The sequence below is a fragment of the Eucalyptus grandis genome, chromosome 2 (assembly GCF_016545825.1).
Source record: "Eucalyptus grandis isolate ANBG69807.140 chromosome 2, ASM1654582v1, whole genome shotgun sequence".
Taxonomy (NCBI): Eukaryota; Viridiplantae; Streptophyta; class Magnoliopsida; order Myrtales; family Myrtaceae; genus Eucalyptus; species Eucalyptus grandis.
In genome coordinates, this window is record NC_052613.1 from 21,720,480 (window position 1) to 21,791,821 (window position 71,342).

The window sequence follows — 71,342 nt, forward strand, 5'->3', positions numbered from 1 at the left end:
ACAAATAAAAATAAGTAAAAAATCATTTTAAAATGTTCATGCCACATAGAATCATCAGCATCTACATCATCAATTTCCGGCCTAAATTACCGAATGGACTGATTTGATACCAATGTAAAAAGACTTTGGACTAAATTAGTTTAATTGAGAGTTTTAGAATTGAATTGATACCAATATGACAGTTTAAAAATCAAAAAATTAGTAATTTAAATGTCCATGTTACATAGAATAATCGACATCCACATCATCACTTTTCAGCCTAAATTACCAAATGGACTGAATTGGTATAATTTGAAAAAAAAAAAACTTAGAATTAAATTGGTCCAATTGAAAGGTTTAAAACTGAATTAGTACTAGTGCAACACATCTACAAATTTTTTGGTACTTTCCCCAAAATATTCGATCTCTCTCTCTCTCTTCTCTATTCGTAGCCACTGCCCGTTCAGCTAGATTGGAGAATCATGCCCGGCCGTCTCTATTGCCCAGGCCACCGCAATCTTCACCCATAAACCCACCGCCCCACCATTTCGCCAGTCGCAGCAATGGACGTGCCGGTCATTGCCAGATCTGAAGGACATGACCATAGCTTCAGACCTAGAAATTCGCCCTCAGGATCTCGACCTCGACCATTGCAGCCATGGACGCCTTTGTGGCCCAAATCTCAAGCAGATCCGTAAGGTCGCCCACATCTGGTTCAAATCCTGACATTTAGAGTCCGTTACCGCCGGTTTAGAGCAAGCTTCCACTCAAATCGCATCTCGTGCTTCCACTTGGGGCTGTCGTCCCACCTCCTGACAGTCAGAGTCTGTTGTAGTTGGTCCAGGGCGAGCTTCTTGCTCAGGTTGTCGCTGAGGAAGAAAAAGGAAGAAAGTAGAGTAACGGGTAGGAAAAAAAAAAAAAAAAAAAAAGTGGGTTGCCTCCTCAAACCAACGCATAGCAATGCAATGCAGGCGGTGGCGTCTCCACTGGTGACAATGGAGGGGGGACGCATGAATGTTGGCCTCAAAGATGGTTAGGGATGAAAGAGGGGGATGAGAGAGAAAGGTGAGTGGTTTGAGCATTTTTAATTTGTATGCCTGATTCCATGTTAATATTTGCACGGAAAATTGTCCAAATAGTCCTAAATTTATTGCATTTTTGTCAATTTTAGTCATAAACTTTTCAATTTATCCAATTTAATCCTAAATATTTTTCACATTTTATCAATTCAATCATAAACATTTTTGCTTCTTGTCAATTGAATCAATCTGATCAATTTTAGCTAGAAATTGTTAATGTGGATGACCGGCACTAATGTAACATTTTTTTTTTTTTTTTTTTTAATAATATTTTGTTTTCAAGGGTTTTTTTTTTTTTTTTTTTGATTTTTTTTTTTTTTTGAGTTTCAAATATAGGTGACCCTTGCCAACCATAGGCAAAGGGCTAGCCGACTTGGGCAAGGGCGAGGGTGCACAAGCCCTCACCCAAAAACAATGAGGGCCACGATGCCCTCACCAACGAAGCTGAGGCACACGAGCCGTCGCTCAAAAATGGCGAAAGCCATAATGCCCTCACCAGATCTAACTAGGTGAGGGCCCACATTGTGGCTCTCACCCAAAGCCAACAAGGGTCAACTAGCCTCGCTTGTGGCCAATGCAAGGATTGGCCGCCAACCCTTATCGGCCAAATCTCAAACCAAAAATAAAAAATAAAAACATAAATAAAAAAAAAAAAAAAAGAAGAAGAAGAAAAGACCATAAAAATTCAAAATATTATTAAAAAAAAAAAAAAGTGCCACGTTAGCGTGCCCGCCGTCCATATTAGTAATATTCAGTAAAAACTTATCAATGAACTAAATTGACAAGAAGTGAAAAGGTTTAGAACCGTATTGGCAAAATTGAAAAATTTGGGACTAAATAGGTTTAGGATTTTTTAGACAATTTTTCCAATGTTTGCATGTCAAGATGTAATTAGACATAAGTAATAAGCACCTACCACATCAACAGCTGATGTAACACTATGCAATCCAAGAATATTTTGTCAGAAGAAGACAAATATTTGCACAACTCTTTACTTTTCGTTACAATTTTCAGTTAGACCCACTTTATTTTCGTATTACCTCATTCCTTGTCATTTCAAAGTTAAAAGAATTCATTTACAATTCAATTTGTTTTATCTCGCACTTAGATTCATGTAGTTTCATCCCTCCATCTAACGTCCCAGGCGTAACTTTGTCATTAATTGAGGAACTACAAGCAAATCTCAGTCGCTCTCTAATCGTCTATAGTTAGATCTCATGAGCTCAATCACTTTACTTTCTTCTTTTTTTTCAATTATCTCTTCTGGCACGCCTATGTCGAGTTTTCTCGAGCACAACTTTTTATTTTTCCCTTTTTTTTGTTGTAGCGTCAGAGACTTCTTTGAATACTTTGTGGTATTTTGAAATGAATATGTTCTTATTTTCATGCAAATGACATGTGGATAATTTTATATTTATTGAGCTCTATACTTTCCTTCACACCTTATTGGAAGATCTATGTTTCCAATTGATAAGATATAAGTTATTAACTTTATCTACAACAAAATTTAAGTAAATCTAATTTAGGTGATGTTCATGTTTGTAATTAGCCCCATATTGTTTCACGCGCTTATTTTAGGTCTTAATTCTCCATTGTACACATATTGTTCGCTTTGAACACTAAGTCAATTTTGTTCTTCTTAGAGCAACCCATACTACCCCAAGAAATTGCATATGTACAATTAGATGGCACATTAGCCCCATAGTGTTTCATACTTTCGGGCGCTTATTTAGAACGAAGATCATATTTAGCACGAGATCTACGAGTATCCTTTTGAAATAAGCAATGTCGGTCACGTTAATCTATTTGTCGCGAGTAAGTACCATCAATCAAGGTCTGAAAATGAGTGGGCCCAGCTTTTGCTTGGGCTCCACGTCTGAGAAAGGCAAAATGGCTTGTGCCACAAAGTATGGCCTAAGGCCCAAAAAATGGTCCCTTGGGCTTTTTCCACTCCAGATCAATTTATCTACGGCCCAATGCTTAAAAAGAGGGACTAAAACACAAACTTTCGGGCAAAAGTAATCTCAAGTGGAACCCACAATAAAGAACAAACTAAAACACTTGGAGCAAAAATAATCTCACTTTTGAAACCAAAAAAAAAAAAAAAAAAACACGAACTTTACTCGATAGACAAAAAGATCCGTTGGATCTCACAAAAAGGATGAACTTTTACCTTTGCGACAAAAATTACTCCACTTTTCGAATGAACAAAAAAATAGCATTAATTTTCACTAGAGAAACAACAATAGAAACAGTTAGACCTTCCTTCCTTCCTTCCTTCCTTCCTTCTAGAGAAGCTTATTTGGCATTTGATGTGATTAATGGCGGTGATGTGAACAACAAACATGTCATTTGAGCCATATGAATGTCATTCTGCTTGAATCATAATGAAATTTTATTCCATTTCCTTTGAAATTGATAAATTGAGAATTCACGACAGTAACTAAACTTCATAATTTGTTTGAATTCCACAAATTGGCTTATAGTCAATTATACAAAACTCCAAATTGCAAATTTGTTTTGGGGCAAAATCTTAGCTATCCAATATGGGATCTACATTTGAGGTTATACTATTTTTCTTTGACTGTTACTTAAAAAGAACATAACAAAACACACCGAAACGTTGTCTTTGTTTAAAATTACAGTAGCAATTTTACATGTCTATTGTACACTATTAGCCATGCCAATTGCTAGTACAGTTAACAATGGATTTTTTGTCGCTAAAGGGGAGGGGGATTTGTTTGAAAAATGTGGTTAGTTTAGTCCTAAAGGTACAATTTCATGCTTTATTTGGAATCCGGCAGATATTTTTGTCCCTCAAGCGAAACTTCATAATCTTTTTGTCATTTCAAAAGTGCGATTACTCTTGTCCTGTGTATACAACTTTTAATGCTTTTTTTGAGTGTTTTTTTTTTTTTCCTGTGTATAAAACTTTCCCCATTCCCCGAAAATGATTTTTTTTCGAGTGTTTGACCGTTTATATTTGCATCAAACAATCAATCAGTCAACTACCACTTAACCATAATAAAGAAAGAGAACCCCATAATTTGCTCAATTACCCACTGGAATCTGATGAATAACATAACAATAAAATTGGCACTTGACATCTGTCTCGGCGATGCCACGTGCACATGCGGTCCATGCAAATAAACAAAACATTAGGAATTTCATTAATGTATTTGCGTGCAATCGTGCCCTAGAAGTAGACATGGTCCCCCGCCCCCCGGGGGGCGCCCCCAGTAGCAACATGAACTTTTCATTTATTTAAAAGAAAAAATAGTCATGGGGGCCTTAGTTTATTGCGATTAATAAATGATTTCTTATACAACTTTCAGCACGGCCGCTTTAAGCGTAAGCAAATGATCTGCCAGCAAGAGAACAAACTTATTGTTCTCATGAATCTTGACCATCCACGTTTTGCAAATTAATAGAAAATTCCAAGCATTTGCTGATTTATTGATTTTAATCTCGATACAAATATTTATGGTCAGAGGTGGTCGACCACTTGTTTATTGTGGGAAGGAAAGGGTGTAGCCTCTAACAAACCTTTTCATACCATCTATGCTCATAATAGGTCTGATCCCCTAAGGAAACTCTCAACTTTAGGTGTAATATTAATTCTACTCAAACTTCTTATTTTTTATCTGAAAAAAAATTTATCCGGAAAAAACTTAGTTTTTGTTAAAAAAACTTCAAATTTAGTCACAAATCCACCCCAAACTTCAACTCTAGTCCCAAATCTGCCGCCATTAGCCCTTTGTCCAAAAATTGTTGTTAGTCATTCCTAACTCCCCTAATTTTCATTACCGTGGAAATACCAATGGTGATTTATGGATGAAGGATTAATGGAGGCAAATTTGATATTAGATTGAAAGTTGGTAGTTAGAAAAAAAAAAAAAAAAAAAAAAAAAAACAAACAAACATTTGGGCATATTTGGGCTAGAGTTAAAATTGGTGAAATTTTTTAGACAAAAAAATTCAAGGTAAATTTGGGATTGGATTTAAATTTTGGTTTTTCTTATAAAAAGAAGTTTGGGATAAAATTGGGATTGGAAATAAAGTTATGGTTTTTTTTAGACAAAAAATTTAAGGAGGAAACTATGACTGGACCTAAAGTTATGTCTTTTGGGGGATTAGGCCACTGATAATAAAAAGAAATAGATTCAGGATTGGATTAAAATATTTATTTTTTTATAGAAAGAAGTTTGGGATAAATTGGATTGGAAATAACGTTATGTTGTTTTTTTAGACAAAAATTTTAAGGATGAAACTATGACTGGACCTAAAGTTATGGTCTTTTAGGGGATTAGGCCCTGACAATTAAAAAAAAAATCAATTTATTGTCCAGTCCTATGTTTACGAAAGTGTCCTCATCTTCCTATCATATTTTTAGATCTATTATTCTAATCGAGCTCTTATCACTCGCTAAAAGATCAAGGCTGTAAGGAAATGCATGTTGTTGATCTTCTAACTCAAATTATTGATGACCATCCATAGTTCTTGATTCCATTCATCCACTAATTGGTGCCTCTTATCCACTAATTCACGAGATGGTAGCTACTCGTAATTTCAAGCAATATACATCGCAACTAACTTCTTACTTTGTGATTTCTCTGCATCAGTTCATTATGGTTTCTTAATTCACGCATTACTCATTTTGATTGTTCGATTCATATACACAATCTTTCGGACATCAATATTGATTGAACTTTTTTTCAAGTGTGTGAAAAAGAGTATGAAGAAACTATGCACGCATGTGCCCCGTGCTCAAAAAGAGACTTCCATATTATCGGATTTTTACACTCGTCCCCTATTAATTGTCTATTAGATGCCTTAGGGGCTGTTTGATTGGGCATTCCCAAGGGGCTTTGGGCCCCCAAAGCCCCTTGAGGAAAAATTTTAGTGTTTGGAAAATTTTTTGGAAACTCATTTGCCCAAATATGAGCATTTGGAATGCTCAATGCTCAAAGCTAGGGAGGGGCAGCATTGGGCATTCGGCATTTGGGAAATGCCACGATTACTGTTCATCATTTTTTTTCCCCGTTGTCTTCTTTTTCCCGGCCACCGGGCTTCTCCGGCAGCCACCGCCGCTACTGCCTGAGGGTCGTGCGTCGCCGGTGACCACCGTCTGGGGGTGCCGCGACGCGCGACCCAGGCGGCGTTGACTGGTTCGTCGCCTGGTTCGCTCGGAACCAGTCGCCGCCACCCGAGGTCGCATGGACCCGGGCGGCCCGAGGTCGCATGGACCCAGGAAAAATTTTAGTGTTTGGAAAATTTTTTGGAAACTCATTTGCCCAAATATGAGCATTTGAATGCTCAATGCTCAAAGCTGGGGAGGGGCAAAGATTGGGCATTCGGCATTTGGGAAATGCCACGACATCGTTCATCATTTTTTTTCCCCGTTGTCTTCTTTTCCCGCCACCGGCTTCTCCGCAGCCACCGCCGCACCGCCCGAGGGTCGTGCGTCGCCGGTGACCACCGTCTGGGGGTGCCGCGATGCGCGACCCAGCGGCGTTGATCGGGTTCGTCGCCCGGTTCGCCGGAACCGCCGCCGCCGCCTGAGGTCCGCGTTGCCTGAGGTCGCATGGACCCAGCGGCGTCGCCAGTTCGCGCGAACCGGGCGATGCCGCATGAGGTCCTCGCGACCTCAAGCCACCAGATCTCGGCGGTCCGGAGGCTAGATCTCGCGCCGGACGGCCGATTCGGCCTCTACGACCTCCCAGTGCCCGAGGTCGCGTCAGCGGCGACGACGCCGCCCGAGGTCGCACCCGGGTCCGCGCGACCTCAGCCGCTAGATCCGGCAACCGAGGCTAGATTTGGCTGCCGACGGCCGATTCGGCCTCTCGCGCCTCCGGGCGCTTGAGGTCGCGGCGACGACGGCATCGCCGAGGTCGCGACTCAAAGCCGCCGGGATGGCCGATCGCCGTCCGACACCACCGGCCGTCGGATGGCCGGCCGTCCGGCACCACTGGCCGTCGGATTTGATTTTGAGATTTAAAAAAAAAATTAAAAGCAAAAGCCCATTTGGAATAAATTTTGCCAAACGGTATTTTTACACAAGCAACTTTTCAATGCGTAATTTGCCAAACGGCCGAGTATTCCCGAAAACCCCTTTATCCTAAAGATATTTGCATTTGGCCAAGGGCATTTTCCCAAAGCCGAACCAAACGGGCCCTAAAGATACTTGGGGAAATGCAAAGCCATTTCCCCAAAGTTGAACCAAACAGCCCCTTAGTCCATAGATTCGATAATTGAAACACGTTACAAAGATTGCCTTGAGCGCAATTATCATTAACCCCTTTGCTGCTTGACATGCTAAATCTTTTCTAGTAAATCTTTGGTTTCAATCCATGAGAGCACTTTTGATCTACAAAGAAAGAGAAATTAGAAACTAAAATATCCTAATGCTATGAGTTCGGTATGTATTTTATGGCATTATTGATGAAGTGAAAATTGTTGTTTCCATAAGAGTGTAGCCGAGAAGAAATGCTTGGTTCGTTGTTAACAAATGCTTTAGGGCACTCTTTCAGCAACTAATTAATAAAAAATTTATGTTTCCAGTAAATACATGATATATTCTCGTATTCTGCATGATTGATTACTTGGAATTTGAATTATTTCTAACTAAATAAATTTAACGATATATAATTAAGTAAGCTGAACCAATACCCCAAGAGTACTTGTTAAAAAAAAAAAAAAACTCTTACCGTATTGGAATTAGCTCTTTTTCGGTACACTTGACCATATTTTGTGCATAACATGAAAACATTCGTAAATCAACCTAGAATCGCTCGAGAGTGTCTCTCTAAGCCATCCATTAACAAAACCATCTTTTATTTTTCCAAATAACTGCAATTGATGAAATTCCAGTCAGAAAAAAACAGCAATTAATGAAATGCCTGTTGCCATTTACGAGCGGAGGACCCAACAATACTTATGGTAGATGCGATGGGGGGTAGTAGGATTTTGAAGAATTCATTGCTGGGGACATTGAAGTCAAAGGTCAAAGCTTTTCATGGTCGGACGGTGTGCTTGTGTGGGCACGGCAAGAGACCGAAAATACATGGACGGGGACTCATCGACAGCCCAAAAATAGTGTTCTGTACCTGCCACTGCCAATCATCATGTGCCCTTCTTTGTACAACCTTGACATTTCAAGAAGCCGTCAGATCCCTACTCAAATTTATTGACATGGGTAATTACAGTTTTTATTAGGGCATCACAATTCTCTAATGCATTCTGCTAAATTTCATCAGATATGATAGTCGCATTGTTGGAGATTTCGGGTAATTATTAAAAACACATAGATGCGTACTCTTGGGTTATTCGAAGAAAATGCACTAATATAATGATTCAAGCTTAGTCATTAAGCGAGAAAAACCATTTGCTCCAACTACTCCTTAGAGCAAGAATGCACTCTTAGCATGCTTCTTAGATCATTTGGAGTGTAAAGGGAGGTTTGGATGTCATGGCCGTTGACATTCAGAAATTGGTGGACGGATTTAGCAATGTTCTTACCATAAATGTTAAGTCATATGCTATGAATACACAATTGACCCGTTTTAGGTCAAGGATTCGAGTCTTGATACGGTCTCCTATTTGTTAGTCTTGTTATTCTGTCTTCTTTTCTGTTTCGCTAGTTATCTTATGGAAGTAGTTTCATCCCCCAACTTGTCTTGTGCATGTAAGACCGTCATACACACGGGAGACTTGTCAATTTATGTGTTAAAAGTGGTGTTAACTATTAAGTCGAATGTTATGAGGGGACATGCTAAGTCATATGTTACAAATGCATTGTTGGCTTGTTTACTAAGAGCTTAAATGGACCTGTTTCCTGACAGCCTAAATTTTTGGAAACCAAAAAAGTCTAGCAACAAAAAATAACTATTTTATATTACGGATATATCATGTGGCGGTGACATGTAATTTAATAAGTCAATTAAAAAGGAGATACATAACGCACATAGCGTCAAATTAAATTTAATTCATAATGCGCGGACAATAATAATTTATCTATAAGAGAGTTTGAGATGTTGACTATGCTTTTATTAGTAGTCGATACAACATATTCGACTCATCCAATTATTGGAAAAACTTGCTCATGCTTTAACGCTCTCCCGCTTAAAAACTCACGATGAGGAACATCATTTGATGTTTAGATTTCGTCGATCGAAGGAATTCAAATTTAATTTATGATTTGGAAGAGAAGTAATTCACCCTAGTCCCTTCTTCTTCTTTTTCACAAATACAACCCATATGATCGTTTTCCCCTAGGCCCACTTAAGTATTTGTGCAAATTTATTTTTCATTCTTTTTCCATACAATTCAAATTATAATTTTAAGGATTTTCTTTAGTTTTCATTATTCCAAACAATATCGGAAATTTTACTTTTTCGACATTTCTTCACATACATTTTTCTTACTAATCTATCCGCCTCTTAAGAATTCTTCCAAACAGTGTCGTGAAAAGAAAATTACTAATCTTATCCGAAATCCTTTTTTTATCCTCCGACAAATATGCATGTGTAAATGATATTAAATTATTAACATAAATGATCATGTTCGATGTATTGATTTCTTTCAACCTTTTACTTTTGGATTACATTGGGAATTCGAGCTTCTCAACTCGATTAATCTTCGTGAATGCACACAAATCATTACATCCACATACATCCTTCAACAATGAATGCATGCAAACTCGGAAAAGTTGAGATACTTTCGAACAAAAATCTTGTGACATAGCTTTCATTTAAACAGAGATACTACATTGAGTTATTGAAAGCTTGAAGTACTCAATAAAATAAAAAAAAAATAGGTACTTGATTGAAAAATAGACCAAAATGCAGGTACTTCCACCTTGCTAGGATATTCTCCCTTTTCCGTCAATTCCAAATTCAATTCTTTGAGTTTTCATTACCTTTACTTTTCATCGTTCCAATCAATTTCAACAGATTTTCTGCGAAATTTCTTCACATTCACTTTTTATTCTCATTTTTTGCATCTCTTAAAATTACTTCGAGTTCAATTATTACGTTCTTTCAACTTCTTATTCTTGGATGATATTAGGCATCCCAACATTTCATCTCGACCAATCTCCATAAAGGCAGGCAAACCGTCCCATCCACATGAATCATATCCTTCAACCCAACGTCCGAACACAGACTTCGAAAACACTTATCCATCCATGAAATATATCGAGTCGTCAACATACCATGACAATTCATGTCAATAGGACAGCAAGGATAAGCAGCATTGAAGCTGCAGTTGCACACAACAGAAAGTTACTATTTAGATCTGCTACAGGGACACTAACCCAAAGAATTGTCAACTTCAGCATTGGGATCCCGCCCATCCCCTCCGAACCCATCTTCTTCCTTTTGGTAGGGTCAGTTCATGGACTTGAGGAAACGATGACTCCCCAATGATCTTAGGTCACATCTTCGAGGCCTATTTAGCAAGTCATGAGAGCATCCAAAAGGAAAAACAGTGCTTTTAGAGATAATGTTTTCCCCTGATTGATGCGTACATTGACATTTTCGGTTGCAAAAAGCATCGCCTGAGTTTCCCAGAATGAGACGCTGTAGGTCCTGTGGCCAAACATGCATCTCCGTGGATACGTCCTGCGGGGTCTCCATGGATAGATTGCTGCTGTCGTTGTTGTGCTCGACATGGTTTTTTGTTTGCTCTTCTCGAATCAAGGATTCGCTCGAGGTGTTATCTGGCCACTTGAAACCGGGAAATAAACGATTGAATCCCTATACATGAAACGCAGGTTCGACAAGATAAGAACGGCCACCACCTTGGTCCATGAGGCTTCATGTCATGCTTCCTCCAAACAGTTAGATTACCACAAAGCAAAGATATTTATCTTCAATGTATGGTCTACAACCACTTAAACATTCAAGCTACAACTACTTGAGCTTAATTGTAAACCCCATGGCCAGTCCCTACCTTTTATTGTCATGGAGTGTTGAATCGTGTCCGATTAACAACTTGAGCTTGACCCCGACAGCTCATAAACATCATAAAGATATCACATCAAAAGCTTTAATTTTTTATTTTTTTTTGTGCAACGAACCAACTCAAATCCATGTGAACCAACCTCTCAAAAAGTGTACTAAGTGTAATCATACAAGTTGATGACTATTTAGGAAAGAGCAATGAACTTACTTATGATGTAATGAGCTCACACTTACTGCATGTGGACTGGGGATCTCACAAATTCCTTTACTTAAAATAGTAAGATTAGCGTCAGCCATTATAGTCCGACCTTAATTTTGTGCATGATTAAGTCACTTGCCTTCGTTAACCTAAAAGCCTATATGGAGATATACCGACGTGCGGACCCCTCAAGTGCCTTAACTTTGCCCAAAGGGACACTTAAGTGCCATAACTTACGAAAGGTACACTTAAGTGCCAAAATCGGAGTAAAAGAGATCACTTGAGTGCCAATCCGGCCAAAATCCGCCAAAATGCCAACGTGGCGTTTTTCCGGCGACGCGGCCAAAACGGCGCCGTTTTGCACGTTGACGTGGCCAAAACGGCGTCGTTTCGACCGACGTGGAACAAAATAAATAAATAAATAATTTAATTTAATTTAAAATTAAATTTAGTTAAAATATTTTAAAAATAATATTTAAAAACTTTAAAAACTTTAAAAAAAATTAAAAAAAAAAAAAGGAACAGGGGAGGTGGCCGAGGATCGCCCTCGCCGCCGCCGCCGCCGGAAGAGCCGGCGACGGCGGCGGGGGAGGGTCGGCGGGGTCGCGGGCCCGGCTGGGGCCGGCGACCCGGCCGACCGGGCGGCGAGGGCTCGCGGCTCGCCGGCCGACCGGCGGGGGCTCGCGAGCCCTCGCGGTCGACCGGCGGCGAGGGCTCGCGAGCCCTCACCGCTGGATCCGGGCGAGGGCCGCGAGCCTCGCCGGCGGATCGGGCGAGGGCCACGAGCCTCGCCGCTAGACGGGGGTGCGCGGCCCGCCTGCATCCGCCGGCCGGCCGGGCGAGGGCCGCCGACCTCGCGGATCCGGGGCGAGGGCCGCGACCTCGCCCGACCGGGGCGAGGGCTCGCGAGCCTCGCGCCGGCCGGCCGGGTCGCGGCCTCGGCCGTGGGCCCGGCGACCCGGCCGACCCTCCCCCCGCCGTCGCCGCCCTTCGGCGGCGGCGGGGCGGCGGCGGCGGCCGAGGGCCGATCCTCACCGCCTCCCCCATTCCCTTTTTTTTTTTTTTTTTTAATTTTTTAAATTTTTTAAAAATATTTTTGAAGGTTTTTAAAGTTTTTTAAAATATTTTAAATAAATTTAATTTTAAAATAATAAATTAATTTATTTAATTTATTTAATTTTCTTTTGCCACGTCGGCCCAAAACGACGCCGTTTTGGCCACGTCAGCGTGCAAAACGGCGTCGTTTTGGGCGCGCTTCACCGGAAATACGCCACGTTGGCGTTTTGGTCGGACTTTGGCCGGAGTGGCACTCAAGTGATCCGTTTTTTTTCGAATTTGGCACTTAAGTGTACCTTCGTAGTTATGGCACTTAAGTGTCCCTTTGGCCAAAGTTATGGCACTTGAAGCGTTCTTTTGCCGCAATACCTTATCCAAACTCTCTCATCCGACAATTGCTCCTCAACATTGCAAATTATATATACATAGGAAGAAGTTTTACTACCTCTTGTAATGACTCAACTTGATCCGTGCGAGTCAAACTTCCAAAATGAGCACTTAGGTATGACCATGCAAGGTGTTGACCAATTGGAGGTGTTTATCAACTTTATATCACTCTATGGGCTCTTTCTGAGGGTTTCATAAAGTAAGTTCTAAAATTTTCAATTATAAAGTAAAATCTTAATTTTTGTCAAAAAGTGTTATCTAAAACCTTTTTATTAAGGAAAAAAAAAGGAGGAAAAGTTATCCTTATACATTGACTCGATGCTAACTTGTCTCTTCTCTATTAAAAATATCACCGCCTATCTCTCGTGACTCTTCGTGTTTTAATTAAAATGCTGTTCAATTTTCGTGTTTTGATTAAAATGATGTTTAGTTTCCAACATAAGTCTTTTTGACACATATATTAAAGTGTCTTTATTAATATTTATTTATACATGTCTTTTCATTTATCTAAGGTATGTCAAAAGTCATGTTTTAAGCCTATATATTGTAATCGTTCCAAATAATGAAAAATGAAAAGACTTTTCTGTAAGTAAAATAGTGTATTCATCTCATTTCTTAATAGCTTCTCTTGTGAGAGTGTTGTTAGGGTTGTGCGACTTTAATATTCAATATTCTCTTTTTGGAAATACCGTTTTGTAACTAGCGACAAAACCTCATCGCCATAAAGACGAAATTGCCATTTCCATGAAATACCAAACTTACCTAATTCCGAAATCACCAATAACAAATGTCGTAACTCCTAGGTCTCCGAACCAGAATTCCGAAAACTTCTAACGCCCGCAAAACCTAGCCTCCTCCAACGCCGCCACTCATCGTCATTCGACGTTGCCTCCACAGCCTCTGGCAATCGTCTCAATGCAGCCACCCTCGGCCCATCTCTCTCTCTCTCTCTCTCTCAGGATGCTGTTTTAAGTTCTCGACCACCTAAGATCGAGGTTGTTGATATCCTTGATGTGGTTTTTTAGGATGTCATGGAGCGTGAGAGTGCGTGTGTGTCTGTGTGTGTCCCAGCTGAGATAACTAGTACTACGTCCGACGAAGGATGCGGCTACGATTACGTAGCGCAATGATGGCTAAAGCCAGGTCCCGGCAAGCGTTCTCTAATTGAAGCGACTTTTGGATTATTTTTTAAGTTAAAATGATGGCAATGACCTTTTTGGGGGGGAAAGTTGAAATTTTCTAGTATGGTGGTTAAGTTAAAAAGTGAGGAGGATTTTTGCTTTTCATATGATTAACGTATCTAAATTCTTAAAATTTGTAGTACAAAATAATTAAATCTCGAAACTTTCAAATACTATAATCAAGTCTTAAGCTTATCTAGAAAGTGTGATCAATGTACTTTTATTGATTCTGTCTATCTTGAGTAATGGAAAAATGCATATTGAATTTTTAATAGACACATGGTGCTGATATGTTATTAAGTAGGAGCAACATCGGTGAAATTGCCAAAAGAGAAAAAGAAAAAAAAAAAAAGATGAAGAAGCAGAAGAACAAAAATGAAAAATAAGTTAAAGCAAGGAAGGGGACAATGGCACCCTTGGGATGTATATGGTAACAATTCTATTCTTAGAAAAAATTCTATTTAAAAATGATTTTTATTTTTATTTTTATTTTTATTTTTATTCGCTATACAAGTTTTTGAGTAGGAGAAATTTATATTCCTTGAATAAGAAAAAGAACAAAAATGCCTTCAGTACAACCCTAAAAAATTTTATTCCCAATTTTTTTCATTTACTTATAGAAATGCCAGTAGAGATTTAACAATTCATGTTTAGATAAAATTGGACTTTAAGGATTTAACTTATTAAGATAATCTAAGATGGCCTTAAAAAATCCAATGTAATACTTAGTCAAAATGGATGGCTACAAATAGCAATATAACTCACAGGTATATAAGAAAATTAACAATTAGACATTACAATAAACAGGTGTATAAACATTTTTTTTTTTTTTTTTTTGTATTGAGCTTTAACCAACATATATAAGCGAACAGCACCACAAAATGAAATAGAGACATAATGAGTAGAAGGGTGCCGAAAAAAAAAGAAAATGGAAAAGCCAACAAAGGCACAAGAAGCTACACGTCAAAAGCCAGCTCAATCAAGGCAACAACCAGAACAAGGACCAACTAACAAAAGAAGGCAACCAGCTTGCCAAACAATGGCTACCCATGCCCATAGAAACCCCTAAGCAAGAGCGCCGTTGTCCTTTATGAACAACAAATAGCGAAGCGTTCCGTAGCAGAAGCGAAGCGAACCGAGCCAACAGACTACCCAAAAGAAAGCAAATTTGGCTGTGATGCAATAACCAAAAAACAGATGATTGATGGAGTTCGGCATCAGTTTGCAGAAAGCACACAACGCATCCCCAATCCTGCCATACGATAAAAGCAAGGCTTGAGTGGGAAGACGGTTCTTGGTAATAAGCCAGAAATTGATTTGATATCTCGGAGTGATAACATTGCTCTAGATCAAGGAAGCTCAATCAACCCAAGCCTTCTTCCTTCTATGGCATGCCATGCCAAAACAACTGAGAATAAATTGGAAGAATTTTCTAGCCAAGTAAAACGGTATGAGACCTGAGAAAGAAAAGGAATGAGCTACTCCCAAGACTCTAACACTATCCTCATGGACTGTCCATACCGTGAAAAAAGATCAGCAACCGTAGCGTGCCTGGGTAAACCAGAGCTATAGATCAAAGAGTCTGAAAATAAAAGATTAAGGGGGCCTCTCGAGTGCCAGTGGTCAAACCATAAGGAGGCAGAAAGGCCATCCCCAAACCTCTAGAGGAAGGAGAGTCAGAACTTGGTCTTGAGATGGAGGATTCTCTTCCAAGCCCAAGAGCAGAAAGTAGGCTTCCTAACCACCCAGAAACCCTTCATTTTCAAGAAAGTCGAATGGATCCACTTGCACCACAAGAACTCATTGTCCGTAAATAGGATCCAAATGTGCTTTAGCATTGCTACCTTATTACAATCCCTCAATCTGCAAATGCCTAGTCCTCATTCCTCATTCGGAAGACATACATCTTCCCAGGAAACTTTGGCTCCATCCCTCCCTAGGCTTGGGCCCTTCCAGAGAAATTATCTCAAGGTTTGCTCAATACGGTCCAAAACTACAACGAGGATAGTAAATACACTCGTCCAATAAGCTTGAATTACATGAAGTATTGATCTTATTAGCTGAAGACGGCCAACAAATGAGAGAAAACGTTGGGTCCAAGATTGGACCCTGGTTGTTATACAATTAACTAGGGAAACACAATCCGCATTGCCGAGTCGTAAGGAAATAATATGAACCAAATAACGCACCAGCAATTTCCCTTCAATGAAACCAAGGGCAAAAGAAATCTCACTCCGCAACTTAGCCGATCCTTTAGCAAAAAAAATCTCACTTTTATTGGTATTTGGCTTCAGTCCACTCCATGCGAAGAAGGTATCCAAACCTTCCTTCAAGAGAGAGATTGAGACCAAATCAACTCCACAAAACAGGAAGACATCGTCCATAAAGAACAAGCGAGATAAACTCAAAGCCTTGCATCTCTAGAAAAACTTGAAACCCGATTGCCTAGCACAAGCACTAAGAATCCCGGAGAAGACCTCCATAACCAAAGTGAAAAGATAGGGAGAAATGAGATCTCCCTGACGAAGGACATCATAGGTCTCATCCATGGCTTCATCCCTCGGATGGATCCCATAGGAACTCCGTAAGAGGAGAAGTCTAAGATGGGGGCCATTTTTGGGAGAAGCTTGGTAGAGGAGCTAAGCTACCCTAGCCTTTTGGATTGTTGATACATAACCCAAGACTAGGACATGGCATGTGATTATAACAACTTTTTATATGTATAAATATGTGTTTTTGTTTGCTTGGCCTATATATGTTTTGTCCAACTTCCATGTTTGTTTGTATGGGGATTCTTTTTTTTCTTTTTTTTTATGACTCGCTTCCGCATGTGCTCATTCAAATTAAAAGATTTTGGGACATTCGATGTGCCTAGGATGTCAATACTAACCTGCCAGGGGTAGGGCGGGGGCATGACAAAAAAGCTAAAGAGGATGGCCATGAGAGTGGGGGTTAAAGTGGGAGAGAAACCATTGAACAATAGGGTGGGAGGTCGGAGATGATAGGGGTGTTTCCCAATGTTGTTGAGCTCACACATGTTCTCATTGCCTTGGTGTTGCTTAGGATGGTAGGGATGTGCAAACCGACCAAGTATACCTGGGAACCGGATCGACTCACCTGAAAACAGGGTCGAGAACCAGTTCCCAAATTTCAAAATTGGTTTAAACCAATCCAAGAATTGGTTCCGAGTGATTACCCACCCATGAACCAATTCCTGAACCAGTTTTGGAATCGGTTCTCGGACTGGTTTTGTAAGTAGAAGTCCAAAACTCTATTTTTTTTCTCTGATTTCTATTCTTACTCCTGTAATCACATGGCGTATTTCTTCTTGGCTCTCTCAGATACGCACAGCACTCCTCCTTCGTCGTTCCTTTTCCTCACTCGCTTCCCTCCCTCACCGGCTCCCTCTCGCACTGTACGACGGATGGACGGTGTTCGTCACCGCCAAATTATTGTGAACCACATGGATTGGCTCGCCTAATTTCTCTTTTGTAGGAGGAGTTATGCTTGCGTAAATGAATAGCTTCATATAATAGTTGTGGGAATAAGACTAATATTAGACTCATGTTTGTTGCTAATGTTTATACAATGTTATGATTTTTGTTTTGCCTTATAATTTTATTTATTATAATTAGCCCTGTGGATTATTATTTTTTCGTTTAGTCAAAAAGTTCATGTATTTATTTATTATAAGTACTTAATGTTTCAATACAAATTGGGAGGATTAGGTTATTTTATTGTGTATTAATATAAAATTTGAAGTCGTGTTGGATATCAGAATGTTGCAAAACAGTTTCCAATGGAGATCGGGTTGACCCTAGAACCGAATCGGAAAAACATGGTGGATTGGGTATAAGGTCCAACACAAACAAGGTCAGGTACAATGTCCAAAAAAGGGGAACCGGTTATAATAGAGTCGGGTATAAGGTTTAGGTCTAGACCCTATCCACCTTGGATCCAATCACCCCTATGGGATGGGACCAAAGGGAAGAAAGGGCAGCGATTGGGAGAACATAGTAGACATTCAATGCCTTCACTTGAGGGAGATCACCAATAAAGAATCCAAGTATATTTATCAAGTTGGATCTACTTTTATTCAAAAGTTTAAGCGAACAAATTATAGACATGATAATATTATATACTTTACATCACACCACCTCAATTCTCTAATGTGAGTTCATTCAATTCACACGTGCATCTCAATTTTTTGAGATAACGGCTTTGATACCATTTGTTGATAGCATACAATAGAAGTTCGATATTTTCACCTTAGAGAGATTGGTAATAGAAAGCCCAAGTTCGAATCTATCGACATATCAATTAAACATGCTTTTGTTAAAAAATTTAAATCAATGAATTATAAGCTAATTAAGATATATTAACTATTTCAAATCATGTCAAGTCTCCAATTAGACTGTTCTAATATAGCTCGTAGGCGCATCTCAACAAAGGTGATGCACATTTCACTCTAGCATCAATGTCAAATGTTATAGAAAATATTTAAGAAATCCAAGTCAAATTTTTTCCCTCATTGAGACGAGTGAAGCTAACAAAACTTTGTGTCTTATTACATCATCTTTAGACCTTAAGATGCACACAGGTCCTCTTTTTGGGTTTTGGAATTAATTGAATGGTTAATACCATAAAAAAAAATTCTAAAATAGTATGCATGTGATAAATTTATCTTAAACTAATTTTTTTACTATGAAAAATCTCAAATTGATACATTTATGATAAAATTATGCTAAATTATTTTGTAACTACCAAAATTTAAATTGATATATTTATAACAAATATATTTTTTATTTATTTCAATTAAATTAGATTAATATCACAAAATATCACATAAGTGATATATCAATGACAAAAGAGGATAAAATCTTAAGTTGGTAAATATATCAAATGCCACATATCATTATATTTAGTAATTTAATAGTAAAATTTAACGAAATTAATAAAGAGCAAATTTATCATAAATAAATTAATTTGAGATTTTTATCAAAAAATTAATTTTAAATAAATAAATTTTAGATATATGACTTTTGGATTTTTTGTAATATTAATTCATAACAGAAATAAGATTTACCCACCTCATTGGTGGTCGCGTGGTTTGCGCTCAATCCTCTTCCGGAATGGAGCGAGTTTGAATCCTTGTGGTCCAAAGGAGGTGAGTCCCCTCAGATCGCTCCAGGTTTACGCCGTCGACTGCCAATTGTACGACGGTTTCTGAGTAAAAAAAAAAAAAGATTAACCAGTGCTCCTTAACAAAGCCCCTGCATATACGGTCACCTTCTCGGATTCATCCAATCTAAGCATGTTTGCAGCAAAGCAATGTTTTACTTTAGGACTCGTCCGGAAAATCTCCACATGACTTGTCTTATTCTCTGCCCCTCTTCTCTCTCGATCTCTCTCTCTCTCTCGGTCTCTCTTAATGCATGGGAGGAAGTCAGTCGTCCACGTGCTCCTAGGGACTCTCTCTCTCTCTCTCTCTCTCTCATGTCGCACGCATCACATTATCAAGAAACCCCATCAGCCGTAACCCCAGAGAAAAATAGCAGCAGACGAACGAAACATCTTTAGCCCTCGAAACCAGAGAAGATCCCCACCAGCAGAAACAACCCACAATCTCAAAAGTAGAAGAAAAGAAGAGAAAAGAGCCCTAGCTGGCGCAGAAGAAGAAGAAGAAGAAGAAAGCATAATAATGGAGGCTCTCAGAGAAGGAGGCAACGAGATCAGCGGCGTCGCCGCGGACCAAGACCAAGACGCCGGCGACGGAATGCAGTGCGCCGACCACCCCTTCCGCGGCAACCTCGGCGGGATCTGCGCCTTCTGCCTCCAAGAGAAGCTCGGCAAGCTCGTCTCCTCCTCCTCCCCTCTCCCCCTCCCCCGCCCCCCCTCCTCCTCTTCCGCCTCCTCCTCTCCTCCCTTCAGATCCGGTGCCGCCCCCCGTGGCTACGCCGCCGCGTTCGCCCCCGCCCCCGCCCCCGCCCCCGCCGCCTCCTCCGTCTCCGTCAACCCCGCCGTTTCCCTTCCCTCCAACCGCCAAGACGGCGGCGGGGGCGGCGGCGGCGACGTTTACCACGCCCGTAGGGCGTCGAGGATCGTGCCCTTCCTCTTGGCCAAGAACAAGAGCAGGAAGAAGAAGAAAGCCGCCGCCGGGGCCACGACGCCGGCGGCGGAGATGATATCGTTTAAGAGGAGCAAGTCCACGGCGACCCCGAGGAGGGGTGGCGGGCGGTTCCTGGACGAGGAGGCGGGTAACGACGACTTTAGCCCTCGGCGGCGAGGTGGGTTCTGGTCTTTCCTCTATCCCTCCTCTTACTCTGCTGCTTCTGGCTCTGGCTCTGGCTCTGGCAGTGCGGTCGCGAGGAGAGACTCGAAGTCACACTCGCAGTCGCAGTACACGTCCAATGCAATGAACGGGCCCATCGTCGAAGACGGCAACAGCGACAATGCAGGCTCCAGTTCGGCTTCGGCGGCGACGTCGTTCGAGAGGAAAGTCTCGAGATCCAGATCCGTGGGGTGCGGAAGCAGGAGCTTCTCGGGCGACTTCTTCGAGCGGATCTCGACTGGGTTCGGGGACTGCACCCTCAGGAGGGTCGAGTCCCAGCGAGAGGCCGGCGGCCGCAGCCACCAGAAGCCCAGGATCTCCGCCGCGCACGGCGGCGAGAGGGTGAGGTGCGGCGGGATCTTCGGCGGGTTCGCGGCGATGGCCTCGTCGTCGTCGTCCTCATCTTCTTCGTCACACTGGGTGTCGACAGGTTGTTCGGCCGATCAGGAAATGGCCCACAGCAGCAGCAGCAGGTCGTCGGTGACGGCGGCCGTCGTTCACGGAGGAGGAGCGAGGGGTCATAGGAGCTGGGGCTGGGCGTTTACGAGCCCCATGAGAGCTTTCGGGCGGCCTGCGTATACCAAGGATGCGAAGAGAGAGAGGAGTGTCGTCGCCAGTAGAAACCGCAATAACGCCACGACAAGCCCCAATCTAGCTGCGATTCCTTCACTTTTGGCCGTGAGAGGCTGAAGACTGCAGGAAGACTCTGTGAATCTCTCTCTCTCTCTCTCTCTTCCGTCTTCTGTTCATTTTTCGAGTACTGGTCTCCACTACAGCAGAAGTGTGTATTTACTCTTAAATTTTGCTCTTTTGCGCTTTAAGCTTAAGAAAAACTTTCTTGGGGTTTGATTACTTCTGGTCTCTGATGTGGATCGAGTAATAACTTGTATGGTTTCTGCTTCAAGATCAGTGGAATGAGAACTGGTATTATCCGTCAGTGAAAGAGCGCAGAGAGAGAGAGAGACGAACGCTGTTTCTTCAGCTTGTCATATCCCTCGTGTAATTCGACCGACGTTTGATGATGATGTTGCTGTCGAATCTTGTGTGATTGGTATGGTCGACGAACGAGAGATGGACCGCTGCATCAGGTGTTCGTGTTGGGGTCGCTTGCGCACACGTGCTGGTCCATGTTTTGGTACCGTTTTTGTTGGCCCAGCCCGTGAAATTTGGCTTGTTCTGGTGGGGGAACTTAGTCAAAGTCTGGATTTGGAAGATCTAAATGCTACGGATGAATCTAGTACTGTAATTTCACGTGAAAATGTTTTTGACATTTCATTGTTTTTTCTTGGGCAATTGGTTGTGTTTTTCTTCCCGTATTTTTGATTGGTGCGTGTGAAAATTTTGATGGGTATTTGTCATTTTTTTTCTTTTCTTTGCTGAGTTACGTCAATTGGGAAATTTGGGAGGTGCTAACTTAACGAGTTCATTAGTATATTTTCAGTTAAGTAGCTAGAAAAGAAAAGGATTGGATGGTGTCATAATGGAGATCTCTTTGGACGAGCAGTTGGTGCCTACATGATATCTAATGGGACTGAACGATGATAATTGCCCTTGACCATATCGCGTACGAGCAAGGACGAGGAAATTTCCTGGGGAAAAAAACAAGAAAACAGGGTTGCAACCTCATAGAGAAATTCTTCTTACTCTATCCCTGTCTCAAAATTAGGGGCGTAATTGAGCCAAGTCGACTGGAATTTCAAGTATAAATAGGCTTGAGTTTTTAAGCTCAAATACTGGGTAAAGTCAGGTATTTCGTGTCTATTTTTGTAATTATAAAGTGCATCTTAAAAAAAAAATTTGAAAGCTGGATTAGGTTTTGATTAGTCTTCCAAGCCCATCGAGGCGAGTTCTAACAAGCGTGAATTGCTCGACAAGACAAATAACTAGACTCGATTTCCCATGTATCTAGAGTAGTCCTAGATTAGCGTAGCATATTTTCTCGTCCTTAATATTCTTTTTCATAAAACAATATAAGATTAATCCCATTAAAAATCTTAAATTAACATCTCATCACATGTACACCTAAAATAATTTTTTTTTTTGGTAAATGGTAAAAATTATATTAACTTAAGCCAAAGAGAATTCACCTAAACTAATTTTCATCTCATCAAAAATCCTAAACCAATTTTTCCAATTTATATTTATTCATAATTAATTTTCGTGAGATAAAAATTAATTTTAATTAAATATGCTATCATATTAATTTTGGGTAAACGGATCGTGAACGTTTCACTTGAGATTTTCAATAGTAGTAACGGGGAAATGCAGGATCAGGAATATCTTCGGGAGTCAGGGCAGTACAATCTTTAGTATTTTTTAATTCTACAATAAGAAATGGTGCAAATCCTACCCAGAGAAACCAGGCCTAGGCAAAAATATATTGAATCGCGGTCTCGTAATCTTTCCCGAAAATGACTGGTCATGGTCATTTTTTATAAGGAGGGGCCATGAAAATTCGTGGGAAAAGCACACAGAAAAACACGACAAGTCTCCTGGCCCTTGTCAAAGTACAGAGGTCGTAGGAACAAGACACCGGAAAAGCTGCGGAACGTGGGACTCTGTAAATCGCAGGTCGATTATTAATTAGGGGCCCCCTCAGAATCTCACCCTTTTCACTTCAACCCCCTCCCCCTCTCTAAAACGTCTGCATTTTCTATTTCAGATGTGGGGGATAAAAAAAGAGAGGAGAATTTCAGGTTAGATTTTTTATTTTTATTTTTTGTGTTTATGGAGACCTTGGAAAAGTACGAACATAAACCTTGCGGAAAGCAAAAGCACGGAAGGCCTTTTCTAATCCAAGGGCCCCAAGGCTCGTGGTTTTGCTAGTGGTCCTCCTACTTATATGACATTTATTAGAATCTTGAAAATCCGAATCTCGACGATCGGTAACCTTTGGATCATAGAACAATAGATTTTGATCTTTCATTAAAGATTTGTATTGGTGTGGTACTACATTTTGGATAAGAAGTAGAGGCGCTTTTTGAATAGTAAATCAATCTTTCCAAGAACATGAAAGTACATTTTCATGAAAAGATTTCTTTGGCCATTGCTATCCATGACTTCAAGAGAACTCAAGAGCGTGTAATACCGTAAAGACAATAAAAAAAAATTCGAAAATTAAATCCACATTCGAATATCAATAAATAGTAATTGTTAGGACATCTTATGCAAATATTTTCTTTAACTATCTTATGTCCCTAATTTGTCAGAAAGTATTTATTAATAGTGGGCAAAATATCAAACTAGGGTAGCGTCGAAATACATGCATGGAATCGCACAGAATACCCATAAGATCCTCTCAATTATGTTAACTAGAAAATAGGAAAAATGTATAACAATAATAACAATAAGGAAAATTACATAAAACTATTTCAAATTTGGGGAGTAACATACGTCAGCTATTGCCCATTCTTCCCTTCATTTTGTTACAATTGGTAATGTGTAATGCACATTACTTTTTAGGGGTAAAAGTGTATTTTCATTTCTTTTTCTTTTTTTTTTTGTAAGAAATCTCTTTTACCCCATCTTTGTAAAAAGGAAACTAGAAAATAAAGAAATTGGAGAAAACAAATGAACTCAAATATTCACATCGTAAAAGAGATATATCAATAGCAATATTTAAAGATAAAAAAAGTTGAGAGGATGAATGTATTATCATAAGACATCTTAAGAAAAGGCAACACAACAGGTAAAGTGGAAAATACCTTAATAGAAAGGTCAAAGCGGAAAAATAAGATACTCATTATGTACATTTAAAATGTTAATTAATGAAAAATAATTGATGAATAAAAGGTATTTAAAAATTTCATGCTGGATTTCGGTTATTTATTTCCCTTTCTCATCTATTAGAATATTTGTACCAGTCAATCATTTTTCATATGAACGATCCCTATAAATATACATAATGTGTAAGCAAATTTTGTCAATTGGGCAGTTTGTTATCGATGCCATTTCCCTTTTTATTAATTTGCACTTATTATTTTCCTTCAAATACCTCATCTACTACTATTAAAGTCTCCATACGTATCAAATTTCAACAAAATTTTATTTTTTAATAGTATGATTAATATATATTTTCCTACTTTTAGAATTTTCGTTAAGTTAAATTCCTCCCGTTTTCTATTTTTCTTTTCATTTTTTACGATATTAATGATAAAAGAGAGATTTACTTAGAGAATGAAATAAAAATATACTTTTACCATTTAAATGTCATGCGCATGGCACGTGCTAACTGAAAGATAAAACAAAGCTTACGAGTGTAGTATAATGAAAGTCGAGGGGATATTGTGAAACAGTTGAAAGTTCGTGGGCAAACGTGTGCCACCCTCAAAGTTTATAGGGTTTTGTATAATTTTCCAAAAAAAAAATATTATTATTATTATTATTATTATAGAGTCCTAGGGTGAGACCGTAATACAAATAAAGTTCCTTAAATGTACTAGTAACGAAAATTTGATGAGCAGGTCTGCATGTGCTAGACTGCTAGTGCACAGAGGCGGGTCCTGGGCCAAAAAAAAAAATCTGAGGAAAATCTGGAGAGTCATGTGGGTTGCGAGACGATGCTAATAAATATGGAGGCCCTCCCGCTACATGACAGATTAAATTTGTGGTAGAACCTCTGAGCTAAGTTCACATGCCCCCATCTCCACATCTACGACCTAAGGCCTGACCAAAAACTCATGCTCATCACATCGTGTGCAGTTTCCTAGCTAGTGGTCCAAGACCAAATTTGATGATGGGGATGCGACCTAGTCCAAGTTCCAAGTCAGATGTTTTGTTCACCACTCTAATGATGGGCCTCTAGATTGTTCAAAATTCAATAATTTTTACCCAAATGAGGTTTTAGGGAGGGTCCTCGTTATCAAGTAGTAAGTACAATGATTTGGAGTACCTCGAGTAGTTTCATGACACAAAGCTTCAATATCTTTTGAGATGTTGGTGAAATTAAGACGATACGAAGATAATTGGCACAATCCCGAATCTGCACCTCAAACTTGGAGAAAAATCGAATATGGATATCACTTCAAAATTACTAAATCCGTCCTAAACCTATTGTATGGATGCTAATTTCAGTGATAAACTTTTCGATATTGCCAATGCAATCCTGAACATTTGCAAGAAATTCCGATACTGTTCTCTCAACCAATTGTTGCAAGAAACTGTCCACATGACAATCCACGTAGTTATTTTGAATAAAGTTGTTCACATCAATAGGAGAACCAACGATGGTTTTACGCTACGTCAATAATTTCGATACAATTGGCCAAAAGAATAATATTGAAATTTCTCACAAGGGTTAGCGTTTTATTAGTAAAATTGAAATTTTTATGATTGAATATGTATCTTACAATAGGTTGAGGATCGATTTGGTAATTATCCTCACTACTATTGGATGGGATTGAGATTGATGTTACACTAGATCCTCCTTTGTGCTGGGTTGTCGCTAACTAGTTACTGGAAGTGCGCTCTTTGAAGATGGAGGCTTGGACTTTTTGAAGATGGAGGTGCTCATGGCCTTCAGAGTTGCGGTTGGATGTCTTCTCTTTTTCGGAAGTTGATATCGTCTGATCCTCCCCTACGGTGTCGTCTCCTTAGTCTTTATTCCTGTCCTTGCGTTGTTTTGTTTTACTTGGGGTGGTTCTGTGTTGTTTGCTAGATACCCCCATCTCCATTTGTTTGTGGCCATCGTTTGGCTGTTTACTTTTTGCTAGTTGTTTTTTTTTCTCATTTTCTACTCTTCCTTCATTGTCTCGACACCCTTCCACTCAGTTTGACTTCTTTGTCACCTTGAGTATAAGTTTTGGTGCCGGGTCCCTTGCTGTACAGCTGTATAGCTTATTGGTTTAAAATCAATATATATCTTACCTCTTACCTATATATATACATATAACTGTGATTTCACATCACCCTTGTCAAGAGTCCATTGATTGAATGACATGTGTCATTTATGGGCTCGACATCAGAAATTTTGTCAACCCTCTTTCTCCTCTCTCACAAGACGCTCTCTTCATGACATGCTTTGCCCTCTCGCATCACTGCCTCCACCTCATCTGCCATCCAAGAACAAGCCCAAGCCCCTCTTTACATCACCCGCCACCCCAAGTCCTCCCTTAGCACCTACATCCTCAAGGTCCATTATGACTTTGATGTCATTACCTCCCTCCACAACTTCTAAATCTAGCTAGCCTTCACCCAAGTTGCAAGGTGACCCCGCCAAAGGCTGCGAGGATGACCCTTGTCCTAGTCGTGAGGGTCAAGCACATGCCAAGTTCAGGAAAGCAACCCTCACTCATGGTCATCGAGGGCTGTTACACCCTTGCTTGTGGCCAGCCATGGGCAAGTATTAGCTACAAGCTAAAGGGAAAGAAATGAGAAAGAGAACAAAGAGTAAGCGAAGTCGTGAAGTAGAAGGAAGGGGGGGGATCTTGGGCCCACCAACAACACATGACTCTTGCAAGGAGACATAAAATGAGACTCGTATGCAATATTTTCTCCCACCATTCTTAAACTTGCTCACGTGGGTTGTGCGACATTGGTACTTATCGATTTCGATTACCCACTACATTATATCTCTCAATTTCTTTGTCCAATTGACGTACCTTCAATGGAATCTCACTAATTTTGTCTGGCACACGTGGCCAATTGTTCATGTACCACGTTTTCACTTTGCTAGAATATTGACTCGGCACATCAAACGCAAGCATCCATGTTCAAATGCTATCTCACAAGCGACATCTCAGACATAAAGGATAGTATATTCTCTTTGTATAGATATGATCTCCTCAATTTATCAATATAAGCTTTTGAATTGGACTTTCAAAATGAGATTAAGAGTCTTGTTTTGTTTTAGCTTCCAAATCATTTGATATATTCAACTTTGGCAAATAAAGTTCCTGACTTGTTTAGAGTGAATTTTAATTTATATGTATCTATGACTTGCGCACTTGGACTTTTAAAAAGTAAAAACAAAATCAAAATTCTCGAAACTTTCACATATATAGTTAGATTCACATATAAATTTCTTGACAGTTTTCTAAAGTTTAAATAATATTTTTCACTTTTTGCTTTTAGACGAGTATGAACAAATTGCACTTCTTTTGAGAATAGAAGATTTAACTCTCAAACATGATTTAAGCGTTTAAATAGGGAGGCCCTTCTGTTATATGACAGATTAAATTGTGATGAACCTCTGACCTAACTTCGCATGCCTCCATCTCCACATCTACAACCTATGTCTGGCCAAATAATGGTCCAAGACCAGACTTGATGATGGGCGGTCGACTTAGTCCAAACTCCAAATCATGTTTTATTCGCCACTTTAATGGGCCTCTCGAAATTCAAGACTTTACCCAATAGGGGTTTTAGGAAGGGTTCTCATGATCAAGTACAATGATTTGGAGTACCTTGGCTAGTTTCATGACAAGGGCCCCAGTATCTTTTGAGACTTCCAATAAAATTAAAATGATATGGAGATAATTGGAACGATCCTGAGTCCATACCTCAGACTTGAAGCAAAATCGAATACAAATATCACTTCAAAATTACTAAATCTATTTTAAATATATTGTATGGATGTTAATCTTAGTCACAAATTTCTCGATTTTGTTAATGCAAGCTTGAACATTTGCATGAAATTCCAATATAATTCTCCTAGCATTGTAGGAAACCGTCCATGTAGTGATCCACGCAGGAAGTCATTTTGAATAAAGTTATCCACGCCTATAGGACAACTAGTGATAGTTTTATACTATGTCAATCATTTCCATTGACAACTAATTAAAAGACCGCGTTGAAATTCTACACAAAGATTTAGGGTTTTATTAGTAACATTGAATTTTTTTTACTGAACTACAATATGTTTATGATTAATTTAGTAATTATCCTCACTATTATCGAATGGGATTGAGATTGATGTTACACCGGAACCGAGAGATATTTGGCATATGGAAAAAATTTGCACCAGCCATTCGAGAAAATATTGCATACAACTTTGATTCCCCACTACATTGAATCTTTAAATTTATTTGTCCAATAGACATACTTTCAACGAAATCCCACTAATTTTGTGAGGTACAAGTGGCGAATTGTTCACGTGCCCCATTTTCACTTAGCTAGAATATTGACTCAATAATAGTTGAAGTTACTTCCCAAATACTTTGACGCAATATATTGCGTTTGCATTATATATATGGTGATGATATTAACTCATATGGCCATGTTTTATCGGTGAAATAAAAATATAATAGAAATCGTCTTTAAGAGAGATTGCCAAGTAGTTGATGGCTCCGATCTTGAAAAATGGTATGGTTCGTAATAGAAAACTATTGACTATTTGAATCCCTCACTACTTTTAGCTCGGTGAAAATTTATTTTTAGTTTATTTGAGCTGGCTGGCTTTCTAGTACTCCCCAATCTATCAATTTGAACTGTACTTTTGAAGTGATATTTAGAGTTATGTCTTGGTTTCAGTTCCATGACCTACATCTAAATCATTTGATATATCAATCGAGTTTGGCTAATAAAGTTACTAACGACTTTAATATTTTACATATCTACAGCTAGTGCACTTCCAATTTTTTTCTAAATTGAAAATTCCTGAAACTTTTGCATATATAATAATATTCACACATTAAATTTCTTCACAATTTTCTAAAGTTTAAATAATATTTTCAATAGAGGAAAAAAGAAGTACCTTTTGCTTTTAGCAGAGTACAAACCAATCCCACTTCTTTTGAGAAGAGAAGATTTAATTATTAACACGATTTAAGCGTTTTAAGGGAGGGAAGGGAGGGAGGGAAGAGAGAGAGAGAGAGAGAGAGAGAGAGAGTCGTGTTTAGTCAACTTTTGGATAGTGCCACCTTCGACCAATGGAGAAACGACACACGAAACGACAACTGATACAAGCATTTCGACACAAGACAAAGCGCAACCCAAACTCCTCTCAAGTCTCAACCCCCTTCCTCCTCTCCTCTACTGCGTCCTGACTTTGTGATTGAGAAGCATCGCCCGGAGCTCCGCCGCATCGATCTCCGCCGCGCGGTTCGCCGGCCTGTAGTACCCAGTCACCGGGTCCGGGGCCCACGCCGACGAGGCCCCCCCGGGCTGCTCCTTCATCGCCGCCATCTCCTCCACTTTCCCGACGAGGCCTGCCCTGGATCCTCCCCTACCGAATCCGGCCGACGCCGCACCAGGCGCCGACGCCGCGAAGCCCCGCCTGCGGACGGATTCATCGGTCTAAATTAATCAAACTGCCTTTGGGCTTACATTCATTATCGCAATATCAGCGAACCATCTTTCTACGAACCCGATTATCTTCTTTAGCATAATTCAGTTCTCATCACACGACAGCAACGAGCAAACCAACAAGGACAGGCGCGACAAAAACACTCACCGAGCGACAGCGAGGGAGAGCCTGACCGCGATCGCAGCGGGGACGAGCTTGGAGAAGGAGGTCAGAAAACGAGCCATATCCGTTCTTATTTATATGTATAGAAAGCCGAGATAGGACTCGTGTTGTGGGTGTAGGGGGCGCTGCTGCAGAGGGAAGCTCGTCTTCTCGGGAACCCCAGGGAGGGGAAGAAGACGAAGAAGAGAGCTTCTTCTCCGCAGCAGCAGGCGAGGACTGGTGGGGGGTCGAAAGGTGGCGTGCGAGGAGCTTTGAAAATTAGGGTTTGCAGGTGGTGGAGAGGTGCTTTTATAACGAGGGGAGAGAGAGAGAGAGAGAGGAGCCGGGCCCTTCTAGGGAGAAGAGAAAAGTGGTCTTATGTTGGTGACGTTTGCCTCCTCTTTTGACGTTCTTGCGAAGCGACCCCCGACATTTACATGGTGTAACGTAAACAACGACTTTTCAAAAATAATACTCGAGTAAAATTGAAACTAAGGTTGAAGTTTCCTTTTATCTTGCGAAATAGACATGACTTTTGGTCATCCAATTCAAAATGGGGTGCGTCATGTTTTTCATTTATCTGGCAAATACGAATTATTCCGTCAGGCGCAGAAAAACTCCGCATAAACTCTAAGATTCGCATGGTGTATATCTTGAAGATAATACAAAGAATGACTTTTCAAAAATAATACTTGAGTAAAATTGAAATTAAGGTCGAAGTTTCCTTTTATCTTGCGAACTAAACATAACTTTTGGTCATTTAATTCAAAATGGGCTGTGTCGTGTTCTTTGTTTATTTGGCACGTATGAATTATTTCGTCAGGTGGAGAGAAATTTTGCATAAACTCTATTTTGATAAAAACTTAGTTCTTTCTTAGTGAAGATGGAGAAGATAGATGGGCGAGCGAAACTTATTGGGAGAAGGCCACTTAAGCACGTAAAAGGTGTCGAAAGCATATAGAATGCAATACGCGACAACCTCAAAAGTAGGGCTATCAAATGAGTTGGGTCAAGTCAAAAATGGTCCGTCCCTAATCGACAAATTTTACTTATTTTACAATACAAATTCAATGACCCTTCTTGATCCAACCCACAATACTAAAACACACATATATTTAAAAACAAAAAAATTTATGTGATGCTTGCAGTGTGTACAATATAAAATTTTTAATAGTTTTAAAAGGTTCCAAAAAAGTTTGCTACTTTTTCTTTTTCAAAATTTTAGTTGTTATAAATTTTTTCGTAAGTAATATTGACATGTATAATTAGATATTAATTTTTACCATGTTTTAAAGCATGAAAGATCATGCCTTTTTAATATTTTCAATTTTGAAAAGAAGAAGATCCCAAGTTAAAAAAAAAAAAAAAAAAAAAAACTAGAAATTAAGGGCGCATGGTTGCACCCTATTTATTTGTTAGAAAAAAAAAAAACTAGAAATTAAGTTTTTTCTCTCGGGAACCTGGAATGTAAACGCGTGTGCGTTTCTGTTCTTTTTTGTTCTTTTGTTCCCGGAACAAAGAAAAGAAACGAGAAACACCAATTTTGTGTTTCGTTTCTCGGAACACAAATGAGAAATACTTTTTTTTTTCTTTTTCTTTTTCTCTTATTTTCTTGTTCTTCTTTCTTTTGGCCGGCGGCCTCGCCCGGCCACCGGCGAGGCTCGCCGGCCCCGGCAAGGCCGACGCTCGTCGTCCCCGGCGAGGCCGAGGCTCGCCGTAGCCGGGCGAGGGTCGGCCTCGCCATGGCCGGGCGAGCTCGAGCTCGCCTGATCCGGCGAGGCCGACCTCGCCGGCCGGGGCCGAGCCTCGGCCTCGCCGGATCCGGGGGCGAGCTCGATCTCGCCAGATCCGCCTCGAGCTCGCCCAGCCGGCGAGGCCGAAGCCGCTAACGGCGGCGAGCCTCGGCCTCGCAGGCGTGGCCGCGAGGCGCGCCGCCCGCCCGCCGGGCGAGCTCGGCCCTCGCCGGCCGGCCGCCGGCCAAGGCCTTGGCCGGCGACCGGCCAAAAGAAGAAAAAAATGAAAAAGAAAAAGAAAAAAAGGAAAAATAAGAAAAAATATAAAAAATAAAAGAAATAAAAAAATTATCCAAATTTACCAAACATGTTTCGTTTATTTTTTATTCCCGAACAAGTTTACCAAACGCGTATTTTGTTCAAAAATTGTTCCCGGAACAGAAACACTTTTTTCTATTTCGCCTCGGAACAATTTTTAAACAATAAAACACAACCAAACGCGCCCTAAGTTTCTCCACTGAAAAACCCTCAACTTGAACATAAAGACAAGTGAAGAAACGACTGCAGGTGGATTGTGCTTTAGACCCATTAAAAAACTCGCGTTTCATTGAACTTTATTACTCAACCTATATCAAATCATTTAACAAAATTTAGCTAATCCATAGATGATCTAACTCGTCATAAATGGGTTAATAAATGGATTTCCAATCCATTTTTGCACCACTACTCGGGAGCTACAAAATTAAATTATAAGTTGCTTAACTCACGTTCATACACGATATGAGACATTATGAAAATGAAAACCAAGTCTAGAATAGCCATGCTTATAATTCGTCCAAACACTGAAAGATTTCAAATGGGTTTTTTCTTAATAGAAAATATCAATATCTTAGAAAATTCTTGAAATTAACTACTTCAATTAAAAAAATAAAAGTATAAACTTAGTTAGAATAAAATACGAATCACCGATCAAAAGCATCTCCAATCATGGACGGAATAGAAAATTCAAGAGAGGGTCAAATAAATAAAAAAGATCGAAGTGCGGGCAAACCTTAAAACGTAGATGACACGCGTTCTTAGCCGACATGGGAGATCGCGGCGGCGTCATGGCCGTCGAGATGCGCGGGAAGGGCTGAGATCGCACCGTCCATCCACACCCGTGAAGGCCCACCGCCGTTGGATAGCGAAGACGCCGACCGCATATTGGACGGTCCCGATCGCATCTCGAGGCGTTCCGGGCATTGGGAAATAGAAAAGGCCAATTTTAAATTTGATTCCGGCACCGCCCGCTCGCTGCGACTTGGACACGTGGCGGGCTGAGTCGTTCTCCACGCAAACGGCACGTCAAATGAAATGGGGACACGTGTCTGCTTAAGTCTCGAGCCGAAAGCTCGATGCACTCGAAGCTCGATTCGAGTGCTATTCGAGCAGTTCCCCACGCATCTTATATGTAATAATATATGCGGGAAAGTATATGTAATTGTGGGGAATTTTATATTTATGAAACGTGTTTTGGAAAAATCAATAGAAATTCGATTATGATCGTGAACCGATTGAGTTGAGCGTATGGGCCGGAGCTTGACCCGACAAAATACTCAAATAGGTCTACTTAAACTTGACTTGAAATCGAAAGAAGAATCGATTCGAAGTAGCAGTTATGCTTATTACTAAATCTATCAAAATGGGCTATAAATTCATTTTTTAATTTATATTTGATGGGTTGAGTTCGCAGCTTATAAGTTTACAATTTATTTAGATCCAACTCACATTTATAATTCTTTGTTCTCTTTTGCATTTGCTCACTCCGTCTTCTTAAGAGTTTTTTTCAAATTTGGTTTGATATAAAAATATTGTAGATCAAGTCGGGTCAAGTCAAGTATAAATTAGGTACGGATTGATGTTCTTCATTAGATTTGTATTATATTAAAATGGGTCACAACGAGTTAAGTATATTAATTTGGATTGAACTATTTTTTATTTGACTCACCCATTCAACATATCTACTTATTACTAGTGTTTTCACTTAGCTACACTCGTAGCTAAAACAAAGTAATGGTGATTCTACCGTTCAGATGATAGGGTCATGTCCCATGCACAGACCAGCCCACGAACTACTCGTGAACAATCCACATGTGATTTGGGATCAACACAAGAGTCGGCCCGTGCGCAATGAGGGACAAGCCCGTGACCATTCAGTTCCTTGTGTCAAGTGACCCTTTGGATTCTCCATGGACTGATCCTATAGACCTATGATAGGTGTCCATTGGGCTTCTCCATGCCCTAGGACCTCTTGACCTCTTTGAATATGACCGTTGGATTGAGAGGGGATTAACAGCTAGGACCAACCCCGCTCATGTATAAATATGAGACTCTTCCCCTTTAGATGTACCTCCTACTCACAAGTAATACATTCGAGTTTCGCTCCCATACTTTGTTTTTGTGAGTTGAGTGCATGTAAGGTTAATTTGGGATTGTAATCCCAAGGCCGCACGGATGTGTAATCGTTCATAATCGACCGACCCATGACACGTGTTTGAAGATCACCCAAAATGGAAAGAGAAAGGATGACATGAGTATTTCGATCTTGACAACAAAAAACAGGAAGAAAAAGAATTGAGTATTCCGACTCAGTGCTTAGAAATCATGGAAAAAGTACGTTGCCAACAAGAAGTAACTATTGTTATGATACGTTAAAAAACAATAGGAAAATATTATTGTCATATCATGTTCCTAAATGAAATGAAAATATATTTTTGGAAAATTTCTACTTTGACTCCCCAAACTTTCACGCATTTTCAAGTAAAATCCCATATTCTTAATTTATTCAATCAAGTTCCTCTACTCTCATAAATTTTCTAATCAAGTTCCTTTGACATCAAATCTAGTTGATAGCTTATCTAATAAAGTCAGTGTGATATGAATAAAAAAAAATTCAATGTGAAAGTCCACGTAAGCATTCACATCGGCTATGATTTATTCATCTCATGTTATGATGTTGTCCCATTGGCTTAAATTTTCATACATGTTCACATGGGCATCCAAATATTTTAATTTGTAGTACACTTTGGTATCATCGGATGCATAGATCAATTAGTGTAGGAGGGATTAGATTAAAAATTTGTGAAAAATAGGACTTTATCAAACAAATTAGAACTACAAGGACGGATTAGAAAATATCATAGATTAAAGTTATAATTCTTCCATTTTTTTTAATGAAATTTAATTGTCGAAGGAAACTGAGAAAAAAAATAGGATTGTTATACGCTCAAGATTTGTTGCTCATTCTCCCCCAATTTTATAAAATCTAAATAAAGAAAAAAGACTAAGGGCTTCGACTCACGATATGGACTATTTTCGCTCCATTTCTATTTTTTCACCATCTCCAATTAAACAAAAAAAAAGAAAAGCTGGAGACAAATTTCTCTATTCGACTTTCCGAATTGCGAGTCACGAAATTCACGGTGGAATTTAAACCGTGGCACCACCAGAATTTCCAAATTTCTTGACGTAAGAACTTTTAGGATGTACTTTTAAGAACTTTTAACAAGAAATGAAATTTCAGCATAAAGAGTTACATGCTGCCATAATGGTGCTTCTAAGTGTGAAATATAAGGAGTAATAACAAGAAATTATTTCTGACTCAGAGATATAATTTACCGGTGTATTATAGATGGCATGATTGCACTTTACTAATGACCCTAGTGCTATTTTGGTAACATTACATATTCACTGAAAATTTACTCACACCAATGACTTATTATGAGAGATTATAGTGGATAAAAATCTAATTTTCCTATTGTCCTAAAAATTCAAGAACTATATAGTCTAGAGTTATTGTCCAATTTACACGATTATCAAGTTCCATAAAAATTTTATCAAAACAAAGCTAAAAAAATATCCTTTCCCATCTTAAACCACATCATGCCGTAATGAGACAAAACAAAGAGATTTCTCTCCCAAGAATCCATAGTAATAATTGAAAAGAACGAAATTCGAATTTCATTTATGAGAACATCGTCTACCAAACTTTGCCACTTAGAAGAATCAATTCCTTTCCTATGGGAACTACATCTTCCTGTGACACGGGTTGGGCCTTTCTTTTCTTATGTCACTCTTCTCGGCTTGTGCACCTAGGTCTCTTCTGGCCTTTCTGAGTTTTCTGCTCTTAAAGATTTTGTTGTTTGCTACTTATTTGACCATGAATAAATCCTCATACACATTGATTGCTCGGAAAAGCCATGTCAGAAAATTCCGTCACCAAACCGATCACGGGATCAAATATGACATTTACCACCAGAAAATGATGAATAGAAGCAGATCCCCTCCACAGAATCATTCAACTCACATTGCAAAGAGAGACATACTCGTACAAACAAAAAAGATGAATGATTCGTCTACATGTAGATCATCAAAACCAATTCTAGGCGAATATATAAACTAAGACGTCAAAAATGTTCTCACGACATAGAGAGGACATAGAACCAGAAAACAACTACCCGATGTGGAATCTTAATCTTCTTCCTCTCCCTCATTCTCAGCAATGTTGAAGTACCTAAGCTCATAAACATTGCGGTCCTTGTTGGAAGCAATCACCCGAAGCCAATCCCGGACATTGTGCTTCTTCAAGTACTTCTTTGTCAAGTACTTGAGGTACCTGAAAAATTGGACAGTTGAAGAAGCAACAAGTAAGCCACCCAGAAAAAAAGGTACAAGACGTTCCCAACATACATGAAAACAGCAAAGGGATGTGAGGCAGATTGCCTTTCGAGTAAATCTCACAGCTTAATCAACTGAATGGAATCCTATTACTATCCCAGAACTAAAAATGATTAAGCGGAAGCGAAAGAAACAGACCACGCATCACAAAAACAAACAGATGGCGATTGAAACAAAAGCAGCTCAAGAGCAAGTCAGAATATTAAAGGCAACAACAACATAGAACAAGTTAAGCACAAAGGAAAGTGATCCGTGATCCAAACTGCATTACTGAATCCCAACACCTCGATCAGCATGACTAGCAAGGGAACCCAAAAGCTCGGAAAATAAAAAATCAATCTAACAGTCAACAACAAAACAAAAGATCAGAGTCAAATTTATATAGGCAAGGCCACAGTGTCAGTGCATCGCAAACAAGGAAACAACACTATCAAATTTCTGCCCTGAAAGACCATTTTTAGCAACTTACGATTGACAACATGCTCATGCCCTTCATCCGCCGACCATTCCACAAGACAAATCAATTAAAAGCCGTTCCATGACTAGATACATGATCTAGTAATTCGAAAAGGAAACATGCAAACCAAGAAGCCAACTACTACTGCAATACTCAAATTGCACATCAAGGTATCCAAGAGCACAGCCCAATGTCTCCTATTCAAACAATCAGCTTCTATAGATTTCATCTACCCTCCATAAAGCACAAATTCTCATATTTTAAAACACGACAAGGCAATTCAAGCACACATCCAAACAGCCCCATGTTCTAAGGTGCTTGCTCGGACCAGATTATACACGCAAGACATGCTCCAACGAGGAAGACAGATCCCCGGCCGCTCTTTCAAGTGAAACGGACTCACCCAAATTAAGCTAAAAACGATCTCCAATGTCACATCACATCACCTGAAGTCAATCCAAATGATGAGGGGAAAAGACAAAAAAGAAAAGAAAAAAAATCACCTCTTGGAGAAGTTGGAGTCGGAGGTGACGGTGATCTTGGACTTGTCGCGGGCGACGGAGACGACGTCGCCGAGGGCGCCGGCCTTGCCGTCGACCTTGATGCGCTCCTGGAGGAACTTCTCGAGGGAGGCGATGTCCATGATCTTGTCCTCCACCGGCTTCGCGCAGTCGATCACGAAGCTCGCCCCCTTCTTCTTCCCGCCCTTCGCGCCTCCCGCCGCCGCCGCCGCCGCCGCCGCGCCGCTCCCTCCTTTCCTCATCGCTCCCCGGTCGATGGTTCAAATCACTGCCGACGCGAAATCAAGAAACCGGCATTAGCCATGCGAGACCAACTAGAGAGAGAGAGAGAGAGAGAAAGAGAGAGGAACCTGGTGATTCTAGGGTTTCAGGGTGCGCGGCGGAGATGGGAGAGACGAGGAGGATGGTGGATTAGGGTTTTGCAGGTTTTTAAGTCGTCCATTGAAGATGCTTTGGGCCCTGTGGGCTTGAAGACTGTCATGGAGCACTTGCCACCTCGTGGCCCAGCCCATGTATATCTTCCTTTACTTTTCTTTTATTTTCTTGGTAATTTCTTTATTTTCCGTTCCTTCATTTTTAGTTTTTCTTTCTGAGTAAAAAAAGTTTAAAAAGGGCAAAATAAAATATTTCACCAAGATGCGACGAATGGTCTAGATTATATTCCAAGCCCGTTCATAAGTTTTATGTACAGAAATTTAGGTCGAATTGAGTTTGGCTCCAATAGGGCCGAGCTTTCCCTAATAATTACCCTTTTGCTAGGCCCACAAGAAAAGGTCTTCAAGCCCCTTATGGCTTGTGCTGGGGTTAGACAGGCTTATGAGCTGTCGAGCTTATGATCGAGTTTAAATACATGTGCTATTGAATATTCGAATAGAACTATACCTACTAAGGAAATGTGCCCCCAACAAGGATTTTCGAGATGGTTGAAATTGTATTGCAACCCTACTGAGATGCTAGCGGAATAAGTTCCTTATTAGTCTTCGTTGGCAAGGTGCAAGCTTTACTTCACCTCGAAATCTCAAGCTCATACTTAAACAATTATAATCATGCATATTTTAAATTAGGTAGAGTATTTGCCTTTATCTAAAATGTTTTTGTCCCATTCTATAAAGGACAATATGAACGATCCTTCAAAAATTTTGAAACCTAAAATCCACCATATAAATTCTTGAAACTACTTTGAAACATGGAATTTATCTATCTATAGGGTTTAAGAAATCTATAATTTTCCTTTAGAGTTTTATTGGAATTCTATTTGTTACTAACGCGTTGAGATAGAAGATAATGTATCATATAGTAAATTACAAGTTTATGTCAATCATAATATTTTTATTCCAATAATAATATTGAGTCACAAAACACAAGCAACATTGTGCAAGTAAAGTATGGATATACGTTTTGCGTCTCATAATGTAGTTCTGTAGATTTTGCATTAACTTACATAAATTCGGGGAGTAATACCACAAAAATCTTAAATTTATATACATGTGATGAATTTATCCAAAACTAATTTGTTTTAACAACTAAAACCCCAAACTAGTACACCATTGATAAATTTATCTAAAATGGTATATTTGTGACAAATTTACCTTTTGTTAGTTTCTATCATTTTTTTTTTGGTAAATGTAAGAATTATAGTCAACTATCCAAAAAATTCAACACCAAAAACTTTCATTCATAGTGCCAAAAAGCAGAATGAGTGGAAAGGAACAAAGTAAAATAGAGCCACAAATAGGCAACAAATAGAACAAACCGAAGTAGCCCAAACAACAGGCAGAAAGAGCTACATAAAAACGCCACCAAGGCAACGACCAAGCAAAACCCTGCCTTCAAGGAACGGGGACAAGCAGCAGCAGCATAAGGCGAGGTAGCAAGCAGTTGCTCGAACAGCATAAATTGTGGACCAACCCGAGGTGACAAATGAGGAAGGAATGAAGAAGGTCGAAGCCTAAACAGTGAAGGAACCAAGGCTACCAAGACATCTAGCGCTATATAGGAGGAGCAGGACCACAGAAAATGGACGTGTCGAATCCCCATCCTCGCTAGAGTCTCCTATTTCTTAAGTTATCCAGCACATTACTGAAGGTCAAAGCCTTGTCCTTGACGACTTTTATAAGATGGTTTTTCAAAGTCGAAACCACCGATGCTTTCCCTCGGAAGATAATACTATTTATTTTCTTCCAAATTAAATGGCACATAGCACCAAAAGAGAGCCGTGCAATGCAGTGGAAAAATCCCTACTAGAAAGGAATTTCAAAGCCCAACAAGATTCTCCGCCCAAGATCTATTATAACAAGAAAGATTACATCTAGCAGCCAAAAAAAAAAAAAAAGCAAAGAGTCGCCGGGATGTGACAATCAAAGAAAAGATGGTCGATAGAGTCCAGCGTGGCATTACAAAAGGCGCATAACACATAGTCAATTCTTCCATAAGATAGGAGAAGAACCTGAGTAGGTAGGCAATTTTTAATAATCAACCAGAGGTTGAATTGAAATCTAGGGGCGATAGCATTGTTCCATATAAACGAGGCCCAAGGGACTCGGTTCTTCTTACTCCTAATGGCTTCCCAGGCTGAGGCCACCGTGAAGGAATCGAAAGAGTTCCCAAGCCAAGAAAACCGGTCAAGGGTGTGACAGAGAACCGGAAGGGAAACATCCCAACACTCCAAGAGTCTTGAAGACATGACTCAATGGGGAAAGGAGATCCGCCACCGTTGCGTGCCTAGAAAAGCCCGAGCTATCAATAAGAGAATCCAGAACAAATAAGTTTAACGGCCATCCTGGTGCCAGTGGTCAAACCATAAAGACACTAAAAGGCCATCACCAACTCTCCATTGAAATGATAACCGAATATTCCTCCTTAGTTACAGGATCTTCTTCCAAGCCCACAAACACACGAAAGGTTTGATGGAGACCCAAAATTTTTCCTTTCTTAAGAAATTGGTGCGAATCCACCGACACCACAAGGATTCTTTATTCATGAACAAAATCCAAATATCCTTAAGCATGGATGCTTTATTGCAATCTCTCAACCTACGAATGCTAAGACCACCCTCCTCCTTTGGGAGACAAATGTCCTCCTAGGAGACTTTAGCCCCGCCCCACCCCAACCCGACCAAGGGTATGGCCTTTCCAGAGGAATTGCCTCAAAATTTGCTTTATACGATCTAACACCGAATAAGGAAGGGAAACGACACTAGCCCAAAATTCTTGGATTTTGTGTAGGATTGACTTGATTCATTGGAGTCTTCCTGCAAAGGATAGAAACCTCTAAGCTCAGGATTGGACCCTGGCTATGATACGGTCAATAAGAGCGATGCAATCCACTTTACCAAGCCTCGAGGAGATAATAGGCACCCCCAGATACTGCATTGGCAGCTTCCCTTCTTGGAAACCAAGGGCCATAAGAATATAATTTCGTAAGGAAGAAGACCCTCCGCAAGAAAGACCTCGCTTTTGTTTTTATTTGGCAACATCCTATTCCAAGAGAAGAAAATATCAAGGCCTCTTTTTAGTAATGACACAGAAACTTAATTGGCCAGGTCGTGCCTTTGGTGCTATTACTTTGAAGAAATTAGAGTGCTCAAAGTAAGCTTATGCTCTGTATACATTAGCATGGGATAACATTATAGGATTCCGATCCTATTGTGTTGGCCTTCGGGATCGGAGTAATGATTAACAGGGACAGTTAGGGACATTTGTATTTCATAGTCAGAGGTGAAATTCTTGGATTTATGAAAGACGAACAATTGTTCACATGCATGATTTTGCCATTTCCGAGTTCGTGGATCACTGTTCACTTTCCTCTCAAACTGGGCGACTGGTTCACTGTAGCTTGTTTTATGGTGTTTGAGCGATTCCGATCGCTTCGGCCACCCATTGGCCGCGATTTTTGGAGGGAAGCCTCGCCTCCTCCCCCCTCAAATCTTCACCGAAGCATTTTGGTTGGCGTGGCCTTAATCGTGAGATCTCCTTATCTGTGGTTAGGTTTCTAGTGTGGATACGAGCTCGTCTTTGCCAGAGCTTCGTGCTGATCTTTCAGCCAGCCTTTGGCCGTGTCCTTTAGAGGTAAGCCTCGCCCCTTCCCTCCTAGGATTGTAGCCAAAGCTTTGCCCGTGCCATGGCCTCTATTGCTGGATCCTTGGCTCTGCGATAGAATTCTGGTGTGATCAGTTTCTCGGTTTCGTCTCTGATCTGGGAATGGCGTCTATGAGTAATGATCCTTTGGGCCGGGGTAAAGGCAAGCCTCAGGAACCCCCTAGGAGTCGTAGCCGTGTGCGAAATGCCTCTCGAGGCCGAGATGGAAGACGCCCTGGTACTCTGAATCGGGATAAGTCAAAAGCCCCTCAGTCCCGATCATGGGCTAATGTGGCTAATCTATCTGCTAAGGGTTATGAATTAGGCTTTGCCCCGCCTATTTCGGTAGGGAAGAAATCGGTGGTTCGGCTATCTGACAATGCTAAGCTTGCTGGAGATCCGAAATGGAATTGTTGCTTGGTAGGCTATTATGTGGGGAAGAATGTGCCATTCAAGATCACTGAAATGGCGTTGAAACAGGCTTGGGGCGCACATCTATCTAAAGTTCTGGCCAACGATGATGGTTTTTATTTTTTCATCATTCCTGATGATGAATACAGGAAGAAGATCCTGGATGAAGGTCGTATGATAGTGGCCAGAATTCCTTTGGTGCTTAAACAATGGCATCATACAATGGAGTTGAAGAAGGACCTTCAAGCATCTGTTCCGGTCTGGATTCGCTTAAAGAACATCCCATTTGCATACTGGTCGGCTCCGGGAATTAGTGAAATTGCAAGTGTTGTTGGGAGACCCTTGTATGTGGATCCCTTGACGGAGAAAATGAAACGACTATCGTTTGCTAGGGTCTGTGTTGAGATTTCTGCAAAATTGGAGAGATGCGAGGAAGTTGAAGTTTGGGTGGATGATAAAGCCTTCCTGGTTCCGGTGCTCTATGAATGGAGACCGAACTCGTGTATGAAATGCGGTGTATTTGGACACAACTGCCTTGCAAAGGTAGACATCAAGTAACCTCCAGTTGCTGCAGTTCAATCTGCTGCTACTGCAAATCCGATTCTTTGATTCGATTCAATTTGTGGCTACTGCAAATCCAGTTACTGCAAATCCAAATATATCATCCTCTTCGGATGAAGGTTGGAAGAAGGTCACAAATAGGAGGAACAACCTCAGGGGCAAAAAGAGGCAGTATCTACTCCTCCAGTTTCGGCCTTAAAGGCCAAACCGTTAGCTGGCTCGAGTATCCATTATGCAGCTGAAGACCAAATCTGCAAAATTCCAGAAAATGATGGTAACTCAATGGCTCTTGTTGTCTCGAACCCTGATGATGCTGCGACAGCATTGTCTTCTGAGGAAGACACGGAGGATAATGCAAGTGTTGTCAGTAGTAGTAGTAGTGAAGAAGGGGATCCTGTTTCTGGTTCACCAAGCCTCCAGGATGCATCCCAACCTCGCCCTAAGGCTCCTCCCATCCAGAAGGTCCCTCCTAAAGCTTCTGCTATGGCCACTCCCTCAAGTGCTCCGAATAAGGAGTCGAGCAGGAGGAGGCCCCCCAGACGACGGTAATGCTGTCCTCTCTCCTGTTTTTTTATATGAATTTTGGTATTTGGAATATTAGGGGATTGGGAGACCCCGTTAGGCAGGCAGAAATCAGGAATTTTGTTAGGTCCAACAACCTTTGCTGTGTTGGTATTATTGAGACCAAGATCTTCTCTGCTGTGTTTAATTCGGTTTCCTCTGTTTTACTCCCTGGCTGGTGTTGGGTTAATAATTATAATCACTCCCATAAGGGGAGAATCTGGGTAGGGTGGAACCCCAGTGAGGTGAATTTTTTGGTTAATGCCTCCTCTGTGCAAGTTATTCACGGTAGGCTTCTCTGGTTGGCGTCGGGTAAGGCCCTATTTTTGTCGATTGTCTATGCTGAGCACAGCTTCGTCACTAGATGGCCTTTATGGGAAGATCTTATCCAAACCAGTAACACTCTTTCTTCTGCTCCCTGGATTGTTGCTGGTGATTTCAATGCAATTCGTGACCCTTCGGATAGAATTGGTAGCTCAAATGCTTGGATACCAGCGTTTGATGAATTTAGAGACTACTTGATCCAGGCTGGCCTAGATGATTTGTGTTACACTGGTTATAGATACACGTGGGCTACCTCATCGGGTCCCAACCGAAAACAGAGGAAGATAGATAGAGTTATGGTCAATGGCCGTTGGAACTCGGAATTTTCATTCTCGGAAGCCTCTTTTATAGCTCCATGCATTTCGGATCATACCCCAATGGTTATCAAGGTTATGCAGGCCCCCAGATCCTCGAAGCCATTTAAGTTCTTTAATTTTTGGATGACCCATCCGGAATTCTCCGCAATGGTTGCTGAAGCTTGGCATTCTCCCTTTCATGGCTCGCCTATGTTTACTCTCTATGCAAAGCTTCGTCTCCTTAAATGCAAGCTGAAACGACTCAACAAAGAATCCTTTTCTAACTTGTCTATGAGAACTGCTGAGGCCAGACGGGCTCTCCAATCTACTCAGGATGCTCTTCAAGCCGATCCTTTAAACCATCTACTTGCTGAAGTTGAGAAGCAGCAGATTCAAGTTTTTACTGACTTACGCCTCCAGGAGGAATCGTTTTATCGTCAGAAATCCAAGGTACGTTGGTTAAAGGATGGGGACCTTAATACTAAATTTTTTCACCAAGTGGTGAACAAGCGGCACCTCCAAAACAGAATTATATCAGTGACTGATGGAAACACCACGACCTCTGACCCTTCGGAAGTTCAGAAAATATTTGTTGATCACTTTCGTGATCTGCTTACTGCGGCTCCTGCTGTGGCGTGTCCTGGTATGGAGGAGATCCGAGCGGTGCTTAAGCATTCGCTAGATGAGGAGCAGGTTCGTTTCTTATCCGCCCCTGTTTTGGATGATGAAATTAAGGATACCCTGTTTTCTCTTGCTACGGGGAAAGCCCCCGGGCCCGATGGCTTCAATGTTGAATTTTTTAAACACTCCTCGGATATTGTTGGTGCTTCGGTTATCTTGGTTGTTAGAGATTTCTTCGTAACAGGAGAGCTGTTAAAGCAAATCAATACCACCATTATTGCCCTAGTGCCCAAGATCCCTAATGCCTCGACTGTTCATGACTTCAGGCCAATTGCATGCCGCAACACCATATACAAATGTATCACTAAACTTATTGCTAATCGTATATCCCGTGTGCTGCCTTCCATCATTAGTTTGCCGCAGAATGCATTTGTGAAGGGTAGGAACATCAGTGATAACATTCTACTTGCTCAAGAGTTGTTCAGTGGATTCCAGCATGACCCATATCGGCCTAAATGTGTAATCAAGGTCAATTTTAGGAAGGCATATGATAAGGTGTGCTGGGAATTTATTGAAGCTTGTCTACAAGCTTTCGGATTTCCTCAGCAGTTTATTGACCGAATTATGATTTGTGTTCGGTCCCCTAAATTTTCCGTGTCCCTAAACGGGGAGCTTCATGGATTCTTTGCAAGCGGGAGGGGTATCCGTCAAGGTGACCCAATGTCTCCTTACCTATTCACACTTGTGATGGAAGTCTTTTCTGGGTTACTGGATATTCAGACCGGCAGACCCAGTTTCGGTTTTTTCTGGAGATGTAAATCGACTAAACTCTCCCACCTGTTCTTTGCGGATGATGTCCTCCTATTCTCGGAAGCAAACTTGCCTTCTATTGAACTCCTGAAGGCAGGAATTGACTCTTTCTCCAACTGGAGCGGGTTGGAGCCGAATCTGAATAAGAGTGAGGTGTTTTTATCTGGCGGATCGTCTCGCCTTCGAAATGATATCTTGGACAAGCTTGGATTCCAGGTTGGTTCTCTTCCCTTTCGGTACCTTGGAGTCCCGGTCATATCTGCGAGGCTAGGCAAGGCTGATTGTGTAATGCTAGTTAATGCAATAACAACCCGTGTTCAGTCTTGGACCCATAGATTCCTGTCGTTTGCTGGTAGACTTCAGCTCATTAAATCTGTTCTCTACTCTATTCAAGTCTTCTGGGCAAGCGTGTTCTTTTTACCATGTGCTGTGTTGGATAATATTGAGAAAATCCTCCGCCAATTCCTATGGAAGGGGCCGACGATGGGTTCGGGAGGGGCCAAAGTCACTTGGTGTGATGTATGCCTCCCGAGAGAAGAGGGAGGGCTCGGTATTCGCACCTTAAAGGAAAATAACGTTGCATTGATGTTTAAACACATTTGGAAGCTTTTCTCGGACAAAGAATCCCTTTGGTGTAAGTGGATTCACTCCACCTTCTTAAACCGTAAGAATTTCTCGATAACTCCGATTCCGACTTACTGTTCTTGGGCTTGGAAAAAACTCCTTCGCCTTCGTAATGTTTATCAGCAGCATTTTAGATGGAGGATTGGCAATGGTAGGACTGTGTCATTCTGGTTTGATCCGTGGCATGATAATGGTCCGCTAACCGCCTTTTCTCCAACTAGGAAATTTACCGTTCGGGCATCCCTCGGGTTGCCTCAGTAGCCGATGCTTTCTCTTCGCCTTTGGGCTGGTATGTGATTAATATTATGGCCAACTGGTGGGAACCCCTTCCTGAGTTCAACCAACAAGCGAACTGCTTCCAGTGGATTTGGCACCCTTCGGGGCGTTTCTCAACGGCATCGGCTTGGGAATTATTGAGGCCCAAAGGAAATTCTGTGCCTTGGTCCTCGTTCGTGTGGAATTCTTCTATGCCGCCGAGATACCAAACTCATTTGTGGCTCATCACCCGTAACAGGCTCCCAACGCAGGTTCTGCTTCTCTCCTATGCTAGGATTCCAGCAGCTCTCTGCCCGTTTTGCTCAAGCAGGCCCGATTCGGTGGACCACCTGTTTTTCGCATGCCAAGCTCCGGGTAATCTTGCCTCCTTCTGGGCTGCTAAGTTTAACATTTTCTGGCGAAACAAATCCTGGCGTGAAAACCTTGATTGGGCGTCCAGGCGCTTCTCGGATAGGAGCTTCTATCACTCTTTGGCTCGGTTTAGTTTTGGAGCCATTTGTTATATCATCTGGAAATAGCATAACAACATCATCTTTCGAAATCAGACTCTCTTCCTCCCGGCGATGAAGATGCATCTCCAGAAGGCAATCAAAGACAAAGCATCGACTTTCAAGCGTGTGCAGGATACCCCGAAGAACAGAAGGCTGCAACAGAGCTGGGACTTGAGTCCTTCTATCTTTCATTGATGGATGATGGAGGGTTGTTCGGTTTTAGCTTAGCCTGTGTTGTTTAGGGTCTTTTTGTGTTGTTCGTTGGATCCCAAGGCACCCCCTCACTCTTATTTGACTCCTGTCATCTTGAGTGATCGTTTTGTTGGTGCCTGGCGTCCCCCTTTGTAAATCTTATGCAAAATCTATACATTTCTTACCTTAACAAAAAAAAAAAACATTTGTTCACATGCAATGGGTTTTGGCCATTTCGGATCTTGCCGTGCACTGTTCATGGATGTTCTCTAGGCACTCGACTACTGCACTGTTCCTGTGAAATCTGGAGTTGCTGATTTTGCTCGGTTTGACCGGCGGTTGGGCCCGATTTTTGGCGGCAAGAGGCGCCCTTCACTGCTCTTCAAACCCCATCGAAGCATCGCTTGGTACATCTCCTATTCGCGGATTGTTTTGAGATCGATGGGTTAGGGTTTGCAATCTCTGGTGTTCGAGTTTCTGCTGCAATGGAGAGTGATTCGGTGCAGAACCGTTTGAATGATGGAAGGCGGAGTTTTCGGTCTCCCTCCCCCCGAGGAATGTGCAAAACCCCTCGGTTGCCCCTTCATTGATTGCAAGAAATTGTAATGTTCCTCTCGCCTCTGGTGGTCCTGCGAATTCGCGCCTCCCCCCTGTTTCTGTTAGAGGCCGGCCGAACAACAAGGGTAGATCTAAGTTCAAGCGACCCCTCTCAAGAGGTGGTTCGAAAAATCCCGGTACTCGCTCATGGGTTGCGATAGCTAGTGCTGCAAATAAGGGTTATGATCTGGATTACTCACCTCCACAGATCGTAAGCAATAAACCTGTTATTCATATGGACGAGTTTGATCTGCAGGCAGCTGATCCTAAGCTTTATGACTGCCTTGTTGGTTATTTCATTGGTAGGAAACTACCGTTTAAGGTTGTTGAGGAGGCCCTTAGGAGAGCCCGGGGCCGGCTTTGCTGGAAGTCCTATCCAATGGTAGAGGATTATTTCTCCTGCGTATTATTGATAAGGAATTTAGGAGGAAAATCCTGGAGGGCGGTCCCATTACTGTGGCAAGAATTCCGTTTATATTGCAGCAATGGCAACCGGGAGTTGAACTGAAGAAAGACACGCACATGTCTATCCCGGTATGGATAAGGCTGAGAAATCTTCCCTTCGCCTAGTGGTCTGCTTAGTCAAATGGCAAAGTGGCGAGTGCTGTTGGTAGGTCACTATATGTGGACCAGAGAACAGAACAGATGTCCATGATATCATTTGCTCGTGTATGTGTGGAAATAACAATCCAACAACCAATTTATGAGACCATCGATCTGATCACGGACGAGAAAACTAATGTTGTGGAAGTGGAGTTCGAATGGAAACCACTAGCCTGTCTCAAATGTGGTATATTCGGTCATAGCTGTAAGGATGTTGTTCCTGCTGCTGGTTCTAGTGTATCTGCAGGTGAAGTGAATGCAGGAACCTCTAAGGCGAACCTTGAAGCTACTTCTATGTTGGCCAAAGGGAAATGAGTGGCCTTACCACCTTCATCCGCAAATGTTGGCGATGTCCCACACAACCTTCAATCTGGGTCAATTTCTGCAGATCCTCCTGCTGGTGCAAATGCGAACAGATCCTTGCTTATTGGGGAGTCGAGCTCTACTCAGGTGGCTCCTCGAGGACCATCAGAGTCGATGGCTACTCACCCTAGCATCGCTAATCCGTCTAAACCTAAAAAAGATCCTGAGGATTTGGAGTGGAATCAGGTGAAGCGGAAAAACAAAAAGAAAAAGAAGAAACAGGTAGCAAGAGCTGTTGCAGCTGCTGAGGCTGCTCAAAGGGCTGCAAATGCTACGGCTTCTTTCGGCCTCTCACCTCTTACGGAAGAAGGCTAGGCTTTAAAACGTGATTCCTTTAGTCATAAGGAAGGCCCTCATGGAGTATCGCATAACCCTGTAAGTGTCGGACCTCCTCCTTCGACTGACTCTCCAATCGATTCTTTGTTGGTTGTGGAAGAGAGCTCGGAAGACATAAGCAATTCGAGTATCCATGAGGATGCGTCTGAGGATGATTTTCCAAATGGTGGTGAGCCTTTAAACAAAAAACCGCCCCTAAAGTTGGCTTCAAATCGACAGGAGCAGCTTCTCAAGTTACTGGATGATTTTCCCCTTCCTGTGGATTCGAAAAAGCCTACTACGGCCTCGAAGGCCTCCAGGAGGAGGTAAGCTTGATCTGTTCGGTGTTTTTTGATGTTTTTTGGGTTCTAGAATATTAAAGGCATCCTTGATCCTTTAAGGCGTGCTGAGATTAGGCGCTTTGTTGCGGTGAATAAGCTGTGCTTTATGGGCTTGCTGGAGACCAAAGTGCCTGAGGAATTTTTTGATTCTATCTCTTCCACCCTTATTAGGGGCTGGAATTGGATTGCTAATTATAATTGCTCGCCTCATGGGAGAATTTGGGTTGGGTGGAACCCGGAGCTTGTCTCTTTTTGCCCTATTTCTATCAGTGATCAAGTTATTTATGGCTATCTTAACTGTAACCTGTCCACTTTGAGTTGTTCTGTGTCTGCTGTATACGGTGAGCACTCTTTTGTCCGTCGGAGGCCTCTTTGGGAGGACCTGTAGCACTATAACGAGATCTTTCAGGATGTTGCATGGCTGGTTGCTGGAGATTTCAATGCAATAAAAGATCCTTCGGACCGTGTCGGAAGCTCCACCAATTGGATTCCGTATTTTGATGAATTTGCCCAATGTTTGGAGCAAACTAAGTTGATGGACCTCAGATTCGTAGGTCTCCGCTATACCTGGTCTACTTTGGTAGGAACCTCGAGAAAGATGAGGAAGATAGACCGTGCTTTAGTGAACAACAAGTGGAACCTGAATTTTTCCTTCTCTAAGGCGTCATTCCTTAACCTAGGTATCTCTGATCACACGCCAATAGTGATTAGAGTTCTTCATCCGCCTCGAAGAAGGAAACCTTTCAAGTACTTCGAATTCTGGGAGGAGCATCCTGATTTCAAATCCATTGTTCAACAGGTGTGGAGTTTGTCGGTAAGAGGTGTTCCTATGTTCGAGTTAGTTTCCAAGCTTAAGATGTTGAAGGCCCGCCTTAGGCTCCTTAACTAGGAAGCGTTCTCGGAGATCTTAGGTAGAGCTGAGGCTAGAAAGGCTCTGTGTGCTATTCAAACTAATCTTCAAGCTGACCTAGCGAACCTACAGCTTGCTGAGACGGAGAGGACTTGTCGCCGGGTCTTTGTTGAAGTAAGGAATCAGGAAGAATCCTTTTACCGGCAAAAGTCAAGGATTAGATGGCTAAAAGAATGGGATAAAAATACGAAATTTTTCCATCATTCGGTGAAAAGGAGGCAGCTCAACAATAGGATTCTCTCTGTCAAAGATTCATCCGGGGTTGAGATATCTGACCCTCTGATGGTGCCTTAAGTGTTTATCAACTTTTTCTCGTCCCTGTTATCACCCCATGAGGCATTATCTAAGCCAACTATTGAGGAGTTGAAGTGTGTCATTCGCCGGCCACTAGTTGACGATTAGATCCGCACCTTGAACGAACCGGTCTCTGACGATGTGATCAAGTCTACCTTGTTCTCGCTAGCCAAGGGCAAGGCCCCGGGCCCTGATGGATTCTCGGTTGAATTTTTCAAATCCAATTGGAAGATCGTTGGTCCGTCGATGTTGCTAGCCGTTCGAGATTTCTTTCAATTTGGGAGGCTTCTGAAAGAGGTAAACGCTACAATCCTTACTCTTGTGCCTAAGGTTCCCAATGCTAGCGCTGTGTCCGATTTTAGACCGATTGCATGCTGTAACACTATCTACAAAGTGATTACAAAGATTTTAGCTAACCGGATAGCAATGGTCTTAAATGATCTTGTAAGTCAATCACAAAATGCATTTGTGAAAGGTAGGAGAATTAGAGATAATATTCTCCTTGCTCAAGAATTGTTTGCGGGGTTCCACCTTCATCCATACTTACCCAAGTGTGCGGTCAAAGTCGACTTCCATAAGGCTTATGACACTGTTGATTGGGACTTTTTAGAAAATGTTCTTGTAGCCTTCCAATTCCCTGAAGGATTTATCAAGCTAGTGATGGCTTGTGTTCGGACGCCAATATACTCCATAGCCATTAACGGTGATCTCCATGGTTTTTTTTTTTTTTCCGGGAGAGCGTGGCCTCATACAAGGGGATCCCATGTCCCCTTATCTGTTCACCTTAGTAATGGAAGTATTCTCCGGTATTTTGGCGTCCCGCACGGCTAATCAAAACTTCAAGTACTACTGGAGATGCAAACCGGTTCAGCTCTCTCATTTGTTCTTTGCCGACGACGTATTCTTCTTTTGTCAAGCGGACTGGTCTTCGGTGTCTATGCTCAAAAGAGGCCTTGATATTTTCTCCTCCTTGAGTGGTCTCTTTCCCAACAAAAGCAAGAGTGAAATCTTTATCTCGGGAAGTGATTTGTCCATCCGGAATAGAATCCTGTGGGCATTTGGATTTCAGGAAGGGAAGCTCCCTGTCTGGTACTTGGGTGTCCCCATCATCTCGTCCAGGCTGAATAAAGCGGACTACATTGCATTGACGGATCGCATCACGACTAGGATTCAGTCTTGGGCTCATCGATTTTTGTCTTTTGCGGGTAGGCTGCAACTTATCCGGTCGGTGCTCCATTCCATCCAAGCGTTTGGGACAAGTGTGTTTACCCTACCATCCTCGGTCTTGGCCAATATTGAACGAATTATGAGGCAATTTCTCTGGAAAGGAACGGCCCTTGGTCGTGGTGGAGCTAAGGTCGCATGGGAAGACGTGTGTCAGCCGAAAGCTGAAGGTGGACTTGGTATTTGGAAGCTTAAAGATTGTAATAAAGCTTCCATGGTAAAGTTCATATGGATTCTTTTCTCTGATAGAGAATCGTTGTGGTGTCGTTGGATCCACTCCATCTTTTTATCCAAGAGAAATTTCCGGATTGCCTCTCAGCCGAGGACGTGCTCCTGGTCTTGGAAGAAAATCCTCCAACTTAGAAGCCAATTCCGAACCTCCTTTAGATGGAAGATTGGAAGCGGATATTCGGTGTCCTTATGGCATGACTATTGGCTGCCTTGCAACCCCTTGGATGTGTTCGTCCCTCCATCCTTCAGAAGTAGCCTCCATATTCCGGATCATGCGGTCGTAGCCGACCTATTCACTTATTTGGGCCACTCTTTCAAGGAGTTATTGGAGAGATGGGGCATTCCTCTTCTAGTGTTGTCTTTAGGCGATGACAAATTTATTTGGTGTGGTCATTCGTCTGGATCCTTCTCGGTTGCATCGGCATGGAATTCTATTAGAACCAAGAAAGCTCTAGTTGATTGGGCTCCGCTTATATGGGATAACACCGTAGCTCCTCGATACCAGTTCATTCTTTGGCTTATTGTGAAGAAGCGGCTTCCCACACAGGTTATGCTCTTATCCTATGGACGTATTGACTATAATGTGTGCGCCTTTTGCAGTGAAGTCCCTGATTCGATAGACCATCTTTTCTTCGGGTGTCGCACCTCGGCTTCTCTGGCCTTCTTATGGGCCACCAGGTGTAATCTACCATGGAGAAATAGATGTTGGGATGAAGTGCTCTCCTGGGCCAGGAAGTTCCTATCCGGTAATGACTTTTACCACAAAATAGTTCGATTCTCCTTCGGTGCTTTGTGCCATCTTATATGGAAGAAGAGAAATGCAATCATCTTCCGGGGTGAATCCTTGGTGGTTCCAGTGCTCAAAAACCACTTTATCAAGGTTGTTAGGGACAAAGCAATCACCTTCAAGAACATCCTTCCTTCTCCGAGGAATAAGCGACTTCAAAGAGGGTGGGGCTTCGACCGGCGGTGTTTTCTACCTCTTCAGACACTCCGTAGGTTGTGGCTGTTGTTTTTTCATTTCCGTCTTCACCTTTTCTAGGTAGAGGGCTGGAGGTTCGGAGGCTATCTCTACTGTTTTTCTTAGCCTTAGCCTAGAGGCTTTGCCTTTTAGGTTTTGCGGCTTCATGCTCTTTTACATTGGCTTCCCTTCACTTTTGCCATCTTTGGTAAAGAGTGTAGGTTTTGAATCCGATCTTTTGTACATTTGTCCAAGCTCTATAATATTATTACCTTTCACCAAAAAAAAAAAAAATTTGTTCACATGCAATGATTTTGCCATTCTCGGATTCTCGAGTTACTGTTCATATTTGCTCTCTACTGGGCGTTCGAAGCACTGTAGCTCATTTTCTGGTTTGCGAGCTATTCCGATCGCTTTGGCCATCCATTGGGAGATTTTTGGAGGGAAGCCTCGCCTCCTCCCCCCTCAAATCCTCACCGAAGCATTTTGCCGGGACATGGCCTGAATCGTGAGATCTCATCGTTCAACGCTAGGGTTCTGGTGCGGAATCGGGCTCGACTCTGATCTTGAATCGAACGGATCAATTTTGCCGGCCGTTGGCTGCAAACTTTGGAGGTAAGCCTCGCCTCTTTCCTCCTAGGATTATATCTGAAGCTCTGCCCCTGCCATGGCTCGTATTACTGGTTCTCGTTGATCTATAGTAGGGTTCTGGTGTGGTGTTTGGGTTCTTCATATTCGGTGTTATGGATTCGATGAGCAACGATCCTTTGGGCCGAGAAAAGGGCAAGCCTCAAGCTTCCAATGGTCTTAGCCGAAGCCGCGTGCAATATGCCTCTCGAGGCCGAGAAGGAAGACATCCTAATGCCATGAATCGGGATGCTCCTCAAACCCGCTCATGGGTTAATGTTGCCAGCTTTTCTGCTAAAGGCTATGAGTTAGACTTTGCCCCGCCTATTTCGGTTGGGAAGAAATCGGTTGTGCGTTTATCTGATAATGCAAAATTCGCTGGAGATCCGAAATGGAATAGTTGCTGGTAGGATATTATGTGGGGAAAAACGTGCCATTTAAGATCACTGAGATGGCTTTAAAACAGGCATGGGGCTCGCATCTGTCGAAAGTATTGGCCAACGAAGATGGGTTCTATTTCTTTATCATCCCTGATGATGAATTCAAGAGGAAAATACTAGATGAAGGCCACATAACAGTGGCCATAGTCCCTTTGGTGCTTAAGCAATGGCACCACACTATGGAGCTGAAGAAGGATCTCCAGTCATCGGTTCCAGTCTAGATTCGTCTAAAGAATATCCCTTTAGCATATTGGTCGGCCTTGAGAATAAGCGAAATTGCAAGTGCAGTAGGGAGGCCATTATATGTGGACCCTTTGACAGAGAAAATGAAACTCCTATCGTTTGCTAGAGTATGTGTAGAGATTTCTGCAAAATTGGAGAGATGTGAGGAAGTTGAAGTATTGGTGGATGATAAATCTTTCTCTGTGCCGGTACTCTATGAATGGAGACCAAATTCGTGTTCGAAATGCTGTGCATTTGGACATAATTGCCTGGCAAAGGAGGACTTCAAGCAACCCCTGGCTGCTGCAAAACCTTATGCTGCTACTACAAATCCTGCTATCTCGTCTGCCTTAGAAGATGGTTGGAAGCAAGTAACAAATAAGAAGAAAAAGCAGCACCTAGGTCAAAAGGAGAAGGTAGAATCCACACCTCCAATCTCGGTTTTGAAGGCCAAACTGATAGATGTTCCGTCTATCCATAATACAGCTTGAAGAACAAAACAACCTGGAAACGGGAAATGATGGAAACACAATGGCTCTGGTAGTCTCTAATCCTAGCGATGCCTCGGTAGCTCAATCTTTTGAGGAGGATTCGGAAGATGATGTAAGTGCAGTTAGTAGTAGTAGCAGTGAGGGAGAGGATCCCTTGCTGCTGCGCCAAGCCATCACGATGATCCTCAACATGGCCCTAAGGCTCCTCCCATCCAGAAGTTCACTCCTAAGGCTTTTGCTATGGCCACTCCCTCAAGTGCTCCGAATTAGGGGTCGAATATGAGGAGGCCCGCCAAACGTCGGTAGTGTTGCCCTTTATCCTTGTTTTTTTATATGATCATTGGTATTTGGAATATTAGGGGCCTAGGTGACCCCATTAGGCAGGCCGAAATTAGGAATTTTGTCAAGTCCAATAATCTCTGCTGTGTTGGAATTGTTGAGACTACGATTTTCGCTGCTGCTTTTAATTCGGTTACTTCTGTTTTATTACCTGGCTGGATTTGGGTTAATAATTATAATCACTCCCATAAGGGGAGAATCTGGGTGGGGTGGAACCCCCGTGAGGTGGATTTTTTGGTGAATATCTCATCGGTGTGCACCAATTCACGGTAGGCTTCTTTGGTTGGTTTCTAGAAAGGTCCTGTTTTTGTCGGTTGTCTATGTTGAACACCGTTTTGTTTCAAGATGGCCTTTATGGGAAGATCTTATACAAACCAGTGGTATTCTCTCCTCTATGCCCTGGATTGTAGCTAGAGATTTCAATGCAATTCGAGACCCTTTGAATAGAATTGGTAGCTCTAATGCGTGGATCCCTGCTTTTGATGAATTTAGAGATTGTCTGGTCCAAGCTGGCCTAGATGATCTGCGCTACACTGGGTATAGGTACACTTGGGCTACTTGGTCGGGGATAAATCGAAAACAGAGAAAAATAGATAAGGTGTTGGTCAATGCTCGCTGGAACTCGAAATTTTCCTTCTTGGAAGCCTCTTTTAAAGCTCCAGGCATATCGGATCATTCTCCAATGGTTATTAAAATTATGCCGATGCCCAAGTCTTCCAAGCCGTTCAAGTTCTTCAATTTTTGGATGACACATTGTTGACACCTAAATTTTGGCGGCCCGTTTATTTAATGCATAGAAAATTATGGGTTAATTTTATCCCTAAAAAAAAATTAATTGCATTACATATAGATTCAGGTGCATTTACATTTTTTGCATTTTATTGGATCGGTGGTGAATGGATTCGGATTAGTGGTTCTAAGCTTTAATTTGGCAGGCCGAGACTAAGCCCACGAAGCAAGTAAATTGACCCGAGCTCATTTTCTTTTAATGACAAGAATTACCTAAATTGAGATTTGAAATAATATTACGGTGGATTTTGGAATTTAAGAAAATCGGGTTGCAATCTTATCTTTAGGTGATAAAATCAGGAGATGTGGAAAATAAAAAGAAAAGTGATATTGCGTGCAAAAAGAAATCTTCGCGGATGCTGATTTGAAAAGGAAAATAAAACCTAATCTTCAGCCTATAAAAGGTTTTCACATAGGGTTTCAGGAGGGGCCACACACATTGAATATACGGTCACAATATAGAGAGAAAACACACGTGAGAGAGAGGAAGGTTCGGCCAAGCATCACGTGGCTGCAACCTTGCTAACCCCACAGCTGAGCTTCCTATCGCATGCACCATGAGACGGTGACCATTGCCACGCCTCCTCGTCAACAACGAAGCCGTGAAGCCCTGCTCGAGCTGCTGTCCCAACGTGCCTCGAGCTCTACCCTCATCGTTGAGTTCCAGCAGTTCCAGCAGTTCCAGAGAGGTTCTTTTGCCGAAAGTATTCAAGTTGAATATTATCCAGTCAAAGAAGACAATTCCGCTTGCTGCATGAAGAAGATCCATTCTCGACTTGCAAAAGATGTCGAGCCAACGTGGTGAAGTCCGAACTCCAAATTCAGTCGTGTGGGCAAAAAGGATCAATCCACAATTCGATGCGTTCACTCATCATCAAAGGCCACCTGTTCGCCTCGCCTACAAGTCATCCCATACAACGTTCCTGATTCAAGCGGCCACGATCCTGTCGTTGCCAATTGCCCACAATCGCCGATCCACGAAGTTCCTATTTTGCAGTGATCCTCCTCGATGATAGAGCAACGGCGTTCACTTCCCGCCTGGTCGTGATCAACTACACGAAGTTTTCGGCCACATTGAGGGGGATTCCGAATTATACGGGGAACACACGAGAGGGGAAGAGAAAGTTCCTTTGCTTTTCCATTGCAGGCCAACACGAGCAGTTGTGCCCCACGTTGTTCTTGCAATTATCAATGCTCGACCATCGTCGGCAATTTTAGGGAGAACACATTGAAAGAAACGTCCCTGCTACACCGCAAGTTCATGGTGATTTGCTGCTACCTTCTTGCATCGTTGCCAAACTTTCTGTGACGACCAATTGCTGCTGGGCCTGCCACCGAGAGCTGCTCAACCAAGACGACCAGCGAATCCAATAAACCTTAAAGGAGTCCCGGCGCACTCCTGCATCTTCGACGTGTCTATTCTAGACGATCCCAGCAAGAAGCCAACACCTTTCCGAGAGCTATTCTTCAATTTCTAGCGATCCCACGATTACTTTTTAGTCCTTCCAATTGGGATTTGATTCAGTTTTGCAGGTTTGTTGAAGATCTCTCTCGCGGCCAGCAAGCTCACTTTGTCTTCTCGGTGGACATCAAAGCGTCCATCCCACACGGTGGCACCATCAATTGTCGAGATATGGTAGAAGAGAAGAAGACGAAAGCTGAGTGGTGGATTGAAGATTAAAATAAAGAAGTCCAAGAACATTCCATCGCTTGTAGATAAGCTGAAGTTCTCGGATAGAATTCCAAAGTACTCAGACTTGTGGAACACGTCCAGCGATTATCGTGCACCCTTGCATGCTACGGACCGTCAGTCTTCCTCACCGTGATTCCCGTGACTCATCATCCATCCGAATTTGGAGACGTCACCCGTGTGACATCGTGAATTAGGTAAGACTCTCGATCAATTTGATTTTCATATATCCCGCTGCCTAATTCGTAATATCGTAATCTTTCTTTGAATGTTTGATCGATATTGCCATATCCAAAAGATCTCTTGATCCCTCATGAATTAGGAAATTTTCCTAATTTCGCAACGTGCGTATGATTGACAGTCCGATTTCATGCTCGAAATATGACTCGCAATCGCACGGAAAAATCGCCAATCCGATCTCATGCTCGAGATTCGATTCGCGATTTATTTAAAAATTGGTCAACCCGATCTCATGCGCGAGATATGGTTCGCGGTTTGTAGATATCGATCATATCTTATCTAATTTGTCGTCACGTTAGTTGGATCAATTTTATTTTGTTAAATAAAAAATCCAAAAAATATTTGAGTTAGGATTAGGTTTGTTTTAGAATATTTCTTGTTATCTTGCATATTTAGAATAGAGATTTTATTTCGAATTTTCAAAAATAAAAAATCAAATCAATTAATTTAGGTTGCTAGTTCTTTTTTAATTTGGATTGCAAGTTTAATTATTTGGCAATTATTAATTTCGAAATTTAGAAAAAAAAAGAAAAAAATCATCATGCGTGTATCATGTAGAGTTAGAGTACATTTTGCATGTCATTGCATACTAGGATAAAAATTGCACTTAGTTTAATTTAGATAATTTTTTTTAATTTATTATAAGTTTAGGCATTTTTTAGATATATTGCATTTTAGGATTATTTAGGTTAAGATAATATTTTAGTTTAAATTAGGATATGGCTCAACATAATTCCTAATATAAATTAAATAGGATCTTAATCTAATTAGGTAATTTTCACATTTTACCTAATTTCGAATTTCATAAAAAATACAAAAAATGTCTTAGAACAAATTAGTTTTATTCTCTAGGATATATTGCATTCTTTTAGGAAAAAGAAAAAATGCCATATGCACGTCATTAGGGTTAGATTCATTGAGATGCGTGTCATTTAGTATTTTTGCTAGGCCCATTTAATTAGAAATTACATGTCATTAAGATTAGGCCATTTAGTTAGTATTGCATTGCATATTACATGATTTTCATTAAATAAGTGAAAAAAAAAAATTGCGTGTTAATTAAAAATCATATTAGGGCTGCTGATGTGAATTTTGATCTAACAATGCAGATGCTTTCGTTGTTATGAGGTAAGTCCTGCAATTTATTTATTGTTTTTACTTGGGTGTTAAATTAGTGGATTGCGTACCTGCATGATCACCTCACATGTTAGGGAAATAGATTTAAAATCAATTCAAGCTGCCTGCAAAAACATTTTTGAAATTAAAAGAATGGTACCGAAAGGGCATTAGAGAAATCTAGTGTAACCAAGTCCCCGTACCCATAATCTCTGGTTCGTAGGAGTAAAATAATTCTCCCGTTATCTTACTTGGGTTTCTAATCGACCCACCAAAAATAGATTAGTGGCGACTCTTAATTGAAAATCAATTGCATGTTAAGAACTTGAACCTAAGTCACGAATTGGTATGGGCTTGGGAGAGCTCGAGTTAAGTCTAAGCTTAACAATCCATTAGCCAAACCATAGGTGGTTCACACCTGAAAAAATTAGGTCGCGACACACATCCAGATTTCTCTAGAATGGTTTCGGAAGCTTGGGAATCTCCCTTTCATGGTACGTCGATGTTTACCCTTTGTGCAAAGCTACGCCTCCTTAAATGCAAGCTAAAACAACTCAATAAGGAGTCTTTTTTGACCAGTCTATGAGAACTGCGGAGGCTAGACGGGCTCTTCAAGCAACTCAAGATGCTATGCAAGTTGATCCTCGGAATTCCATTCTTGCCGAAACAGAAAAATAGCAAATTCAAGTCTTTGTAGACTTACGTCTCCAAGAGGAATCGTTCTATCGGCAGAAATCCAGGGTACGTTGGTTGAAAGATGGAGACCTTAACACTAAATTTTTTCACCAAGTTGTGAACAAAAGACACCTCCAGAATAGAATCATCTCGGTGACTAATGGAGATGTCACCACCTCGGATCCGTCGGAAGTTTAGAAGATTTTTGTTGATCACTTTCGGGAATTACTTACTGCTTCTCCTACCTCGATTTTCCTTGCCAAGGAGGAGATCCAAGCGGTGCTCAAGCATTCTCTGAATGAGGAGCAGGTTCGTTTCTTATCTTCCCCTGTCTCGGATGATGAAATTCGGGATACTCTTTTTTCTCTTGCAATGGGAAAAACCCCTGGGCCCGATGGTTTTAATGTTGAATTTTTCAAGCATTCTTGGGATATTGTTGGTTCTTCGGTAACCTTGGCAGTTAAGGATTTCTTCATAACGGGTGAGCTGTTGAAGCAAATCAATACCACCATTATTGCCTTAATGCCCAAAGTCCCCAATGCCTCGACTGTTCATGACTTTAGGCCAATTGCGTGTTGCAATACTATATATAAATGTATCACTAAACTCATTGCTAATCGTCTATCCCGTGTGCTGCCATCCATCGTTAGTTTGCCCCAAAATGCATTTGTTAAGGGAAGACACATCAATGATAATATCTTGCTGGCCCAAGAGTTGTTTAGTGGATTCTAGCATGATCCATATCGAGCTAAGTGTGTCATTAAGGTTGACTTTAGGAAGGCTTATGATACGGTAAATTAGGAATTCATTGAAGTCTGTTTACAAGCTTTCGGGTTTCCTCAAGTATTTATTGAGCGTATTATGACTTGTATCCGATCCCCTAAATTCTCCATATCCTTATAGGGAGCTTCATGGATTCTTTGCTAGTGGGAGAGGTATCCGACAAGGCGATCCAATGTCTCCCTACATATTCACTCTTGTGATGGAAGTTTTTACTGGATTATTGGATATGCAGACCAACCGCCCTGAGTTTGGCTTCTTCTGGAGATGCAAATCGACTAAGCTATCCCATTTGTTCTTTGTTGATGATGTCCTCTTATTCTCGGAAGCTAGTTTGGCTTCTGTTGACCTCCTGAAGACAGGAATGGATTCTTTCTTGAACTGGAGTGGATTGGTGCCGAATTTGAATAAGAGTGAAGTGTTTTTATCCGGTGGATTGTCTGGCCTTCGGAATAACATCTTGAACAAGCTAGGATTCCAGGTTGGCTTCCTTCCCTTTCGCTATCTTGGAGTCCCTGTCATATCCGCTAGACTAGGGAAGGCAGATTGTGTAACGTTGGTTAATGCGATAACAGCTCGGGTTCAATTTTGGACCCATAGATTCCTATCGTTTGCCGGTAGAATTCAGCTCATTAAGTCCATGCTCTACTCTATTCAAGTCTTCTGGGCGAGAGTATTTTTTCTGCCGTATGCTATGCTTGATTGTATTGAAAAGATCCTCCGCCAATTCCTATGGAAAGGACCGATGATGGGTCCGAGGGGGCCAAAGTAGCTTGGAGCGATGTATGCCTCCCGAGAGAGGAGGGAGGACTGGAATTCGGACTTTGAAGGAAAACAATGTGGCCTTAATGCTCAAGCATATCTGGAAGCTTTTCTCGGACAAAGAATCCCTTTGGTGTAAGTGGATTCACTCCACCTTTTTAAATCGCAAAAATTTATGGGTTACTCCTATTCCTACTTATTGTTCTTGGGCTTGGAAAAAGCTCATTCGCCTTCGAGTGTGTACCAACAGCATTTTAGATGGAAGATAGGCAATGGCAGTGTGTCGTTCTAGTTTGATCCGTGGCACCTTAATGGACCGCTCAACCGTCTATTCTCCAACCAGGATATCTATCGTTCAGGCATCCCACGGGTTGCCTCAGTAGTTGATGCTTTCTCTACGCCCCTAGGCTGGTACGTTATTAATATTATGGCTAATTGGTGGGATCCCTTACTTGAGTTCAATCAGCAAGAAGACCGATTCCAATGGATTCAGCATCCCTCGAGGCGATTCTCGACAGCGTCTGCTTGCGAGCTTTTCAAACCCAAAGGTAATGTGGTGCCTTGGTCCTCGTTCGTGTGGAGTTCCTCCATGCCGCCGAGATACCAAACCCACCTATGGCTTATCACCCGTAACAGGCTGCCAACTCAGGTTTTGCTCTTCTCCTTTACAACGATTCCAGCAGCTACCTGTCCATTTTGCTCAAGCAGGCCTGATTCGGTGGACCACCTCTTCTTTGCGTGCCAAACCCCGGGTAATCTCGCCTCCTTCTAGGCTACTAAGTTTAATATCTTGTGGCGAAACAAATCGTGGCGTGAGAACCTTGATTGGGCCTCCAAGCGTTTCTCAGATAGGAGTTTTTATCACTCTCTGGCTCGGTTTAGTTTTGGAGCCCTTTGCTATATCATATGGAAAGAGCGTAACAATATCATCTTCCGGAATCAGACTCTTTTTATCCCGGCGATGAAGATGCATCTCTGCAAGGCAATTAAAGACAAAGCGATGAATTTCAAGCATGTCATGGATACCCCGAAGAATAGAAGGCCGCAATAGAGCTGGGACTTGAGTCCATCTATCTTTGAATGATAGAGGGTTGTTTAGTTTTAGCTTAGTCTTTGCTGTTTAGGGTGTTCTGTGTTGTTTTCCTTGTTGTTCGTTGGATCCCAAGGCACACCGACACTCTTTCCTGACTTCGGTTTGTTTGAGTGTCTATTCTGTTGGTGCCTGGCATCCCCCTCCTTGTAAATTTTTGCAAAATTTATACATATCTTACCTTTACCCACCAAAAAAAAAAAAAAACAATTGTTCACAGGCATGGCCATTTCGGAATTCTTGGAGCACTATTCACAAATGCTCTCTAGCCAAGCGATTGGAGTAATGTTCCTGTGATTCTTGCTTTGCCGATTCCGCATGTTTTGACCATTGATTGGGGTCGATTTTCGGTGGCAAGAGGCGCATTCTATTGCTCTTCAAACCCTTCTAAAGCGTAGTCTGGTACGTTTCTCTTTCATAGGCATTTTTGATCGCGATGGGTTAGGGTTTGTTCGAGTTTCTGCTGCTCGAGTTCCCGCCGATATGGAGTTTGAATCTGTTCGGGCCCGATTGAATGATGAGGGGCCGAGTAATCGAAGCCCCTCTCCTCCTATAAATGGACGACCTTCGTTGGTTGCTCCTTTGTTGAATGCTCATAGCCGTAAGCCTTTGGCCCTTCTAGTGGAGTCGCAAAATCGTGATCTCCTCCTATTTTCGTGAGGGCCCACGATAAGAGTAGAGGGAGATCCAGATCTAAGCGTCACTAGCATAGGGGTGGTTCGAAAAAAAAAAACAAAAGGCCGTTCTTGGGCTACTGTTGCTAGTGGTGCGAATAAGGGATATAATCTTGAATTCACACCTCTGAACTTTGTGAATAACAAACCTGTTATATAGATGACAGAGTCTGATTTAGAAGCTGCTGACCCCAAGTTATTCAATTGTCTTGTGGGTTATTTTATTAGGAGGCGATTACCTTTTAAGGTTGTTGATGAGGCCCTTAAGAAAGCATGGGGTCCGAGTCTGTTGGAAGTTATGTCTAATGGCCGAGGATTGTTTTTATTGCGAATTGCTGACAAAGAATTCAGAAGGAAAATCCTAGAAGGTGGACCCATCACCGTTGCAAGGATTCCTTTGGTTCTTTAGTAATGGAAATTAAGAGTCGAGCTTAATAAAGATACACACCTGGCTGTTCCGGTTTGGGTCAGGCTGAGGAACTTACCATTCTCTTACTGGTCTGCATAGTCCGTTGGTAAGGTGGCAAGTGCTTTAGGAAAATCACTCTATGTGGATCAAAGAACAGGGCAGATGTCAATGCTAACCTTCACCCGCGTGTGCGTTGAAATAACAGTTTAGCAGCCAACTTGTGAAACCATTGAACTGATTACCAATGGAAAATCGGTTGAAGTGGAAGTTGAATATGAATGGAAGCCGTTGGCTTATTTGGAGTGCGGCATGTTCGGTCACAATTGCAAGACTTCTGCCCCTGGCTTCTCTTCTGCTCGACCTGCAGATGGAGCTAAGTCTACAGAAGCCATTCGGGCGTTGAATCCTAAAGCTGGGTCTCCTTCGGCTAAAGGCAGGGCCGTGGCTTCGTCACCACCATCTCTTGAGGATGGTTTAGATATTCCCCTGGACCGTCAAACTGTGGTGGTCTCTAAGGATCTTACTGCTGGCATAGCTGTTGACAGAACCACTCATGTTAAGGAGTCTAGTTCGCCGAAGTTGATCTCATAGGGACCCTCCAAATCTAAGACCTATCTTCCTACTAGCTGCTCTATTCCTGCTGAATCTGAAGCAACTCCTGCCACTGATCTGGGATGGAAGCAAGTTAAGGGTAAGAGTAAGAAAAAGAAGAAGAATGCAAAAAGGATGATGTGCTTCTTTCGGTCTCTCCTCACCTACTGAAGGAGGCCAAGCTCTGAAACTAAAAGCCCCTGCTCCCAAGGTGCCTCCTGAGATATCTGAGCCTGTACTTGTTAAGAGGACGGATCCTCCCATTGTAAAGGTGGACCCTCCTAGATCCATTATTCCTTTGGCTTCATTTGAGAGCTTTGATGAAATTTGCAACTCCAGTGCTCATAACTTGAGCGAAGATGACTTGCTGTTTGTCGATTCCCCTTTGCCGAAAGGACCACCCCTAGTGGGAGTCGCAAATCTCCAGGACCAGCTTTTGCTGCTTCTTCCTAACCCACCTCCCTTAGTGGGTCCGAAAGCGCCTGGTGCATGCAGGAGGACCTCTTGGAAGAGGTAATTTTGTCCCCTATCTTTTTTTTTTTTTTTTTTTTATGATAATTGGTTTTTGGAATATTAGAGGCATTCTTGACCCTCTTAGGCATGCTAAGATTAGGCGTTTTGTTGCTGTAAATAAGCTCTGTTTGATTGGTCTCTTTGAGACTAAAGTGCTTGAAGAGTTTTTTGATTCTGTCTCGTCTACCCTCATTAGGGGTTGGAAGTGGCTTGCTAACTATGATTTCTCTCCCCGTGGGAGGATTTGGGTCGGGTGGAACCCGAATCATGTTTCCTTTTTGCCCATCTCTATCAATGACCAGGCTGTGCATGGTAGCCTTAAGGTTAACCTTTCTAGTTTGATCGTTGTATTCGCCGTCTATGGAGAACATTCTTTTGCTCGTCGAAGACCTTTGTGGGAGGACCTCCTACATTATAATGAGCTCCTTCAGGATTTTGCTTGGCTTGTAGTCGGTGATTTTAACGCAATTAAGGACCCGTCAGACCACGCTGGAAGTTCGACCAATGGATCCCTTATTTTGATGAGTTCGCTCAATGTTTGGCACAAACTGAATTGATAGATCTTAGATTTGTTGGCCTCTGCTACACTTGGTCCACCTCGGCAGGGAGTGCGAGGAAGATGAGGAAGATAGACCTTGTCTTAGTTAACAACAAGTGGAACCTTGACTTCTCCTTTTCGAAAGCGTTGTTTCTTAATCTTGGCATATCGGATCATTCGCCTATGATTGTTAGAGTTCTTCAGCCGGTCGATGAATTCAATCGGTGTTTGCTTCAGGCAGAACTGGAGGATTTGAGGTATGTTGGACTTCGGTTTACTTAGTCCACATCATCAAGGGCAAACCATAAGGCGAGGAAAATTGATCAGGTGTTAGTAAATGCCTTATGGAGCTTGCACTTCTCTTACTCAGAAGTGACGTTTATGATACCAAGAATTTCTAACCATTCTCCTATGGTAGTGAAAGTCACTCAGCTAGTTATTAGAAGAAAGCCTTTCAAGTTTTTTGATTTTTGGATGGAACACCCGTCCTTTCATGATATTGTGACGTGAGTGTGGGATGCCCTAGTAGAGGGGGTCCCTATGTACAGGCTAGTTAGCAAATTAAAGCCCTGAAAAGACGGCTTAAGTAGCCGAATAGAGATTCTTTCTCCGACATCTCTAAGAGGGTTGCTGTATCCAAGAATGCTTTTAGGCTAGCCCAGCTTGACCTACAGCAAGATCCGACCAATGACCTTTTGGCAGACTTAGAGAAGAATCATCGGAAGAACTTTGTGGAGTTAGTGTAGGCCATTATATGTGGCATGACTGATAATGTCATGGAATGCTTTTTTATTTTTATTTTTTTGGTTGACTTTTTTTATTTCTTTTTTATTTTTTTCCTTTTTTTTTCTAACCTTGGGCATGTGGTCAACGAGAGTCAGTCGGTGCGATTGTTGGCCTAGGATTGGAAAAAAAATCATAAAATTTATGAAGAATTATTCAAGTTAGTGTTGGTTGTACCATGCAAGATGGCCAATGTTGACTAAACTAAAAATTGGCTATAACAGAAGGACTAAATTGATAAATTATTAAAGTGTTTAGAACTAAATTAATAAATCATCAAAAGGTTTAGGATTAAATTTGCCAAATCATTAGAAGATTTGGATGACAAAGAAATGAGGTAGAAAGTAATAAAGGTTTGGACTTCAGGTTACTGGAGTTCATTTGTTTGTTTTTTGTTTAGAAAAAAATGCAGTCATTCTTTTTTAAAAATTTATTTCAAGACAATTTTGTGACGTGCCGTTTATTTGGTATCTTGTCAATGCTACCCGTCTTCATAATATATTAGAAGATAAAACATAAGCATTTTCCATTAATTAAATTAAATTAAATGAAATAAGTACTTGATTGCACTAATTGGATAAATTTTTTGATTTAGTTGTACTTTTTGGAAGTTTTAGGTAGACTATCAAATGGGTGAATCGGATCAAACTTGGGTTGATCGAAAATTGTCCAACCTAAATAGACTTATTTACCCTATTTTGATATATTTACATGTAATTTAAATTTACCTAACCTAACCCATCCCAATCAGAATACTTTCATATTTAACCTAGTTTACAAAAAATTATACCAAAACTGAGATAGGAGTGTGAAGTGAGCGAGTATAAGATTGAGTGAAGGTGATAAAAAAAAAATGAAGAGAAAGTCAAAAAGTTGGGTTGGATCTAAGTAAAGTTGCAAACTTGTTTGTGACCCATTTAACACTCCTATTATTTTTAAAGCTATTTATGACCAATTTACTTAATATAACTAACCCATTTATGGCCAATTTAATATCTATATAAGTTAAGAAATATGTCAATGATCCATTTTAATGTGTCCAGTCTTAAGATTCAATTGTACTTTCGGACCTTTGTACATGAATTGTTATCACTTTAAAGTAATTTAAAACATAAAGCTAATAAAATAATTGAAAATGGAATTTCTTGAACCAAATGAACACATCTATTTCGCTTATGTCATATTACATTTGAAGATTTAGTTATACAATTGAATTTTTCTTTTAAAGATTTTCAGCGATCCGGTTGTTAGAGAACAATGGGGAATTATGAAGTTAGTCGGGTTATATAAAAATAGTCCCAAAAATTCAATTAGGTTAGATTGGAATTATCTGAAAAAAGTCTACCCGTTTATACCATAATAGATAGGTCACTACTTATGAGCATAGATGAGAATGAAAATAAATTAAGTTTTGAAAGTATAGCAAACGAATAGTTCAATACTTGGATTGATCACAGCACTCATAGTAACAAATTATTTATTTCCTTTCAAAATAATTAATAATCAAACATTCAATTTCAAATTCGATAGTCCCAAAATCAATTTCACTCGAAATGTTTCTTTTTGAATGAAAAAAATTTATATCCATAAAGAAAAATCATTTCCCAAAAATCAATTTAAGATGTGGTACATAAATAAATAAGAATTAAGAGTGCCACCCAATAATGATTTGCATATTTTTTTGAAAAAAAAGAACCACGTTCAAACCTTGAAAAATTTATAGTCGAATTAATCTTTCAATCCTAGTTATGTAATTGAAAAAGAAGTGAACAATAGCAAGAGTTTTTTTTTTTTTTTTTTTGGGTCCGTAATAGCAAGAGTTGTGTCGTTCAAGGAGTGGACATAAGAAATTATCTTGAAAAGTCACTCGCCACCTTTCCCAAAATAAAAATAATAGACAAAAGTCATAAAAGAAACTCTCCTCCAACTCTCAACTAAGATGAACAAAAAACGAAAAAAAATAAATAAATCTGAAAAATTGTTCTCTCCTAACACGTGAAAACTATGCATGCAAACGCATTCTAGCCTTCAAAAGTTCTCTTCCTGCTCATCGTAAGGCATCAAATAATTGATCGAACAAATAAATTTGCAGAAACCCTAACATATGCCATTTGATATCCAGCATGCAGAGAAGAAATAGAAGTACAATGAATGATGTGGTTCGTGAACAAATTGCCCCAAAACTCGCATCTTGGAGACTCAACCAGAAACAACGTACCCGGGCCGCATGGTAATGGGAAAAAGAGCAAAGGAAAGAAATTCGACAAAGACAATTTCTACTCCTAACGAAAATTGTTCCTAACAAATCCCTGCCTCGCCACATCTCCCCCGGTTCCTCCGACAATAACCTCTGTCGTTTCTTTCTCTTTGCTTTTTTTCGCCGCTAGTAAATCAGAACAGGGCAGGCGGGATATCGAGGGTCATTCCTGCTTGAATCTGGCCCCAGCCAATCAGACGCCAATGCTTCTCGACTCGGCGACTGAGTGCAATTTTCTCGTTTTTGCTAGTGCAGACTGGAGATGTGAGTTGCAGTTTAGCTAAATCGTTCCTCACAGCAACAACTCGAGCCCCCGTCGACATTGACCCAATATTCAACATGAGAATCTCTCCTTTAGCCAGCTTTGAGACCTTTCCCTGCCTTTCTGAGCCCTTTGTCCTCACACCAAGAAGTCGTCGCAGTAGGAAGAAGTTAACCTGAAAAACAGAGAGTAAAGATTCAAGCAACAGTTAACAGCATATCTTCAGAATGCAAGCAGCTGCCCTGCACTCCACATAGAGTGCAGTGAGAACATGACAAATGTGTCGAAAAACACCACTTCAGAGCTAACTTAGCTTGAAAAAACAAGAGAGAGAGAGAGAGCTAACTTCGCTTTCATATAAGGTTTTCATCAATTCTACCAGCTCTTACCTCAAGCTCAACGAAGATTTCAGGAAGTGACCCAACCTCCCCAAGAACCTGACCCACCAATCTATCAGCTCGTGTCAAAGTGGGGTCCATGGTGGTCCCAACACCAATAAGGCCTCCAGGCACTGCAAATTGCAGCTCATTTTGCTCAGCATACAATGAAACAATTCTCGAGTATATTGGTGTGCATTTGGTATTCCCATTCTCATCTTTCACAATAATCCCAGGGCGAACTTCGATCATTTGATTTACCTTCAAAACACCCTGCAATACCCCAAGCCAAAAAGAAGCATGAGATATAAATGCTGAAGTGGTCAGCAACCAAAGAAAATCAACCATCTCCCACAAGGTAAGCCAGAGCACAAAATAAAACATACCCTTAGGATACTCCCACCAGCCACACCACCTCTTATCTCATCAACTTCATAGCCAGGCTTGTTCACATCAAAAGACCGGATTACAATCATATTTGGTGGCGACACAAAATTTCTCTCTGGAATGGGGATCTTTTTGACAATATACTCACAGACAACATCAATGTTATACTTCAACTGCGCAGAGATTGGGACAACTGGAGCACCATCGGCAACAGTTCCCTGATAAGACAAACTTTAGTGGATCTGATGGATGCTGGGTAATATATGACCATTTAAACTAAACATAAACCACTTACCTGAATGAATTTTTGAATTGCTTCATGCTGGTTGATCGCTACATTTTCTTGAATAAGGTCAACTTTATTCTGAAGGATAATTATATGCTGCAGGCGCATAATTTCAACAGCTGCCAAATGCTCAGAAGTCTGAGGCTGGGGACAGCTTTCATTGGCAGCTATAAGAAGTAATGCTCCATCCATGATAGCAGCTCCATTAAGCATAGTAGCCATGAGAATATCGTGGCCCTGAAGATAAATCAAATGTTAATTTTTTTGCTGAACAATCTGAATTTTAAATAGAGGACAGATAAGTGTACTAATAAAAGAATGGATTCTGTTAACACAGACTGAAAACTACAGTTTGCACATCCGTCTGCACATGCATTTTTGTTTCTCCTTTCTTTTCCCCTTGTTTTACTTTGGGCTTGGGGATGGTCCTTTATCTCATCTTGTTAATATTTTTCTTTTTTCGGGGGGTCGAGCAGGGGTCTGGCAAACCATGATATCCTCCGCAAGAATGGTTTACTGATATAACCTTGTCTTGCCTTTTCCTATCCTTGCCTAATCCCACATTTCATGCCATTTTCCTTTTTTTGTATGTGATCCTTGAAATATGGAGGGATCACCAAGTGCCAATAAAAATGGAGGGATCAATGAATTCCAGGAACGGTAACATTTACACATCAGTGAAGACAAATATAAAAAGTCAATAGACAAAAAGACTATAAATGACAAATTTACTTTTAAATCATTTTAGACAAGTCTATTATTATAGCTCAATCCACAGAACTCAACTTATGGATGAGAAACTCAAATACAAAAGCTTGTACTGATCCAATTATGTCAACATCCAAATTAGACACAACTTGAACACACTTGATGAAAATGATAAAGAAATCACACAATATATCATAAGAACCTTACCGGACAATCCACAAAGGAAACATGCCTTAGCAGCTTCATACGGCAATTCTCAAAACCAGGGACATCACACAGAGGACTGTCTTCCTTTCCACTTCCATAAGCCCTGAAAATAATCACTTAACACATGTAAATGGTCAAGTTCCAACTCAATAGTAAGTGCAGAGTGTGAACATTAACCCACTTGTAGCACGTAGGGCGTGGGCATCGTTCATCCTCGCACTTGTAAATCTTTGCATTTGCATATCCAAGCTTAATTGTAATGTTACGCTCCAACTCATTCTTAAAACGAACAGTCTGCAAAAAGCCAAGATGCACCTCTAAAATCCTTCCACATTTCAGATAAATGAGAAGCAGATCAGAAATCAAAAAGAATGCCCCAAACATAAGATGATATTATATCATGTTCCATATCAAAATAACTACAACTACATGAACAACTTCTCTCCAAAAGGGACACAACAACTACCTCAATTGACGGGACCTGAAGCAGAGGCATTGTCATGAGAACAGATAAACACGTATAAGACTAACAAGCCCTAGCAGCAAATTTTCCTTTGCTCTCCACGGACTATGACCACAATCAATTTTAACCATAGAATGCAGACTGACACCAGGCTTTCTCCAAACAAAATATAAAGCCCTGAATGAATATGGTCACTAATCCTTGCCAAAATAGGGAAGATGGAAACTCTTGTTTAGAAGAAAACATAAACATTGAACTAAATAACAAAGGGCATAGTTACCTGCACACCGGAAATTGCCTTCACAACTGTTGACTTTCCATGCGCCACATGACCTATAGTGCCTGATAGAGAGCAATGTGGATTTAAGTAACTTGCTAACTAAGAGAAATTTTTAGCTCATAATTACAGAAGACGGAATAAATACATTACTGTATGTACAGACCGATATTTATGGTTGCCTGCCGTGAGATTACTTCTGGAGAGAGTGGAGTGAGTTTTGTAACATCCAATTTGCTTAAGTCTTGCTCCATCAAACCCTTCCGAGACATTTTGGCTTGTTCCTAAATGATCCTTGCTCAAAGAATGGGAGGACTACAAAAACAGTCAACTTCATGAGAGGTGAGACAAACAAACTGCCAATGCATCAAAGAAAGTGGAATGATGATTCACAGTCTACAATGTTAAAAGAACATGCATTCACACAGATACCATTCAACCAAATAAGCAAAGTACACTGAGTTATGGTACAAACTGACACCTCCAAAAAATTGAAGCTATTGAAAGGTGGTTTTGGAAACCATTAACTTGGTTTCGGTGGCAGGACTAAGCAACAGCGAAAGCCCACCAATTATACTCATTGAAGCTCAATAGACAATGCAACATGTAAAAAATGAAAGAGAACGAAAGATATTGGGGAGCATAAGCTTTCCTGCTTCACCTTCTTGATCACGCTAGAAATTTGGAATCAGCAGTTCAACACATTTGAGATCGAATAGATAACATTAATCAAACATATTAATATTATATCATCTTTGTTGAGCATATTACAGACCCTACTGTCATATACAAGACAAAATCTCACATGGATGTTAACTGGAAAAGTGGATTTGAAGCAAGAAGAGCCTCAGAAATAAAACAATAGGGAACCAAATATGTGATGAAGGTTTCATAGATTCATCAATCAAAGCTCACAGAATTGAAGCCTTAAAAATTGTACGCCCCTCAAACAAAGGTCACTCAAAATGGGACTGCCACTTCAAAGACACAAAACACCCACAAAAAAAAAAAAAGAAAAAAACCCACCCAAATAGCAGACGAAACAAGCGCCGCGCCGCCGCTATTCAAGATTCAAGATTTAAGAACAAAACCCATCAACGAAATAGAACGCATGACCCACATCATAAGCCAAGATTCCACAATCCCCTGCTTCACATAGTCGACGTCATCTAGCTTCTAACGCCAAAGGGCACGACTACGCAATCAAGAAACGCCAATATCTCAATCCCCAACATCGAAACATCACCCCCACGATGCCCCCCGACAAAAGAGCAAAACAAG

At 41.2% G+C, this 71,342-nt stretch overlaps 4 protein-coding genes across 6 annotated transcripts in view; 1 reads left to right on the forward strand and 3 right to left on the reverse strand.

Annotated features, from left to right (window-relative positions):
* Positions 1–19,238: 19,238 nt before the first annotated feature.
* On the forward strand, positions 19,239–21,111 carry LOC104434861 (trinucleotide repeat-containing gene 18 protein). Its single transcript, XM_010047715.3, has one exon. It carries the CDS (start codon positions 19,545–19,547, stop codon positions 20,862–20,864), a length of 1,320 nt encoding a protein of 439 aa, XP_010046017.2. The 5' UTR covers positions 19,239–19,544; the 3' UTR covers positions 20,865–21,111.
* A 7,877-nt stretch (positions 21,112–28,988) lies between these two features.
* On the reverse strand, positions 28,989–29,847 carry LOC104428587 (late embryogenesis abundant protein Lea5-D). The gene is made up of 2 exons (XM_010041557.3): positions 29,566–29,847; positions 28,989–29,388 (listed from the first exon to the last, which is right to left on the reverse strand). Exons 1-2 carry the CDS (start codon positions 29,640–29,642, stop codon positions 29,145–29,147), a joined length of 321 nt encoding a protein of 106 aa, XP_010039859.1. The 5' UTR covers positions 29,643–29,847; the 3' UTR covers positions 28,989–29,144.
* Positions 29,848–35,593: 5,746 nt separating this feature from the next.
* LOC104428576 (60S ribosomal protein L22-2) lies at positions 35,594–37,422 on the reverse strand. Of its 2 annotated transcripts, XM_010041544.3 has the most exons (3): positions 37,337–37,422; positions 36,969–37,254; positions 35,594–35,946 (listed from the first exon to the last, which is right to left on the reverse strand). In XM_010041544.3, the coding sequence occupies exons 2-3, from the start codon at positions 37,226–37,228 to the stop codon at positions 35,802–35,804; spliced, it is 405 nt and encodes a 134-aa protein (XP_010039846.2). In that variant the 5' UTR covers positions 37,229–37,254; positions 37,337–37,422; the 3' UTR covers positions 35,594–35,801. The 2 variants fall into 2 exon arrangements, with proteins under 2 accessions (XP_010039846.2, XP_018723759.2); XM_018868214.2 differs by lacking the exon at positions 37,337–37,422 and having other exon boundaries at positions 36,969–37,259.
* Positions 37,423–66,922: 29,500 nt separating this feature from the next.
* Positions 66,923–71,342, reverse strand: part of LOC104428565 (eukaryotic translation initiation factor 2 subunit 3, X-linked) — a 4,612-nt gene continuing 192 nt past the window's right edge. For both annotated transcript variants that reach the window (XM_010041535.3, XM_018868212.2), the window contains exons 2-9: positions 70,228–70,376; positions 70,065–70,126; positions 69,503–69,615; positions 69,322–69,424; positions 68,416–68,643; positions 68,120–68,338; positions 67,746–68,006; positions 66,923–67,531 (exon numbers count right to left, since the gene is read on the reverse strand). In XM_010041535.3, coding sequence (XP_010039837.2) covers positions 67,229–67,531; positions 67,746–68,006; positions 68,120–68,338; positions 68,416–68,643; positions 69,322–69,424; positions 69,503–69,615; positions 70,065–70,126; positions 70,228–70,333 — 1,395 coding nt within the window. In that variant the 5' untranslated portion in view covers positions 70,334–70,376 and the 3' untranslated portion in view covers positions 66,923–67,228. The remainder of the gene's footprint in view (positions 67,532–67,745; positions 68,007–68,119; positions 68,339–68,415; positions 68,644–69,321; positions 69,425–69,502; positions 69,616–70,064; positions 70,127–70,227; positions 70,377–71,342) is intronic.

Bases quoted from the DNA above. Each gene is read 5' to 3' on its own strand.
- LOC104428587 (XM_010041557.3), bottom strand. From the start codon at position 29,642: ATGGCTCGTTTTCTGACCTCCTTCTCCAAGCTCGTCCCCGCTGCGATC. The intron at 29,389-29,565 runs GTGAGTGTTTTT...ATCCGTCCGCAG, and splicing joins CTCTCCCTCGCTGTCGCTCG to GCGGGGCTTCGCGGCGTCGG.
- LOC104428576 (XM_010041544.3), bottom strand. From the start codon at position 37,228: ATGAGGAAAGGAGGGAGCGGCGCGGCGGCGGCGGCGGCGGCGGCGGGA. The intron at 35,947-36,968 runs GTGATTTTTTTT...CCAATTTTTCAG, and splicing joins GACTCCAACTTCTCCAAGAG to GTACCTCAAGTACTTGACAA.
- LOC104434861 (XM_010047715.3), top strand. From the start codon at position 19,545: ATGGAGGCTCTCAGAGAAGGAGGCAACGAGATCAGCGGCGTCGCCGCG.